Source organism: Triturus cristatus, chromosome 2_1 (genome assembly GCF_964204655.1).
Source record: "Triturus cristatus chromosome 2_1, aTriCri1.1, whole genome shotgun sequence".
Lineage (NCBI taxonomy): Eukaryota > Metazoa > Chordata > Amphibia > Caudata > Salamandridae > Triturus > Triturus cristatus.
In genome coordinates, this window is record NC_140581.1 from 415005404 (window position 1) to 415077492 (window position 72089).

A 72089-nucleotide genomic window follows, 5' to 3' on the forward strand; every position below is an offset into this window, starting at 1 on the left:
ATAGCACTCTACCAAACCCGCTGATTGGGGATGGTTCGCCGCATGGAATTTTTGGACGATACCAAGACCGGCACACACCTTTTTCATAATTTGGCACACAAATTCACTTCCATTGTCACTCCAGACAATGCACGGCAAACCAAACCTAGGGAAGAACTCTTTCAGAAGAACTTTGGCAGTGGACAAAGCAGTGTTGTCTTTCAGGGGGTAGGCCTCTATCCATCTGGAGAAGGCACACACCCCCACCAAAACATATTTGAGATTGTTGCATCGAATCAATTTGCAACACCTTAAAAGGATATGTTGGGGGAGCAAAATGACCTGCTGGAGGTGGGGTTCCCTTTCCTGGATTATGCATCAAGCAAACGATACAATGCTTCACTAAATTATCTGCACATTTTGGAATCCCTTCGTTCAGCCACACTGGAGCCAGAAGCTTACATATTCCTTTCGCACTGATGTGGGCTGGACCATGTGCCATAGCAACTACAGGCAGTACATAGGCATCTGGTAACAGCCAACGCTGATGTTCTGACAATTCTATCCAACATCCCTTCGCGTCTAACATTCCTGTACTCTCTTTCCACTTACTCAACTCTTTCTCTGTAGCCTCTCCTTGAATCGATCTCACACTTTCTATTGTATCCTCACACATTCCTTTTTCCTTGACCCAATTTGCAGGGCTCGCAACATACATGCGACTCATAGCATCTCTGGCTGTTTCTTTCGCTACCTCATCCGCAAAAGCATTCCCACGACCAACATCATCAGTAATCCTCTTATGCGCACTACACTTTATGATTGCTATCTGGGTAGGCAAAGCAAGTGACTCAAGAAGATCAGTTACCAACTGACCATGCAGTATTTTGGTACCGTGGGAGGTAAAGAATCCTCTTTCCTTCCACAAACGTCCAAAGCTATGTGCCACACCAAACGCATACTGGCTGTCGGTATATACATTCACTCTCTTCCCCTTAGATAACACACATGCTCTGGTCAAAGCTATCAGTTCAGCCGCCTGAACTGAATTATGTCTGATGCGTGCTGTCTCCACAATTGTATGCAAGGTGGTAACAGCGTAAGCTGAAGTTGTTTCACCATTAGGGAGTTTAAAACAAGAGCCATACACCCATAGGATCCCATCCGGGTCCATTAGTGGTGTATCTTTCAAATCAATCCTACCTTTTGTCTCCTCCTCAGTACGGAGAAAACAATCATGTTGTTCCTGAATACCTTCCTCTTCTGGAAGAGGTAACAATGCGGCTGGATTTAAAGTGTTACATCGTTTGATGTGCACGTGACTAGCCAAGAGCGTCAGTTCATACCCAGACAAGCGTGCGCTTGTAAGATGCTGCGTTTTTGTCCTATTTAGCAAGGTATCCACTGCATGTGGTACCATGACAATAAGAGCGTTATCAAGCACCACTCCAGCAGATTGGCGAATAGAAATTGCTGCTGCTGCTGTAGCTTTAAGACAACTAGGCAATGCCTTGGCTACTGGATCTAATGTAGCCGAAAAGTAGGCACATGGCCGCTGCTTGTCTCCAAATCGTTGTGTTAAGACTGACAACGCACAACCCTCTCTTTCATGGACATAGAGCGTGAAGGGCTTACTGTAATCCGGAGTACCCAGCACAGGAGCAGAGCACAGAGCAGCACGTAAATCAGAAAAACTCTTCTGACATTCATCAGTCCAAGGAAGGGGTTGGGGTGTGTCTTTCAGAGGGAGTGCCAACAAAGGTTTAGCCAACAAAGAAAAATTTGGAATCCACTGTCTACAATAAGAGTTAATGCCCAGAAAGGCACGCACTTCTCTTTGTGTGGATGGCACAGACATTTGTGCAATTGCTTGAATACGTTCTGGGGTCAGTCGCCTTCCCTCCTTCGACAAGAGATGACCTAGATAGGTAACCTCTTGGTGGGCATATTGAAATTTAGAAGGTGAAACCTTATGGTGAAGGTCAGACAAGTGACGCAGTAGTGCAATAGTCACGTTTTTGCAAATATCCTCTGAATCAGCAGCAATTAATAAATCATCCACATACTGAATAAGGGTAGCACCTGGCGGCAAAGGAAAAGCATCAAGCTGGCATTTCAGAGCTTGGCTATAGATAGAGGGACTTTCACAATAGCCTTGGGGTGCGCGCTTGAACCGGAAACTTCGGCCTCCTAAAGAGAAGCCAAAAATATCCCTACTCTCTTCAGCAATGGGGATGCTGAAGAAAGCATTTTTCAGATCGATAACAGAAAACCAAGCTGCTGAGGCAGGTATCATAGTTAACAGGGCAGTGATATCTGGAACAACAGGAAACTGCGGTACAACAATTTTATTAACCTCCCGGAGATCAATAACAAAGCGATAAACAGGAGGCTGAGAAGGATCAGTGCGTTTAAGAACCGGAAGAACAGGACTATTGCATACATTTCCCCTTGTCTCCTCGACCACACCCTTCTGAACCAAATCATAAATAATAGCAAAAAGTGCTCTTTCACCATCATTGGGAATTTTGTATTGAGGGATGCGTGGCAATTTAGCATTGGGCTTGAGGGTAACAACATAGGGTGGGATCTCAAGACAACCAACATCATTTGGACCCGTAGCCCAAAGTGTTGCAGGGAGAGAGAGCAATTCAGGTGGAAATTGATCTTTAGACAAATACATTGGAGAAGTCAGTTTCTGCCCCAAAACGAGATGTACACCAGAAGGAGAACAATATATCGTTGCATGCAGTCTTTTCAATAAATCCAAACCCAACAGATTTTCGCCGCAACCAGTCGTTAGAAGAAGCAGAGCTTCCAAATCATAAGAACCAATTGAAATAGGCAGAGGACAAGAGACCGGGCTATGAACTGGGGCGCCAGAAAATCCTACGGATACGCTTGTTAAGCCAGACAAAGATGCCCCAGGGAGTTTGGAGCGAATAATAGAACTTCTCATCTCACCAGTATCTAAAAGAAATGGCTCTGAAACACCCATTGTAGTGACATTAACATAAGGCCCATTCTGATCTACTGGAATCGATACAACTCCCTTACTTTGTCTAAGGCTGTCCTAGTTAGCGTGAAGACCGTCATTCTCACCTTCAACATAGTAATCATCATTGTAATACTGTGTAGACTGAGTATTTTGTTGATCAAAGTAGTTCATAGAATGTGGAGGTGGAGGGGAACGCTGTTTCTGGGGCGACATACCTTGACCTCTACCCCTGGGCGCTAACTGGGAACCACCATGACCTCGTGGAGTAGATAGTCCTCCATTACGCTGTAATAAAACCGGGCAGCTATTCTTAAAATGACCTTCCTCCCTACAATAGGCGCATTGGTTGGGACCTAACAACGGCCGCGGAATATTGGGCTCAGGTTTTAGAAACACCCTCTGAAACTGGGAAGGCTGTTGAAACTGGCGCTGAGCAGAGCTAGGAGGATAAGCTTGTTGCAGAAGAACCTTCGTTTTTAATTCTTTAGTCTTTTTCTCTTGCTTGTCTTTTTCCTCTTTGTCCCTGTTTTCGTAATATTGAGCAGTAGCCAATATCTGAGCCGAAGAAGAAATAGCCCATGAACTTTCAGAGTCTTTTAACTTACGTGACAACTTGGGGAGCAAATTGAATACAAATTCATCTACAAATAATCGCTGTCCACCCTCCGTAGTCATATCCTGACCACTGTGATCAATAAACGTCTCCTCAAAACGAGTGAAGAAATCGGAGACACTCTCATCTTTCTTCTGTTTACACGCGGCTAATTTATCCCAATTAACTCGTAAGGCGGGCATCATTGTTTTCATTAAAGTAATAATCCTACCAGGGAGTTCTGTGATCAAAACATCAGGCTTAGCACCACCCACTTGTGCTCTATCCGAGGCAGTTATAGCATCCCATGTACCACCCAATTCTTGAACGTGATCCTCTCTACGAATCCGAGCCCATAACGCTTGTGGGACTACATTTCCCATCAGCATGTCAATATCCGCTAAGTTCATAATACAGGCATCAACAGACAATTCTTTATAGTAACCGGCAGGGTTTTTACGGGGATCCGGTAAAGATTGTTTGAGGGCCAAAACATCAGATCTCTTCCAGGGCACATGTACCCATATACGCTGGAAGTGAGCGGGAATAGCTGGATTATTACCTGCTTGCGCAACCTCTTCCCTCCATATCGGAGGAACCTCTCTCATTGGGTAATGTTTCAATGTCTGCCGAACAGCAGGATCAGAATCAAGAAAAGTTTGTGAATAAAATAACGACCTAAAAGTAACAAGTGTCCTTACAGCGTCCTCAACCTTAGAACCCACAATGAGTCCTTTATCGAAATTAGCCTGAACATCCAACAAACCCTGGGGACGTAAACCCAAATCCATATCCTCCCATTCTTTAGCGAGAGTGTCACACATAACATTAAATACATATCTGTGGGCGCCTCCCACTGATGAAAGGTGGCCATGATATCTTTCACACTATACTGGGGACCCTTCTCGATCCATTTGCGAGCGAGAGAGTCCAATACCACCCGTTCGTCGGAACCTGGAAGTTGACTACGAGACTGTCTTCGAGAAAAAGCCGGAGACATGTTCAGAGTCTCAAAGAAAGGGCACAAGAAACCAGATATTCATTTGCGCACAGTAGGAGAATTAGAGATAAGGACAGGGGACAAGGTATTAGGCGATACAGGAGAGGAACTGGTAGTTATAAGGGGAGCCGAAGGCAAAGAAGATTGAGGTTCAGGAGATGGAGACAAAGGAATCGGTGGCACGAGAGGGGGGGGTGGCAATACTGGAAGAGGCAATTGTGGAAGAACCGGAACAGGTGGGGGGACAACAGGTAGCTGAACAGGTTGTAACAACGGGGGTGCATTAGCACCTTGTACATAGGGTGGAGGCAATCTCAATAGGTGAGACATCAAAGGGTCTTCCTCCAGATCCTTACTTTTATCAGAAGGGGAATTAGGCAACACCGGATAGCATCTATCTATTGCCATACGATGCTGTCTCTCTGAAATTTCCGTTGCATTATCAATCTCATTATCTTTAAACTGCTGGGCAGCCTGTATAATCGTCATATTTTGTGCTTTCTTATCTCGTTTTGCCTGCTTAATTTCTTTCTGTTTGGCTTCCTTACGCCAGAGGCGAAAAGAGTCAAACATTGCCGGCCGGGCTTGTTTTTTTAACAATATCGCTTCCAAATTGTCTAATATGTCAGGCTCAAAACTACCATTTAGTGGCCACTGTAGAACGCCATCGTTCTTCGTGTATCGGATCCATGCCTTATTAAAGGCGATGGGGCCGACACCATGTGTTGAATAAAGCTCATAGGTGGGAGTTCCAACCGGAGGAATCGGACAAGAGTCCTCCAGCCGGAAATCCCTATTACAACCAAAGCAACAGAACTTCCTAAACTTATTCAGACCAGGCATCGTTATTTCACTGGACTGTTTACAAACATCAAGGGGTTAAATAAAATACCATAGCACAAACGTACTCACCCCTCGGCTTCGGCTTTTGCAATAGCCGAATCAAAGACCCAAATCAAAACAAAAATAGTGGGAGCTACCCACCAATACTTAACTAAGTGTCTTCTTACGCCAACAGAGGCCCGTCTAATGTCTCGGGATACCAAACATCATCAAAGGGACCAAAGCAGGGCGGCAGTCAGGGCAGCAGTCATCAGCAGCCGTCAGAAAGGAGAAACCGCGCTGCAAAAGACCTTCGGACCACTTCGACATACAGGGGTCACTTGACGTGGTTCGCGATTCCTCCAGAATTTTCCTGCGGGGCTCCTCACGATCCTCGGGCAAGAACTGCTACCTCTGAAGCTGCCCAACGTGGGCGCCAATTGAAGAACCAAGACCTTAGGGGCCTGGCGGCGCAGGGTACGCCTTAATCTCCTGAGTTCACCTGCTTTGTCGAACAGAGACACGGGACACTCCGTTAGGCGTAGAAGATAGGGTTTATTAGCTGCAGCTAAGTACAGTTGTCCAAGAAGTACACTCGGTATGTTCTTAGGAGACTGCGACTTTACTTCGTGGCGCACAATCTTTTATAACATACATATTCACAAAGAACACTCCCAATGCATACAGGGTCAACCAATGAGAAGAATGTGAAAACAAGATATTAAGTAACTCAAATAAGCCCCTCTCCCAACAGTGTTTGTCACCCTTCCCCACAAGTTAATCAGTGGTAGTGTTTATAAGTCGACTTGCAGGTGGCAGGACACATTTGTATGGCCTAGAGGACAGTTGTGAAATGAGAGAATACGAGTAAAGAATAGCGAAGGCCAGAGGATAAGATAAAGTCAGGAAAGAATGGTGCAAACCAACAGATAGTTGAAACAGGGATCAGTCAGAGCAGACGAGGATTAGTGGAGTCGGCCGGACCCTGACACCAGCTACAAACAGAGGCAGGAGGTTATTTGACAGTTGCAGTAGCATGAGGAAAAACAACTCTTCGTTCACCGTGCCGCCTGAGTGAGGGCAACACAAAATGGCAGAAAGACACAAAATGGTGGCTAAATACGAACGAGATCGGAAACTGAATTACCTCAACGCTAGGGAGGACTCAGTGCATCTCTCAAGCATCTCAACGACCGCATACCAATATGTTTGGAGCTGGGTGCAGGACCAGAGCATGTGTAAAAGACTGGCATCTGCGAGTAGGCATCTAGGGCAGGCGGAGGTGGCAGTATTAAAGTACCAATTTATTTTGTCTGGGGAAAGGTATGCTCTATGTATTATATCAATCTCAATCTCATTATCTTTAAACTGCTGGGCAGCCTGTATAATCGTCATATTTTGTGCTTTCCTATCTCGTTTTGCCTGCTTAATTTCTTTCTGTTTGGCTTCCTTACGCCAGAGGCGAAAAGAGTCAAACATTGCCGGCCGGGCTTGTCTTTTGAACAATATCGCTTCCAAATTGTCTAATATGTCAGGCTCAAAACTACCATTTAGTGGCCACTGTAGAACGCCATCGTTCTTCATGTATCGGATCCATGCCTTATTAAAGGCGATGGGGCCGACACCATGTTTTGAATAAAGCTCATAGGTGGGAGTTCCAACCGGAGGAATCGGACAAGAGTCCTCCAGCCGGGAATCCCTATTACAACCAAAGCAACAGAACTTCCTAAACTTATTCAGACCAGGCATCGTTATTTCACTGGACTGTTTACAAACATCAAGGGGTTAAATCAAATACTATAGCACAAACGTACTCACCCCTCGGCTTCGGCTTTTGCAATAGCCGAATCAAAGACCCAAATCAAAACAAAAATAGTGGGAGCTACCCACCAATACTTAACTAAGTGTCTTCTTACGCCAACAGAGGCCCGTCTAATGTCTCAGGATACCAAACATCATCAAAGGGACCAAAGCAGGGCGGCAGTCAGGGCAGCAGTCATCAGCAGCCGTCAGAAAGGAGAAACCGCGCTGCAAAAGACCTTCGGACCACTTCGACATACAGGGGTCACTTGACGTGGTTCGCGATTCCTCCAGAATTTTCCTGCGGGGCTCCTCACGATCCTCGGGCAAGAACTGCTACCTCTGAAGCCGCCCCACTTTGGGCGCCAATTGAAGAACCAAGACCTTAGGGGCCTTGCGGCGCAGGGTACGCCTTACTCTCCTGAGTTCACCTGCTTTGTCGACCAGAGACACGGGACACTCCGTTAGGCGTAGAAGATAGGGTTTATTAGCTGCAGCTAAGTACAGTTGTCCCAGAAGTACACTCGGTATGTTCTTAGGAGACTGCCACTTTACTTCGTGGTTCGCAATCTTTTATAACATACATATTCACAAAGAACACTCCCAATGCATACAGGGTCAACCAATGAGAAGAATGTGAAAACAAGATATTAAGTAACTCAAATAAGCCCCTTTCCCAACAGTGTTTGTCACCCTTCCCCACAAGTTAATCAGTGGTAGTGTTTATGAAGCCAACTTGCAGGTGGCAGGACACATTTGTATGGCCTAGAGGACAGTTGTGAAATGAGAGAATACGAGTAAAGAACAGTGAAGGCCAGAGGATAAGATAAAGTCAGGAAAGAATGGTGCAAACCAACAGATAGTTGAAACAGGGATCAGTCAGACCAGACGAGGATTAGTGGAGTCGGCCGGACCCTGACACCAGCTATAAACAGAGGCAGGAGGTTATTTGACAGTTGCAGTAGGATGAGGAAAAACGACTCTTCCTTCACCGTGCCGCCTGAGTGAGGGCAACACAAAATGGCAGAAAGACACAAAATGGTGGCTAAATACAAACGAGATCGAAAACTGAATTACCTCAACGCTAGGGAGGACTCCGTGCATCTCTCAAGCATCTCAACGACCGCATACCAATATGTTTGGAGCTGGGTGCAGGACCATAGCATGTGTAAAAGACTGGCATCTGCGAGTAGGCATCTAGGGCAGGCGGAGGTGGCAGTATTAAAGTACCAATTTATTTTGTCTGGGGAAAGGTATGCTCTGTGTATTATATATGTTTGAAACAATTTAAATTTAGAGCTTCGGGGTATGTGAGTGAAGCCTGTCAGGATTCTGTCCCATTCCACATCCGTCCACGGCTCCCCCCTATCTTCTGCCCATCGTACACGGAGCGCCGTTGCTGGTTTCAATGTGTGTATGAGGAGGGCCTCCACTAATCAATGCACTATATTGGAGCCCTCTCCTATGACATGGAGATATTGTAGGAGTAATGTGCGGGTAATTCCTCTGCAATGTTTCCCCATGCAGCCGTAAGAGATCTTACTATTGCATTGTACAGAAGGAATTGCCCAGGAATTGCCCTGCAGGGACACCATTGTCATTTCTTAGAGTTTCGAACGTGAGTAGCGTGCTTTCTGCATGTAAGTCCCCCATCGTTTCCAGTCCCACCTCCCGCCAACATAGTTAGGCCGAATCTGGCACTCTGCCCCAACCTCTGGGTGTCCCCATCAGTGGTAACAATGGAGCATAGGGAGTCGTATCTTGGGTAAGGTACAAACTTCTGCGATAACATCTGTGCGCAAGATCAATGTACATTTGAGGAGGACAGGGGAGTGATGCCACAGGGTGAAACAAATGGCAGACTTGTGGCTGAGACCACTGAGGAAGCGTTGTCGCAGTATCTTCTAAGTTTTTACCACTTAGCCATTTTGTCACCCACTGCAGTTGAGATGCTAGATAATATAACTCCATATGTGGAACTACCAGTCCGCCTCTGGCACAAGAAGTAATCCAAGCCTTAAATACAGATACAAATCAAAACTATTAAGAAACTCTCCAAGACCCGACCGTGAAGACAGTCTACCCCTGACCCCACGGAACTGGAACTCTCAACCGGTTCTGAAAGTTACCATCCGCTTTTGCAAAAGATCACCACCTGGAGGAACCGGAACCGGACGCAGCAGCACATGAAAACCCCTTACAACTACGGCATGAAGAGAGCGAGGAAGTTTGAAACACCTGGGCTAGTCGTAGGCTTAAAGAAAGATCTAAATGTGTAGTATTCAGACGTATTCCTAGTTAAGTTGTTGTTGTTCCTTTGATAAGGGGTTGAGGGGACTACAGACCTCTCAGGCTTAACCTATAACACAGCTGTCACGTTTACAGTTAGGGAAAGTGCATGGGCAGTGGGAGAGAGTGGGGTGGGAGAGAAGGGAGGGGGTGAATATTACTTCCAAGAAACAGGGGAAAGGGCAGCTTAAGATGTATTATAGAGCAGATAGACATCGAGACCACACACACAGAGACAAATCCACACTTCTGACAGCACACAGACAGGAACCATAACAGAACCAGCAGTTGAGGCTCGTAATGAGGAAGGGTACTCCATATTGACATGGAATATCAATGGCCTAGGCCACAAGAGAGGGCTGGTGACTAACTATCTCGAGACTGAAACCAGATAAAGTCCTCCTCCAGGAGAAGCACCTTTGAGGCACCCACTGCGCCTTTCTTGGAAGGAGAACATACACAACACTGGCACATGTAGGATTCTCCACAGGCTCCAGGGGGTGGCGATCCTCATTAAAAAGACACCACCCTTTCATAAACATAGAAAGTGGGAGGATCCAAAGGGCACATTTACCGCAGTACATGGGGTTTGGGGGCGATAAGAACTCTAGTGTCTACACACCCCCAAGAATACAGCAGCAGACCCTGGATAAGGTAACGGAGATCCTTCTGGGCTCTGAATCCTCTACACCTATAGTAGGAGGGGATTTCAATGATGTGGCAGATTTGTGTATGGATCGCACACACAGAAGCATTGAGCAACGAGGAGACACCACCTTGGCCAGTGGGAGAAATAGGGCCGGTGACCACGGTGGAATACTTGGCGAGGGGCTTGTTCGACCACTCCCCTTTATGGCTCAATATAGAAGGGCGCATAACCAATGGAGGCTCAATGTGTGAAACCTCCAAGACACAGAAATCACTCGAGACATTAGGACAAGTTCGGAATTATATTTCTGTGAAAATGAGGACTCGGTGTCCTCCACGGTGGTCCTCTGGGAGGCCTTCAAACTCATATTATGACATAGGGCACAAGACACAATAGCATATAAAAAGAAGAAGGAACAACAGGAGGTCGAAGCCTTGGAAAGTCGACTTCTGGAGTTGGAAAGGATATAGGCCCAGACACAGACCAACTCCTCCTATGTCAGATATCAGTCACACCAAGGAATATCTGACCCTGGCCCGCCGAGAGGTAAAATCACTCCTCCTGGCCACACAACACCACCTCTATGAGACTGGGGGAGGAAGAGAGAGAACCTAGATGGGTGTCCACCATACATATGGGAGGTAATATACTAACAGCAGTACAAGACATGGCACATGCCTTTGCAGGTTTCTACACGGATTTATATAAAGCCAGGACCTTGGCAGAAGGTCCCCAAATTCATAACTACCTCCAATCGGTCGACCTCACCTCCCTGTCCTCAGAAGACCGAGAGGGTCTTGAGACAGAACCTACCCTAGAAGAAGTAGTGACCGTAATAGGTAAACAAAAAAAATCGGAAGACCCCAGGACCAAATGGTATACCGGCTGAATTTTTCAAGGCGAATTCTAGCCTACTAAGCCCATACTTATTGCAAATGTACCTGGAAACACAAACAGAGGGTATACTCCCCCGACTTCCGAATGGCCACAATGGTAGTTATCTATAAAGCCGGGAAACCCACGACAGAGTGTAGCTCCTACCAGCGAATATTACGCCTAAATATAGAAACCAAAATACTTGCCACTATCCCAGCGACGAGACTGCTGCCAGTTATTACCTCTCTCTTTCACGCTGATCAGTCAGGATTCATGCCAGGAAGATCGATGAGATTCAACCTGCGTCGGCTATCGAACTAGTTAGATAGGGGTAAAAATAAGAACAGCCACCCACATATTCATAGCCTTGGATATGGAAAAGGCTTTTGATGCCATAAACTGGCCATTCATGAGACAGACACTAAGGAAGTATGGCTTTGGTCCGGTATTACTGTCTTGGATTGAATTATTTTATACATCGCCGCAGGCGAAGATACAGGTCAATGATGCTATGTCAAAACCGTTCCCTGTGGAACAAGGCACTAGACAGGGGTGCCCCCTATCACCTTTGATATTTGCATTAATACTAGAACCACTAGCATGCCTAGTCAGGGCCCACTCAGACATAAGCGGATTTACTGCAGATACTGATTTAAGCCACGGTGAACGGATCTCACTGTATGCCAATGACATCATCCTATATGTCACCAACCCCACTGTGACACTCCCAATCATACTACACATATTTAAGGATATGGAGAACATGCAGGATACAGAATTAACTGGAATAAATTCAATATTTACTCAATTAGGGGACCTATTGACATGCAAGAATTCCCTTGCCAACTGCAAGTAGAACATGAGGGATTTCAAAACCTAACTGATTTACATGGGGTGGTAGAATGATGGAGACGGCTACCCAGTCTCATTGTTCGACTGAACATGTCCCCCCCAATTTCCTCCTCACTCCCCCTGACCCTACTCTCTCCGGACATGGCCCCAACTCATGGAACATCTCATACTTGTCTAATCTATCAAAAAACGCCAAGAAATGTTTTAAACATAAATTATTGATTTGTCTCCTTGAAACACTATAAGCTGATACTGACCCCAGCCTCTCCTCTCCTATGACAACAAACTTCCTTTTCTACTCCAAACGCCCATCCAAATGGAAAAGCACTTTCCTTCTCCACCCTACAATTACTAACTCAAGTAAAATTCCATATGGACTCAAATTGTCTACAACCCCTTCCCCAGCCTTTCTTGGTGAAATTGACATTTTCATATTCAAAACTGGTAATATCCTCATTCAAGCCTCTGAATACCACCTCAACATCTTTGATAACCATTTCAGTACTTTGTCCTACCAACTCTCCAAACCAGTTCCCAACCATTCTTCAACCCAACTACCCATTTGTCGTCTCCTTCCCCCCCCCCGGTTCCGTCACCCCCTCCCCTACTCATCACACCTACACGCACTGTCATGCCAATTCTTACTCTTTCTAACGACCAATCCACTCCAGCCCCTATTCTCCCTCCTCTCTCTACTTTTAACCTCACTCCTTCTTCCCTGCCCTTCACCTGGGATAGCCTACTGTACCCTCCCCTGCATCAATCTCTCCCTCTCCTAACAGCATTCCTCCCCTTCAACCCGAAGTGGCTTATTCCTACGTCCCTCACTCCCTCTTATCCTGTCGTACCACAGGGCTTAACTCTATGACTGACCTGTCCTTCTCTATGCAGAATTCTTTGTCAAACAGCCGTAACAATGTTAAAACTCCCTATCCCGGCCTCACCCCCCCCTCCGCACAGCAGACCTCCTTCCCCTGTCAACTCGGAACCCACCTTATCCCCCCTCCTTTGCAACTGATTTCCCCCTCAATCTTATAGCTCAGACGCTAACTAACATAGAATGCAACCTCTCAACCATGAGGACTAGACTTACACGACTCAGAGAGGATTACAACGCCCTCAATTCCAAGACCCCCCCAATCACACTGATTCCTTTTGTTCTTGCTTCTTAAACATTCTCCCAACACAACCGATGGAGAACCACACCCCTTCGCAGTCAAACACATAGGCCACGCCGTGCGCTACCTCTCAACCTCTGACCTTATAGACATATGCAACTCCTACCTACCTAAACCTTTGATTACTGATCATCCCCTCCCTTACGCCAACATCCCTGTGATTGTGGGCACTAACAGAACCCTTTCCTCTCCCATCTTCCCCAGGCCCCCAGCTCAACTTACCATCATCCACTCTTGTAAACCTACCAAAACAACCCAAATCCCATTTCCTGCATGCTTGTTAACTGCCTATCAGAAGTCGGACATGCAACGGAAATTTCAAAAACCATCCTCAGCGAGGCTATTGACATCGCCTTCCTTAAGGAAACCTGGCTTAATGACTTACTCATCCCCCCCGGTTACTCCATCATCAGGAAAGACAAACCCAATAGAAAAGGGGGTGGACTAGCTATAATCTATAAAAATAATTTTCAGCTCACCCTTCTAAAGAACAAGGACAACCTAACCTTTGAATACCTTGGTACTGAACTCACTGTGCAGGGCTCTTCCCTGATTCGACTACATAATATTATCACCCTCTGGGAGGACCTCTCCTCTTCGCTGATGAATTATCCAACTTTCTTACACAATCCTCACTTTCTGACTCGAAAAATCTCTTCTTAGGTGATTTTAATATCCACTGGAATAATATGGAGGATCCCACAGCCATCCGCCTCCTCAACCTTCTTGAGATGTACAACCTTAAGCAACTAATTCACATTCCAACCCATTGCAGAAGGGCCACACTCGATGCCATAATTTCCAACATTGACTTGTCTCCCTTTCCAACATCATCCCCATCGACTGGTCTGACCATCACATCATTCTGTTAAGATCTTAACTAGTGCCCTACCCCCCTACAAAAAATATCAAACCCATGAAATAGATCAGAAGCCTTAAACAAATCCCCCCGAAGAATTTGAGTCTAAACTTAAAACTCAACTTCTTCTCACCCTCTGACCCAAAATGCAAATGAGCTCACTAAATATTTCAATAAGACTACTAAGGATGTCCTGGACCAATTAACCCCTTCTTAAACTGAAACAACAAAGAAAAATTCCATCCAAATCCTGGTTCCATCCAGATCTCAACAACGAAAGACGATCACTTAGACTGGCTGAAAGAACATGGAGACAACACCCCTCTCCCTCCCATCTCGCCCTCCTCAGATTTGCGTGATCAACATACAAGAAACACATTTTCAAGGAAAAGGCAACTTTCTTTCAAGGTCAACTTGACCGTGACAAAAATAGGCCCAGAGAACTGTTTACATCTTCTGCCTCCACAGAGCTGACGGCTTCAACAAAGAGATGCAAGGAAATTGCTAACTTCCTCTCAGACAAAATCGCCAAAATAGATCAATCCTTCCATCTAACTCAGTCCCCGCCCAACCCCCAATATGCCGTAGATGTTGCCATAGACTTACCTCCCTTGTCGACTCGGCCCCTACCAGCTAATCCTCCCACTCACCTACCCGTTCCAACTTCTCCTGATGACTTCCTTTTCAACTTAAAGCTGAAACATAATGCCTCCTGACATAATTTCCATCCTATGACTGAGCTCGAAGTCTTTAACATCATTGCTAAACTAAAGCCGAACTCACACACCAAAGACCCTCCCCCTCTAACCTTGTCCAAGATCTAAAACACATCATTGCCGACTCCCTCCAACTCTGACAAATCACTCCCATTCTTAAAAACCACACTGCTGACCCTAACAACCCTAACAATCTCTGCCCTATCTCTAAACTCCCACTTCTTTCTAAAGCCCTTGAAAAATGTGCATTGCTTAAATTGGGACAATCACATAAGCAATTTCTATTTACTTGACTCCTTGCAATACGGTTTCAGAAAAGGCTGCAGCACTGAAACCACCATGCTTAACATAGTGGATGACATCCACTGTTCCCTTGACAATGGTGAGACCTGCCTACTTATACTTCCCGACCTCTCTGCTGCCTTTGATACAGTTAACCATTCTTCCTTACTTAATTCGCTTAAAGCTCACTTTGGCCTTAATGGTATGGTCTTCCAATAGTTCGCCTCTTATCTCCAACACAGAACACAACAAATCAAAATCAATGATTGCCTCTTTAATCCTACACCTGTCTCACTGGGTTTCCCTCAGGGCTCTAGTCTACCCCCTCTCTCTTCAGCATCTTTATGGAACCCCTTACCCTCATTCTCAAGCAAGCTGGTATCATCTATCACCTCTACGCTGATGACACCCAACTTTATTATAAGATTAGATCCAGACCCCATTCTGATGTACTTCATCTAAACAATACCCTGAGTAAGATCCAATCCTGGTTCTACTCCAACCATCTCAAACCGAACCCAAATAAAACTGAAATCATTCTCTTCTCTCCAAAAAGCAACCGGCTCCCCATCCAAGGCTGGATCTCGGACCTTAATGCCCTCAATTGTTCCCTCTCCTTATCCAACTCGGTGAAATCACTTGGTTTCACTATCGACAAAAACCTAACTCTTAATGACCTCATAAAAACTCTGCTAAAGGAGCCCTTTTTACTCTCCGACATCTCAAGAAAATCAAACCCTTCATTCCATCTGACAACTTCAAATGGATTGTCCAATCACTAGTCCTCACAACAATTGATTATGGTAACGCTATCCTTACCGGAACCCCCAAAGTAAACCTAGCCCCCCTTAGATCTGTACTCAACCTAGCTGCCAGGCTCATCACTAACTGCAAATGATTTGACCACATCTCCCCAGCCCTAAAAGCCCTTAATTGGCTACTCGTTGAAGGAAGATGCTCCTACAAGACTGCATGCATTACGCATAAAGCTCTTCACCATCAAACCCAGATGTACCTTACAAACAAACTCAAGAAAGTGGGCTGCTCCCGAACGACGAGAAGCACTAATGCACTCCTCCTCGTCCCCCTGCTGCTTAAAAAGAAAACCACCCAATCTCACTCCTTCGCCGGAAACGCACTGAACATCTGGAATGCTCTCCCTAGAGATCTGCGCTGTAACCCCTCCTACCTCAGCTTTAAAAAAGACCTTAAACAGCACCTTCTCAAAAAATATTGGGGTCCTTAACCTCCCCTCTGACCTTACATTCTGTTTCCCCTGCTTTGATTTTCCTTTACTTACCTCCTGGCTCTCACCTCTCTTCCCCCCACTTCTTTTTACATATCACCCTGTTTACTCTCACCTTACCCCTCTTCTTCTCCTCCCCCGTTTCCTACCCTTACCCTCAGCTCTTCCTATCATTTTTTTCCCCATCGATACTGTCTTCACTGCCCTAATTTGTTCTCACCCGTTTATATTTAACTAATTTGTTCATTACCCGCAAATCCACCCAGAATTTTTTGTCCCCCCCTTTACTTCATTTGTGAGCTGTAGCTGCATTTTTTTTGTTACCGTTGTAAAATTGCTCCTCTTGATTGCCTCTTCTCATGAAAAGTGTTTTTCTTTTACCTCTGTTTTAACTTAATATGTATTATTCTTGCCTGTTTGTGTTTTTTCGATGAACAATTGTTTTTCCTGTACCGTTTCTGATCATGTAAAGCACTTTAATGCCCCCGGGTCTAGCCAGTGCTATATAAAACCTTTCAAATAAATAAAATAAATAAATAAATTCCTCTGACTCTACTAGGTAGAGCAGCCATGTTTAAGATGATCACACTCCCGAAAACACTGTACATTCTCCAAAATACCTATAACAAGATACCCAAAGACGTTTTTAGAACAATAGACGACGAGTTGCGAATGTTATTATGGAATGGGGGCCAGCCGAGGATTGCGCTCCAAGCACTCCAACGCAATCAATTCAATGGTGGGATTGCGCTCCCGGACATACGAATATATTACCGCACAGCGCATTTGATATCCATCAACTAATGGGGACACCTCTATGGGGATCACCCAACATACGCACTTGAGAGGAGCCAATTTGAATCCCGCACTTACCTTCACTACATATATGGGGCAAAGGATTCCGACACAGCTGCCCAAAGATGTCAAATATGCTCTATTGGGTATACCCTGAGACACAGATGTACCCAGACATACCCTAATTTTATGTAACTTAGGACTAGTAGTAGCTAAGAGGGATATAGTGAAATACTGGGGCACCCCATACTTTCCAACTATGGCTGAATGGAGACGGGGATGGACCTCAATATGGGGATGGAAAAGGTGACCTATAAAGCAAGAGGGTGCCCAAAGAAATTCTCCAAGATTTGGGGCCCCTGGCTACGATACTATGGATTGGAAATGTGTGACGAGTCAGGCAACTCCCAACCGTCATTAATAAACTAATTAAGGAAAAAGGGGAGACCCTACCTGCGGGGGGTTGCAATGTTGGTGCATACAATAAAGAATCATTAGAAGCGAATTATGTTAATATTAACTTGTAATTGTACTGTTTATAAATTGTCACTGTGTGCTGGTGAATATACAATGTCTTACAGTTGCTTTGTAAGCTATGCAGTTTAAAAAAAGGGTTAATTAGTATACATTTTTTCAAAGAAGAATATCCACAATCCTCTGAGGAGGTAGAAAGGCTTTGCAAGGTTTGTGTCAATCATAGTCCAATAAAAGTCAGCCTCTCTGTTCAAGGGAGGTGAGGTTTTTGTACCCGAAGGTGTGAAGGAGAGTCATCATCCGCTGAAGGTTTTCCTGGGCCATTCCAGGGAACTCAGCCTTCACCAGTCAGTCATAGAAATACATGGACTTCCAACTTCTGCAGCAAGGCTGCCATGACCTCCATCACCTTTGTAAAGACTCCAAACTAAAGGTGTGGGCATCCATCCACAAGATACATTTGTTTGCTGGGAGAATTTGAATATGCAATTAAACGTCCTGGAGGGACAACAAATTAAAACCAACAGAATCTGGCTCAGGGACACCATCTTGAGCAGGTTTCCAAAGCAGAGATCCACCACACACTGGCCTGAGGTGTGAACCAGTTAAAAATCTCTGAAGGAAGGAGAATGGTCTGGTGGTGAGGATAGCAAATGAAAGACATAGAGCTGGTGGATCAGCTTGCACTTCTAGCCGTACATTGTCATTGCCTCTCACCAGGTAACTTTGTGCGGGTGATAAGTCAGAGAGATTTGGAGGCAGCACAGTGGACAGTGGAACTAGATCTACTGCTGATGATGACACCTCACTGTCTCCATTGCTTCTGCTGTGGCTTTTAAACAGCTGCTGTTGACAGGACTGCAGAGCCCCAGCAAAACTTCCCGTACTGTTGGTGGTATTGCCATGCAAGAGAGGCCAGCCCTAGGGTGCAAACCATAACCCTATTTTTCTTAAAATGTTACAAGGAGGAGTTAGCCTTCTTCCCAAATACCATCAAAGGACATGTCCATCAGTGTGGCCTGGACAGAATGCAAAAATCCAGCGGAACACATGTCAGCGCATGTGACAGATGTACCCATAAACCAAGAATCTGTGTTAGAATAGTCTGAGCCACACTTCAGGATCTGTTCTGATGCATCTAGGCCATCATACAGCACGCCTACATGATATAGTTTGCTCCTGCCATGGGCCTGGACTACAATTCCCTGCTCTTTTTGAGGCTGTGGGAGGTGGATGCTGACTACGTACACAGTGTGGGCGCATTAAAGTCAGAGGAGATTCCCATAGCGTGGGACACCTACCTGATACCTATTTCCCCTGCCGGGGGCCCATTCTACAATTCCCTGCTCTTTTTGCAGCTGGGGGAGGCAGCTCCTCACTATACGTGCCATGTTGGTGCATTAAAAAGAGAGAAGGTTCCCTTAGCGTGGGACGCGCCCAGGTGCATGCCCGGTCCAAGACCAGGCCACGAGCGGGCCTGTCTGTGCCTGTCAGAGGCTGAAGAACCTGGGCTGTGACATTCCCCTTTCATCTGGTCCTAAAGAAAGTAAGTTTGTACCGACACAGATCATCATTATTTGACTCACAAAATGGGTAAAAGGAAAACAATGAAATCTGGCAATGATACTACCTTGAACTCTATTACAAATTTTCTCTCAGGAGCAATGACCATGATAAATAAAGAAATTGTTACTGTTAAAGAAATATTAGAGGTAACTCAGTGAGCGGTCTCTGAGGCATTATTGATAGTGGAAGCTTCTGGAGGAAACACAGCAGACCCCCTGCTGGCAATACCTCAGACGCTTCCCAAATGTAATCCCTGTGTCTCAAATGCCCCACCTTTTCCCAACAATAAATCTTTCCACATTAATAGTGTGCCCGCCACTTTCCAAAAAGAAAAGGGACCCGACCAAAGCATCCAGGCCAATGGAACATAATAAAACGGGAAGACATCTAGCTTCCTAAGTATAGTCTATGAGTGACTAAATTAAAAATATGGAGAACATGATCAAATTGGCCTTGGAAGGGGTTACACACAAATTAACATAGCTTTAAATAGGCCCAATAGGGGTTTTGAACTAATTAGAAAAGCAGAATGGTACCCCGAGTCTGCAAGGGCCTAGACATGGGAATGAAGTTGCAATTGGAAGCATGAATATGGTAAAGAGTGACCACAAAGGGGATAACAGCTCAAGTGTCCAACAAGAGATAAAGCCTGTATACTCTATAAGTCACCCTATTATAGACATCACAAACCGGCCTGAACCCATACTAGAAGATGGGGAAGGCTTTCTCATGAGGAGCTTGTCCTGTTAGAACAAAGCCAGCAATCTCTTAAGGATGCGTTACAGCTTGCACCAGAGGTTACACCCTACGTTCTGAACTTAATCAGGGTTCCTGGACTGAGGCCTACAAGGAGGGAGTCCTGGGGAGAACTTAAAATTAAAGTTATACATTGGTGGCACAAAGGATACCCAATGTGAACCTGATATTTTAAGACATTTTGATGGTAAGAAGAGTCAACTGGATAGGAAATTCTAAGATAACATCAGAAGGCGATTGTATAATCTTGAACTTTAGAGACCCTTATTTGGTTGATTTTATTTTATGGTTTAAATCTTTTATTAGTTTTAAAGAAACAACAAAGCGACCCCCAGCTCCCTGTAAACAGTACAATAAGGACATCAAGTGTCGAAAGTAAGGACATTACAAAAGTAAGATGCTAGAGTGGGTCAACAAAAGAAATTAAGGGTGGGGATAAAGGACATAAACCAATCCCAAAACCCCCACCCTACCACCCCCCCACCCCGTCCACAAACAAGTAGAAAGAAAAGAGAAGAAGGAAAAGAAGGCGGGGGAAGAAGAAGAATGCCCCCGGGGTCAGCGCTCCTGCCTAAGGGTGCGGGAGGGTCTTGCTTGCGGGACTTGTGTGTCAACAAGACGGAGAAGTCTGAGATAACGAGGGCATGTCAATTCCCTGAATTCAGCCGTGAGTAGTGTCAAGAAAGGGTGCCACAGCTCAGGAAACTCAGACCCTCTGCCCGCAAGAGTGAGGGAGAGCTTTTCCATGCCCAGTACCCGCCAAAGCCTCTGTAGCCATCCGGAATGTGTTGGTGGAGGAGGGTAACGCCAGTGCACGAGAACATTCTGCGTTGCTGCCCCCAGTGTGATCGCTATCAACCGGCCCCGTCTAGATTTTAGAGGATATGTGATAGGGTTGGGTAAGCCCAAGAGGACAAACGCAGGGAATCGTGGGATTTGTGTTTCAAAGTGGTTGTCCACCTCATCTAGAATGTGAGACCAGTAAGGCTGGATGCGGTTGCAGCTCCATAGTAGGTGTGTGAGTGTGCCCACCTCCCCGCAACCCCTCCAACACAGGGCACTTTGTCGTGCGTCAAAATGGTGTAAGCGTTCTGGCGTGTAATACCAGTAGGTGGCTACTTTAGTCAGTGTCTCTGTGAGGCCTACGTGGTATGCCGAGTGCCGTGCTCTGTGGTAGATACTTTCCCATTCTTTGTGGTTGAGGGACCGTCCCAGTTCCCGGTCCCAGCGTAGTCGACCTGCGCTGTAAGTATGAGTGGTGCTCAGTAGCAGCTGCCTATATAGGTCAGAAATAAGCTTTTTGTCGGAGGTGCGGGTAATAAGCCATTTTTCATAGGGGGTCAGTAAGCGATGGGCACCGGGTTTAATTAGCGGATGAAGTGCCCAGTGCCTAAGTTGTAGATACCGCAGACGTTCCGATTCAGGGATGCCATAGTGTGTCTTAAGTAGCGGGAATGAGAGAATTCCATCGAGATCAAAGAGGTGACCAAGAGAGCGATAATCAGAAGAGCGCCATGCAGCGAATGCCTTGGGATCAGTGCCAGGGTGGAATTCCGGATTATTAAAAAGGGGCGTCAGCGGGGAGGGGAAGGAAGTCAGTTCATTAGCGATGCTAGTGCAGTCCCAGGCCTCCATGATCGTCCCCGTGATATATGAAGCATATAAAATGGGCGGTCTATCTTTCTTTCGAAGAAATGGGATACCCTGTAGGGGCATAGCTGCCACCGGTTGATCCTGAAACAGCCAGTGTTTCTCTGACTCGAGACGGTACCATTCCACCAGGTAGCGGAGCTGTGTAGCGTTAAAATAAAGCTGTAAGTCCGGAATCCCAACACCCCCCCCGATCCGGCGGGAGAACCGCGATCGCATGCTTGAACCGAGGCTTCCGGGCCTGCCAGATGAAATTCGCAAGTTCAGCCTGTGTCTGTTGAATCCAACCCAAGGGGGGCCGAAGGGGAAGGGTCTGGAAGAGGTACAGAATTTGGGGGAGAATGGTCATTTTAATGGCCGCTATTCTGCCTAACCACGATAAAGTGTGATGCTTCCATCTTCCCAATTCCGAACTGAATAGTTAACAGCTACGGTGGCCGGGATAGTGGACACCAGCTGAATTCCCAGGTACGGGTACGGGATCGTGGAGTTTGATGACTGGAGAGTATGTTCCTCCTGTAAATGGGCCAAGGTGCCGGCAGAAAGGGAAATATCCAGTGCGAGTGATTTATCAATGTTTACCTTAAAGCCGGACGCCTCCGCGAAGCTGTACAGTTCTATGAAAAGAGCGTGCATTGCCGGAATCGGGTTAGAAAGGGAGAGCAAAACATCATCAGCGTAGAGGTTGATGGTATGAGTGTTGCCTCCAAAACGTATGCCTGTAATAAGGGGGTTACTGAGAATCCGCAATGCCAGGGGTTCCATGTAGATTGCAAATAGAAGGGGTGAAAGGGGGCATCCCTGCCTAGTGCCTCTGCCTATGGGGAAACGCAAGGAGGTCTGACCGTTTACCCGAACAGTTGCCTGGGGCAGATGATAACAGTTCAGGATCCGAGTGCGCGGTTTATCCCCAAAGCCAAAGCGAATCAAGACCTGTTCTAGGTAGGGCCAATGGCCCCTGTCGAAGGCCTTTTCGGCATCAATAGCTAAAAGCATGTACTCCCCCGCAGTGCGGGACGCCTTCTCCATCAGATGGAGAATCCTTTTAGTGTTATCGCTCATTTGCCGTTGCGGGATAAAACCAGCCTGATCTGGGTCTACCAGTTGGGACATATATGGCGCCAACCGAGTGGCAAGGATAATGGTGTACAACTTGATGTCGACATTTAGGGTCCGATTCCGATGGCCGGTCGGATAGCTGTCCATAGCCTTACCCTGCGACCGACACATACCCGGAGACGGTCCGTCCTGTATAGGAAGTACGATGCGCATAACTGCCAAAAACACGACCGACAGGTAGGCTGTGAATCAAGACCCATTCTCCGTCCGAGCCGTAACTCCCAAAGAGGAACCGTGTCGCCCGGAAGCAGTATCCATAGCAGTTTCCGGCATGACAAGTACGATGCGTACTTCCTACGCGCCGGACAGGTCGTCACGAACGGGACGTCACAGCATCCGGAAAACAAGCATATCAGCTACGATTCGCGCCACAACTCAATACACGGCTACGAGACGGAACAGCTTGCAGTGGGTACTAGACGGAGCAACAAGCAGCGTGTACGACACAAACACATCATGAATCCCATCGCGCAGGTCATACCAGTACTCTACATCTATGACCGGATCAGGGACCGACGCAGACGGCGCAGATGGTAAGTCAGACACCTACCACATAAACAAATGACACGTACCCGCATAATGGCACACACACACAGGGGATACATATCCTGGCCACTAACAACAGCCCACCATAGGGGTTGCATGGCCAGCACCACTAACACCCCCACCCATAGGGGGCCTGTTGCCCACCACCCCTGCCACCCCCACTCACAGGGGACCTGTTGTCCATCACCCCTGCCACCCCCACTCACAGGGCTTATGTTGCCCATCACCCCTGACACCCACACCCATAGGGGGCCTGTTGCCCATCACCCCTGCCACCCCCACTCACAGGGGACCTGTTGCCCTTCACCCCTGCCACCCCCACTCATAGGGGACCTGTTGCCCATCACCCCTGCCACCCCCACTCGCAGGGCTTATGTTGCCCATCACCCTGCCACCCCCACTCACAGGGTTTATGTTGCCCATCACCCCTGCCACCCACACCCATAGGGGGCCTGTGGCCCATCACCCCTGCCACCCCCACTCACAGGGGACCTGTTGCCCATCACCCCTGCCACCCCACTCACAGGAGACCTGTTGCCCATCACCCCTGCCACCCCCACTCACAGGGCTTATGTTTTCCATCACCCCTGCCACCCCACTCACAGAGCTTATGTTTCCCATCACCCCTACCACCCCCACTCATAGGGGACCTGTTGCCCATCACCCCTCCCACCCCCAGCCATAGGGGACCTATTGCCCATCACCTCTACCACCCCCACTCATAGGGCTTATGTTACCCATCACCCCTGCCACCCCCACTCATAGGGGACCTGTTGCCCATCACCCCTGCCACCCCCAATCACAGGGGACCTGTTGCCCATCACTCCTGCCACCCCCACTCACAGGGCTTATGTTGCCTATCACCCCTGCCACCCACACCCATAGGGGGCCTGTTGCCCATCACCCCTGCCACCCTCACTCACAGGGGACCTGTTGCACATCACCCCTGCCACCCCACTCACAGGGGACCTGTTGCCCATCACCCCTGCCACCCCCACTCACAGGGGACCTGTTGCCCATCACCCCTACCACTCCCACTCACAGGGGACCTGTTGCCCATCACCCCTGCCACCCCACTCACAGGGAACCTGTTGCCCATCACCCCTGCCACCCCCACTCACAGGGCTTATGTTTCCCATCACCCCTGCCACCCCTACTCACAGGGCTTATGTTTCCCATCACCCCTGCCACCCCCACTCATAGGGGACCTGTTGCCCATCACCCCTGCCACCCCCAGCCATAGGGGACCTGTTGCCCATCACCCTTGCCACCCCCAGCCATAGGATGGGTGATGCGCAACACATCCAGCTTACGCAAACATCTGGTTTGTCCGCAAAATACATCCCCCACGACATCATGACAACAGTGTGTAGTCTGTGACAAATGCCCACAACAGTGAATATGGCTACGAGCATACAATGTAAGTAACAGCACATCTGTGACCAACACATGAGTGTGACATACACAAGGCAAGCATCACCATAGCACTGTGGCAATGTAAAAAGAACACCCCCTCACTGTGTAGAACAGAAGTCAAGTGGGGGCTCACAAAATGCAGCATATGTGGAGCATTGTGGTGATGGGGACCAAACCTCCCTCAACACAGTGACCAAAAGGTAAGTGTCATCATGATCAAAGTTGTAAATAACTAACAGCATGTATGATCCCTGCTCCCAACACATCAAACACTTCTGGGGGAAAATAGTGGTTCGGTCCCATACACACAGAGATGTGGTGAGGCAAACAGTGCTGTGAAAACATGACACTCTCGGCCATGTGCAGACAAGCACCACACTTGTGGGCTGACAATGCACACAGCGTACAATGACACAACAGCAGAAGTGACCATCACCAAGCATGAACACATCTCGAAAATAGACACACCAACAAAAACAACATGTGTAGACTGTAGGTGTCAGCTCACTAACTCACATTCCATGCCAGCAATGGCACCCAACAACCAGGATGAATGTGCACAATGATGTGAAATGACTCACAGGGACAGCATGCAAAATCAGAGAAACAGCATCCAGACAAAGGCCCACAACAGCAATACCAATGCACTGGTGCAGATGCACAAACACAAACAGGCAAACTCACACTGCACATCGGACACAACATGTGTGTGTGTGTGTCACAGTATCCACAGGCAACTACACAACACATGAGTGGGGCTGAACCACAGTGACACAGATGTGGACACAGTGCCATACAAAAGTAAACCATCATTGGGACACCCTCAGTGGGCAATCAGTCAAGCATCAACAACACGAACATATCAAGGAAACGCTGTCTGTGTATGAACAGGGATGTGGACACACACATGCACACACAATACACACCATGGGCCCAGGCCATGTCACTGGACAACACACTAACTTGAGGGGACACAACTCCTGTGGGAACCCAGCTGTGCCAAACATATTCACCGCAAGTCCCACTCATGTCTGCAGAACACTTGGTCAGTCAGCCATCAGTTACCGCACAATGAATGCTCTGGTCACAACAGCCTGGATACGTGAGTCTCCCTTAAGTCATCTGCACATACTCAATACATATGTACAGGAAGTTGCACAGAGGACCCAGTTGCTCCTATACCAATGATGCCCACACCTGTAGGGCCAGTAGTGATGAACACGAAGTATGTGGAAGTGACAATTTGGACAATGGGAAGCACATCATATGTGCCGGGGTGCAAGCCACAGATGTGACCATGGCAGTTAAATGCTCACAGAGAGATGTACACAAATGGTTGATCTAGACACACCCAGGTAGCTGCGAAGGATGACATGGAAACCCACCAGAATAGGAAACATATCTCATGGACCACAGGGAGTACCTCACATCAACACATCAGTATGCAACATTGTAAACCAAGCATTACAGGTGCAAGGCATCTAAAACAACCTCAACATGATGTACAGCTAAATCAAGTTCACAGGGACAATGTAGAAAGCTTTAGTCAGCATATGAAAAGTGAAACGTCTGTTCTAACAAAAGGCCAATGGCCAGTCCATGTCCAAAGGGCAAGGAGTGAACTAGAGTGACAACTGTCACACCTTGCTTGCCTGCACTGCTACGGACCGGGGTCATCCCCTCGGAGGGGCATACATGGGGGCAGGCCAGGCACCGCAGGGACAGTATCAGGGCGCAGCAGAAGGAGGCAGTGAAGAGGTGGGGGATGCAGGCGAGACACTTGCAACTGCAGAGGAGAAGACTGAAGTGGTGGGTACTGTCACAACTGTGGGGCACAAGTCAGATGGGGTGGGTGCCGGCACAACTCCAGTGGGCAGGTCAGATGGAGTGGATTGGCTCACCACTGCAGTGTCCAAGTCAGACGGGGTGGGCGTGGACTCCAAAGCAGTGCCTACATCCATGGGAGCGCAATGGGGGACAGGTGAGGTCTGCATGGCAGGGGATGGTGACACGGTCCCTACATCAGTGGCAGCAACTGTCTGACCAGGTGTGGAGGAGCAAGTGCTAGGGGGGATGGCCTTAGCATTTTGGGGATGGTGTATCTGTGTGTGGGGGAACCCGGGGCAGGGAGTGGCGGGGGAACCTCTGGAGTGGTAGCCTGGGGGATGGAGGACGGAGACTTTGCCTTGGAGCTGTGTGCTGGCGGGGGGGGGGGGTCTTACTCTTCTTGCGCCAGGGGGCTTGCGGGTGGGCGTCTCGGTCTGAGTGCGCCTGGGGGAGGGTGTCCGGCTGTGAGGGGCACTCCCTTCTGTGTGTGTGGACTTCCTCTTCCCCTTGTAATCAGCATCTGCTGGGTCGGTGGGGAAGAGGCCAAGGTCACAGAGGAAGAGCTTCTGGGGGGATGGGGTTGCAGGTGAGGCAAGGGAAGGGGTCTGGGAGGGAGAGGTCTCGGAGGACTGTGGAGTGGTTGTGGATGACTGTGTGTGTGTCAGCAAACCAGCCCCTGTGAGTGTGGAATCAGTCCCCTGCGCTTGCTTGTGTGCACGTCTAGACCTTGGTTTGGGGTTTCGGGGCTTTGGACAGGTAGTGTGCTAGGAATTGTGGGTGCTGCAGGGGTAGGAGGAGTGTGGGACTGTTGGAGGAGGGACACTGCTGCCATCAGGGAGGAGGCCACGGACTGGTTGGTCCTCTGTAGGGCAGACATGACAGAGGAAATGCCCTCCATGAATGACACCAGTTGTGTCAACAGACCTGTGTGTGCATGGAGGACCTTCAGCATCGACGTCTGCCCTACATGGATCTGTCTAAGTAAGTCCACAGACTCCTCACTCAGGGCAGCAGGGGACACAGGGGCAGGGGGTGCGGTGCCTGGCACAAAGGAGACATGCTCACGAACACGGGAGCCCACAGGGACCTCTGGGATGGGAGCCGACGGGAGGGGGGTGGTGGTGGTGGTGGTGGTGGTGGTGGCGGTGGCGGAGACTGCCTCACTAGCTGGGGTTTGGTGGCTGCTGACACCTGCCTCCACAGGGGAGTCATCCTCAGAGCTGCTGTGGCCTTCAGCTGGGGGGATGGTGCTGACGACTCCTCTGTGTGGCTGAAATCGCCCTCCGTGCCACTGGGTCCACCTGACTCCTCTCCTTCTGTCCCTGTAAGGCTCTGTGGCTCCTCCTGTTCCATGGAGCTGTCCCCTCTTGTGGCCGTGGATGTATCTGGCTAGGAATAGGAAGTAACAGAACAACATCAGTCACCTGCACCGACTGCACACACCACAGTGAGTACATCACATCACAGGGCAAGCCCTGGCATCATCAGCTGAACACAGCTCAAAGTGCCAACACTGTTTAGAATAAGACAATTGTCATTTCCAACATCAACCATGGCACACATATCCCTCCTTGATTTGCACACATATGTCTGTTGCATGTTGGATGCTAATACCCCAATGTGCCAACATGCACCACCCACACATTAGTTGTACATGCAAGTGAACATGTAGGAGTATGTCACTGGACCCACAGCACATCTCTTGCGACTGACTCAGCACAGGCGTCCGGATGAAGGGATGGGCAGAGACTCATTTCACATGCTTGGAATGCATGCCAGCAACACACACTATGATGTACTCATGTCCTGATGGGCAAGGCCACAATGGGGTGCATGGTGCACACTTGAACACAACGCAGGCTCACTCATAGCAAGTTCAATGCCATGGCACTGGGATGGCCTGTAAGTCAGTCAACACTGTCTCCTGTCACAGGGGCAGGGCATCCATACAACAACAATATGCACTGACTCACAAGCCTAGCTCAGGGGCAAATCTGACTCTGCAGATGACCGGCGCACTTGCCCATCCCATGCAAACAACATATCCAGGACCCAGAAGACCCCACATCATGAAAATCAGACATATGAGTCTCAGCAAACACGACTCCATGTACATTAACACATCACAGTCTGCCATGCATATAACCCAGCTGCATGAGGGACAGAGTTGCATACACCATTGTGCGCTGTCAGATGCTCTGTTGGAAAGGCGTTCGCCGGAGGGGGGTTCGATACACGTCTTGCCCACCCCTTTGACCCACCTCTCCCAAGTAAGCCGAACCAGGCGCGCACACCCTGAGATGCACTACGAACAGAGTGACACCACACGTATTCTTTGTAGGACGATAGGTTCTTTTATCGATGATTTCAAGGGATCTTTATGATCCAAAAGGCAAGTAGTACAGCAGTGGCACGACATACCACCAATCAGTCGTGGGGAATGGGGGTAGCGGGACAGTCTTTCAAGATAGTGTCTCTGCGAAATACCCTGCGGAAGCTCACAATCCTCGAGCTGGAGGGTGTCGTATCTCTGGGCGATCTCTTACCGAGTCGTCCTCAAGGGGAGCGCCGCGAGTCTCTCAGCAGGCACAGGTGGTCGGAGTTCGGGAGCCGCGATTCCGTCAGCAGGGCTCAGATGGTTCAATAGCTGGGGGCCGCGAGTCGCTCAGCAGGCCTAGGTGGTTCAATGTTCGGGAGCCGCGACCTCGTCCGCAGGGCTCAGATGGTTCAATAGCAAGAGGCCGCGAGTCACTCAGCAGGCCCAGGTGACTTCAGCGTTCAGGAGCCGCGACAGCGTCAGCAGGCTCATATGGTTCCAGGTCTTCTCTGTCCTTGTTCCTCCGGCACCCCTTGTTATACTCCGCTGGTTCTTTGAAGTCCGGAGTGCTCGCAGAGGGGGGACTGGGGTGACGGAGGGGGTTCGGCGGGATTTCCTGCCGCTCACTTCTTTGGTCTTTTCAGGTGGGTCTGGGAGGGACCCCAGACGCTCGGTAGGGGAGGCGCCTGCTCCCCAGGGGCCTGGTGGCCGATTGAGTCCTCCCGGGGAAGGCGACCCGAGGTGTGACTGGGCTGGCGCCTCTGGGTCTGGCTCGAGGGTTCCCGCTCCCTCGGTTGGGCATGCGTGGTAGGGTGTTGAGTCTGTCAGGCCTCTGGCCGGCCCGTGGATCGGGGGTGGCTGGGGTGGCCGGAGTCGGGGATGTCGTGTCTTGAGGGTGGTTGCAGGTTGGCTGGATGATGGAGAGGGCAACGCCGTGAGGCCGGTCTCACATGCTCACACACCTATATGTCACACAGGTCTTGTCTCCCACAGTCACATTGCAGATGTCATGCTGACCCTCGGAATCATGGACACCCCAGTTGTACGTAGCAACAAGCCACACCGTAATGACACAGAGGCACACACCTGAGGGCACATGTCACGAAGCACAACCTGCAATTTCACACACAGGAGTGGGATTGCAGAGTGTTTCTGAATGCCCTTGAGGGGGCAGGACTGGGCAGGACTAAGTGAAACAGTGTTTTGCCCCGGACAGTAGTCAGGTGGCTAAGCAATTGTGGCATACTTGCCATACCTACTCCTGATGCCCAAAAATTGGAGTACCCTGCTGCACGGTTTTGTATTGAATACCCTAGAAACATGTTGCGAGTCAGACCAGCAATTGGTACACATCTCATGGGCACACACAGTTCACATGTCAGATCTCAGGCATTGTGGAAACAATTGATCCACCCATGACACACACAACAGAGTCACGGGAACTGATGCTGACTGGTACCTGATACATAGCTGACTGCAGGGACACAGTGCCCTAGTGACACAATCCAAAGACTGTAGGGGCCACATCTGTGGAACAGATGAGGAGGGTGCATCACACAGATGAGGGACCTGATTTGGGGACTATAAGACCTACGTAATGTGGAAGTGTGACCCGGACAAAAGACTGCTATGTGCATGTCAGACATAGTACACAGATCAGGCATGGACTTACCCCCTTCCTGCTGCTGTCTGGCCTTCAGCTGCCTATCCAGGTCCGGGAAGACCCCCGCCAGTATCCGGAGCATGTGGGGAGTCAGGGTCCGGTGTCCAACCCTCCTGCGTGGAGGTGACAGCTTCAGCTGGACTCTAGCTATCCTCCGGGTCCAGCCACGAAGGTCCTGCCACCTCTTCTGGCAGTTGCGGATGCGGCGCTTGTAGACCCCCACAGAACGAACAGCCCAGGCGATGGTCAGACATATCTCCTGCTTCTGGTGGGCATCAACCTGTGAGGAGGACAAAGTGAAAAGTACATTAACACACATGCCCCAGATTTGTGCAGCACACAATTAGATATACATGTCATCATCACAAAGGTAAAATAATTACACAGATAGTGCAACCATGTGGAATGAAAACTCACATGCATGTCTGACATGTTAACAATGCATGGATAGTCTAAGCTGGCAGAAATGCACTTTAGCAGCAGGAAAAATATTCCGTACATGTCCCTACACACTTTGGGGGATGAAAGTAGTCAGTGATAATGCTTGCCACTGCTGTACACACTGCTAGTACTGCTAGTCAGACAACATGCTTAATTAGGAAGGCAGTGGACAGCACACTCACCTGTTCCCCGGTTGTCCCATAGAGCTTTCTGTACTCTGGAAGGTGCCCGTCCAGCAGGGCCTGGTTCTCCTCCTCAGTGAAGGCTGGGGCCCTCTCCAGTGTACGTGCCATAGCAGGAGCCAGAGGATGCAGAGACAGCAGTAGTTGTAGCAGGGATGTGGTCCAGTAGCATGTTGTGCAGGCAGGTGAGCTCCCTGGGGTCCAGCCAGCCTTATATCTGTGCTGCAGAGGCAGACTCTGTGCCATGTGTCCAAAGTGATAGGTCCAACACGTTGCATTCTATGAATCTGGCCAATCCATTTAAAAGTACGGCTCGTACACGCCTTCCGCATCGTTCAAATCTTCACCTTCATGGAACACTTGAAATTTCAACATTGTTGTAGGCATCCAACTGAATTTCCAGTGCACAACTCGTACAAGTTTTGAATCCGCATCCGTCTCCATGACAGTCCTGAGCCAATGGGTGCACCCGGCTCGTTCAACTGATTGTACAACGCGTATTTTGAATGTACACATGCACCCGTCTCCATACGATTCAATGGCCAAGGCGTACGCACGGCTCGGACATGACCCGTGCAATGCGTACGCATTGTCACCCGCGTCGGACCTCATTGCATTCAATGACAAGGCCTACGCACGGCTCGGACATGACCCGTGCAATGCGTACGCATTGCCACACGTGTCGGACATCATTGCATTCAATGACAATGCGTACGCACGGCTCGAACATGACCCGTGCAATGCATACGCATTGTCACCCGCGTCAGACCTCATTGCATTCAATGACAAGGCCTACGCACGGCTTGGACATGACCCGTGCAATGCGTACGCATTGTCACCCGCGTCGGACCGCATTGCATTCAATGACAAGGCCTACGCATGGCTCGGACATGACCCGTGCAATGCGTACGCATTGTCATCCGCGTCAGACCACATTGCATTCAATGACAAGGCCTACGCACGGCTCGAACATGACCCGTGCATTAGTGTGACTATTAGACGGATGCAACACACATATACTGGCCCTGGACACCTGCACACACCTGCCACACTATAGCATTGGCCACACAGTGTCCCATGGCATGTGAGGATGCATTCCCTGGGTGTTTGAGGGGGCCACAGCAGTTTTTTTGTCTGGCACTTTGTGCAGCCACTCCCAGGCTGTTATCTTGTACATGGGGGGAGAGTCCTTCGTGTGTTGTGCACATTTGCACTGTGATGTGCAATTGGACAGTAATTGGCATGAGTGAAGGCCACAGTGTCAGGTTGGATATGTTTGGGGCATGTCACATACACCCTGAGTCCTGGGGGTGATGGCATGTACGTCACAGTGAGACCTGTAGCCCCAATACTGATGTGCACCCACAGTCTGTGTGCATGTTGTGTCTCAGATGTGACTGATCACATGTTACCAATGGGTGACAGTCTCCACATCCATGTGGTATATGCATCAACCTTGATGGGGTGTGTGTCTAAGAGACGTACATGTAGGGCCGGCATGGACAACAGTGGCCACTACCTGTGGGACTTACGCTTGCCTTGTGGTGTGTACGTGCTACGTCATGTCCATTGCTGTGTTGATGTGGCAATACAGGGAGCCTGGGTTTCTGCATGGCAAAGATCTGTGATGCCTGGGAGACATGAGTCTTCATTAGTCACTGGGGTGGGTTTTTTGAGCGTTGCAGCAGCACATAGGTTGGGTGACACAGCCATATGATTAGCCCATTGCACTACATGGGACTCATGTGGACATGTGGAATTGAGATGTGAGGTGGTGGTCTTGTAGGTGACATATGTGTCCATGACCAACATCACACACCTCAGTACATTGTGTAATGTCATGAACTAGCATGTGAGAGTGATCGTGGTCATGGCCACATGTGGGGATGTACTGACAATCTTCCTTTGTGTATCTCTGTACTGCAGGGCACCAGCTGTGCATCGTCCGTTCCCAGACCTTGCAACCATGCAGGAACGCAACAACATCAGACGGTACCACTTCACCAGGCCACTGATTGAGGAGTTGGCGGAGCAGTTGGCACCACATCTGCTACCTGGCCGGACATACCCTACAGCACTGACCCCAGAGGTGAAGGTGATGGCAGCCCTGCACTTCTTTGCTACTGGTACCTTCCAGTACACTGTGGCTACTGCTGGTGGTATGTCGCAAACAATGTTTAGTCGGGTGCTATGCGATGTCTTGGAGGGGATGTTGCAATTTCTCGACCTGTATATCAAGTTCCCGAGCCAAGATGAACTCCCTGAAATTAAGGATGCCTTTTATACACTGGGGAGGATGCCAAACGTCATTGGATCCATTGACGGGACACATGTTGCCCTGATACCACCACAGGCACATGAGCAGGCATACCGTAACATGGAGCACTACCATTCGATCAATGCTCTGGTGGTCTGTCTTGCTGACATGTTGATCACACATGTGTGTGCACGGTTCCCTGGTTCGGCGCACAATGCCTACATAATGAGGAGTAGTCACATTGCAACGCTGATGTCAGAGATGCCAGCTCAGCGTGCCTAGCTTGTCGGTGTGTACTGACTGTTTCTCATTGTGTGTGTTTGTCATTGTTGTATTCCACACTCCTACCAAACTCATCTACTTGTTAATTTTTGTGTGTGTAGGTGACTCTGGATACCCCAACATGCCGTGGTTGCTGACACCCCTCAGGAACCCTGTGACACCAGCCGAGCTGCGCTACAATGAGGCACATGGTCGGAGCAGGAGGGTGATTGAGCGGACATTTGGCCTCATGAAAAGCCGCTTTCGCTGCCTGGACAAGACCGGAGGGGCCCTCCCATATGAGCCTGCAAAGGTGTGCAAAATAATACTGGTCTGCTGCATGCTACACAACATGACGGTGCGGAAGGAGGTGCCTCTCATGCTGGATGAGGATGACGATGACCAACGTCTGGCACCTGTGGAGGATCCCGGCCTGGGCCAGGATGCCAGTGATGAAGAAGATGATGGTGACGTCCGCTCCCAGCTCATCAACAACTTCTTCACCTGAAAGTGAGTTTCCAGGAATGTGTTGAGCCAGCACTGTTGCTGTCTGAGTGTGTCTGTGTGCCACTTGACTGGATGCGTGCTGTGATGTGTCCATTCAGGTGGTGTGTACTCCACAATAGGTTAGTACTGCTAACTAGTGTTTGTGTAGGTGTTTTGCAACATGTTTTGTGCATGTGTATTGCATTTCTCTCCTGTTCGTCTGTGCTTTTGACTGTATCTTGTCTGTCCTTCCAAGGGTCCTTTGCCTGTTGTGTGGTCAACACTGACCCCCAACACCCAGAAGCCAACACCAGTGTGAAAGTTTAGAATTCCTATCAACTGATGTAGCACACATTCCTGGACTTCCATTCTCCAAAACATTGTGAGCGTGTGTCCACTGTTACGTAGAATTACCGTGCAACTATTGTGGAATAAACGTGTTGCTGGTGTGTAATGAACCTGTGCTACGCTTTGTTATGTGCGTTGTCTGTCTTCCCACATCTGAGTGACATCTGCTTACCTCACCTGTGGACTTGTTACCACTGACTGTGCTTGGTGTTGTGTCTGTGCATGCCAATGTGTTTCAGGTCAACATCATTGTGTGTGATGAGTCACATGGCCATGGTGAGTTTTGTGTTGCCATAGTGGTGTGTCTCCCTCACATGTGTCACATCCCCATGACTGACCTTACGTTGGTCACATTGTTACAGTATTGGGCGTGCACTGTGTTGTGTAGCAGATCGACTTCGCCCTGAACATGACAAGTTTGAATCACAACAGAGGCAAGTATGGTGTACTGGTGAGTTTATTTACAACAGGGTTTATGGAATCTTGAGAGTGCCAAAAAATATTTAGTTTATAAGAAGCAAATGTATGAACATGGGGAAACGGTTGGTAGATGCTTGGCTTTACGGCTACGTATGAAAGAATCTTCTCACTCTATTGCTGCCTTGAAGGATAAGAACGGTCAACTTTATCAGGATCCGCAGCAGATACTCTCTATTTTTCATCAGTTTTATACTGAATTGTATATTCAAAAGGACGGAGGGGGAGTGGACGATAATGTTAATGTTTTTTTTCTTGACGCGGAACAATTGGAGAGCCCTATCACATTGGCAGAATTAGAAATTGCTGTCAATAGTTTATCTTTAGGGAAAGCGGCCGGTCCTGACAAAATGCCGGCTGAGATTTACAAATTATTTTTCATTACTTGAAGGACGAAATGCTGAAAACTTTTCAGGTTGCTCAGAAGGGTTATGCTCCCAATTCATGGGCTGAAGCCACTATTGTGGTTTTTTGTAAAAAGGGCAAAGACCCGGAGTTAGTAGGATCTTACCGTCCGATCTCGTTGTTAAACTGCGACAGTAAAATATACTCTAAGATATTGGCAATGCGTTTATCTAAGGTTGTAAATTCTTTAGTTTCTTTAAATCAACATGGCTTCATACCAGCTCGTGGGACTGTCACTCATGTAAATAAAGTCATCCCACTGTTTGATGTCGCCCACATCGAAAAACGAGATTTAGGGCTAATCCTACTGGATGCGGAGAAAGCATTAGATCATGTGGAGCGTGGCAATTGATGCAACGGATTGGTTTTGGGCCGGGATTTATGAAAGCTTTACAGGTACTATACACTTCGCCGATCGATAGAATTACCGCTATGGGGTTATCAACTGATTCTGTTAGAATCACCAGAGGCACCAGGCAAGGCTGCCGCTGCTCGCCACTTTTGTTTGCATTATATATAAACCCTTTTGTTGAGCAGTTGGGCAACAACCCTCGTATCAAGCCCTTTTATGTATATGATACTCCATTTTCTGTTATTGCGTATGCGGACGATATCGCAGTGATGTCGGCTGATCTAGCAATATTGTTTGGCCAGATATCTGGTTATAAACTTAATGTAAACAAAACACAAATCCTTTGTTCAGACAGTATTGACTTGCAGGATACTAGAATTGTTAGGAAGAGTTATTTTAGAAAGATTGTCCATAATAAATAATAATATTTTAAAAAGTGCCCAATATGACGTTAGGGAAGAACTGGGGATGGATGAGCAGTGTATCAATATTAATATTTTGGTAGAGAAATGCACAAAGGCAAAATAAGACAGCCTATACATGTGTTTCATGGACCTAAGTTGTGCATTTGATCTGGTTGACCATAATAAACTGTGCAAGTACATGGATTTACTTGGGACCTGAAGGATCAAATTTGGTTGCTAGCATATATGTATAGCAATCTAACGTGAAAAGTACATTATTGGCCATTAGGGGAATTAGCACAATCATTTGAGATAGGGAGAGGGGTCCGCCAAGGATACGTATTTGCTTCCTTTTCTTTCTTTATAGGTAAATGGTGTTGATGAAAAACTACAATCGGTTCATGTCGACACTCCTAGATATGGCAAGGTGCCTATACCAATTATTTTGAACATTGATGATGCGGTTCTATTAGCCTTGACCCCAAAAAAGTTTACAGAATTTTATTAATATTTTTACAAATTATATGGAAAAGATAAACCTAAGAATTAACCAAGGGAAAACATTCACCATGTGTTCTGGTAACAGTAAGTGGACGACTTGTCCCTTCCATATTAAGGGGAATGACATTTTAAATACAAAAACATTTCAGTTGCTTAGGCCTACAATTTTCTTTGAATGAGAGGTTGAACCATCATAGAGCAATTAGTTCCACCATCATGACAAGAAATACTGTAGGACTCTTTAGATTTGCGTCAAAGCTAAGTACTAAGCCGATTAAGGAAATGATGATTCTTTATAATGCAAAAACAATTGCAGCAGCTACATGTAGCGCACAAATTTGGGGAGTATTATACAATGCAGGACTGCGAAAGCAAGATAATATGTTTTTGAAAAGACTTCTGGCAGGACCACAATCAATCCCAGAAACCATCATACATAGAGAACTGGGACTTCACTTTTTATGAGAAATATTAGAGTCCAAACCATTTCTTTTATGGCCTTCAGTCTGGTCCAAAACTGAGACACAATTTACTAAAACAATCCTTACAGATCATATGGCGCTGGACGAGGCTTATAAAGTTCTCTGGATGACACATATAAAAAATGTCTTAAGGGGTTTTGGCAAAGAAGATAAGAATCTCTGGAAATATCCTGAAAATATAGTAGGGTACTCCAAAAAGGACCTGAAAGATTATGTTTTTGGATTATGTATACAGAAAAGGAATCTGGTTGATCAAACTAAACCTACTGTAATGAGTTATTTGTCACTATATAAATACCCTGGGTTTCAATCTTATATTAGTTTGCTCTCTAAATTGTATTTCTCCGATTCCGCTTTTTTATAATTCATCATCTTGCATGGAGGTTAGGGCCCCACGACCTGCATACATCCTTGTGAAAAAAGATCTGTGCAGTCAAGTATGCACTCAGTACTTTTTTGTAGATTTTACTTGTACATAGGAAACAATATTTAAAACTATTATTTTTAAAAGAAAATGTGTATGACTACCGTTAGTTGCTGCTGTATGCCATAATGTAACAAAGGTTTACTAATATTTACGTACAAGGTGGGGCGTATCTTGACGCCCACGGAAGATGTCAGACATCCCGTGGGCTCCGGCAGACCGGCACAGAAAATGCCTGAGCTATGCGAGCCCCGTGAACTGTCAGCTGAATAAACTACAGCTACTGTCTTTGGAACCTCCCAACATCACCTTGGATTTGTGGGACGCTTGCCAGCAACATTTGTAAAAGGTATTTTTGCAGCCCTGCTGTCACCTCAGACGCGGCTGCCATTTTATGGTTGCGCGCTGAAGATTCCTGTAGCCTTTAGCTGCCTATAGCGGTACACGCATTTCGCCTATCACCGCATTAATTCCTTCAGACTCACCAACTCTTTACAACAGAGGCTGCTTGCACCCGGTTTCCTGATAATACTCGTGATAAATTAGTGAGGATAACAAAGCTGACCTTCCTACACGGTTATTTATGGAAATTGTTGCCAAGCACGTAGCCTCTCTTCTTTCTAAGGGGATCGCTGTTATATCAGTTCAGTCTATTATGTCCTCACATATATTGGCACATAATCTACAGCAGCACAGGATATCTATGAAGGGGAGCTTTTATTGAATATCACAGAATGTTTACCTTATGACTGAACGTTGCTGTTCTGGCTAACCTGTGGTTAAGAAGATATAATTTGTCTATATTGACAGTCTCTCTCTCCTCAAGAGGTGGTCACTTATGAGGTACAGGTTGTTCAATTCGTCATTTTTCTCCTCTCGCAGCATTATTGTGTTGTTTCTCTTGAACCACTGTTTGGCTGCGACTATGCATGCTTTTTGCAAATTCTTATTTTGAGTCACATCTAACATGCCATCACCCATCCTTTGAACTCCTCATGGCTGGACTCTAAGCTCACTGAACATATTATTGCTGCTGGTGCGCCGCTATGCTATTTTTTTTAAGCGATCATAGTTCTCTTCTTACGAAGATGGTCGCAACGCTGCCACATTTTGTGTTGCTGTGACCACACACGTGATCTATCTTGAAATTCTACATTGCTCGATATCGCTATGTATGCTGGAGAATGTTATCTTCAAAAACAGATATCTTTTTTGCTCTCAACTATAATTGACCCTCATCTCATACCAATTGCCCTCACTAATACTTGTTTTTTGCGCCATCATCAGACATTTTTATTGGAATATCCTTGCTCATTTTATAGGGAGATTGAGGAGACTCTCTTCTTCTATTTCATCTCCATCTAATAAACTCATCAAGAATTCTACAATTTAAAAAAAAATTCCCATGATTGAGTCTGCTTCTGCTTCTTCACAAAAGCCTGGTGCAACCTCACAGACACAGTCGATGGCGCCTACACTAGCAAATTCAGTCAAAGGTAACTCTAAAAGGCTCAAGAAAGACCCTCCATCTCCTGCTTCTTTGGATTTACTCTTGGAAGAAATACGGGCCTTCAACTTTTAACAGACAGATGGTCCCAACTTGATGAGAGACTTATTGCAATGAAGCAGAGTGGTTTTTATCGTATAATGTGACTGAATCTAAAGTGCATGCTCTTTAATCGCAAGTATCTCTTCTTCAGAAGCAAGTTGAAGATTTAGAAAATAGAAATCGAAGAAACAACCTTCACATTTATGGCTTGCCAGAGAACATGGAAGGTGCAGACCCTATCTCCTTCTTTAAATCTTTTCTACCTAAAGTGTTAGGTCTGCCTGAAGACACAGTTCTAAACATACAACGTGCACACAGGTTGGGTCGTCAACATGCTGACACTTCTGCTTCTAGTCGTCCAAGGGGAGTCATCTTGTACTTTTTGGAATATTTCCTATAAGCTTCTAAAAAATCACCACATATCTCATGGATGGGTCACACATTGTTCTTCTCACAAGACTATGCTAAGAGTACTGCAGACCGACGTAGAGACTTTCTAAAGATGAGACCAGATCTTCGTGACCTTGGTGCTAGACATGGCCTCTTTCACCCTTATCTTTTCAAGGTCACTTATAAGAACAAAACAACTACATATGAAGATCCTTTCAAGCTGAATGTTTTTCTCAATTTCTGTAAAGCTGATATTATGGATACATCTGGTGCTTCCACCTCTCATTTTGGCTAATTATAATAATCTGTTTAATGTTGTGGTTCACTCTTTCTCTTAGACTGTTAAATAATGTATTTATTTTCTTCTCCAGAATGTTCTAGGTACTTTTTGTTCTACTTGTTCTGTTTTTAATTATGTTCATTTGGTTGTTAATCTTTACAATGTAATTGTATTTTCTCCTTATAGGTATTCCTGTTGTGTGTTCATCCTGTTGTCTCGCACCCTGTATCATCCAGTTATACTTGTGCCTCCCTCCGTGAGATCCGGCTATGCCGCCCTTCCATGTGGTTTCACCCTGCCCCTCTCCCATTTTTGTACATTTTTAGGTATGTGTTTTCCCTTTTTGTTTTTCTAATTTTTCTTTTTCAGGATACTTCTCTTCTTCTTCTATTTCCCTTCTTTCTTTATTTGATATCTCTCTTCTCTATCATTCTCCTTTCCCACTTTCTCTATTATGTTACAGATTACAGATATTCTCTCTTCCGCATCATCTTCTTTTACCATTCCCTCTACTATTCCTCAAACTAAAGAGATCTATTTTTCAATTTTTATCCTCCCATTTTTCTTAATTGCTGTTACCTCACATTTACGGATACCCTCTCTCCTTTATCTTTCGCCCTCTGCTTTTGATCTTTTCCCTTCTTCTTTTTTGTTTCCTTATTCTTTCTCTAGTTTCCCATTTCTGATGCTTCTCTTCATCTTTTCAGTTTATATTGTTTCTGACTTAATTCTAATTGGTTCCTCTAAAGTTAATTCCTTATGTACTTACATGATTCTTTCTTCACATATTACTATATTTTTCTTCATTTATATGCTTTTATGGTCATTTTTTATCAAGGTTTCCGTTTTATCTGGTCTTATTTTGCTTGCTCTTTTAATGGTTTTTAGATGACATTAAATGTTGTTATTTGGAATGTCCGAGGTTTACACTCACCAATTAAAAGGCAATGTGTATCATCACATTTATCTAAATTGAATGCCGATACAGCCATGCTTCAAGAAACACACCTCACTAAATCCAAATCCTTGAAATTAAAGAAAGACTGGGTTGGAGATGTTTTATTTTCTCCAGGGGAAGGCAAGCATAATGGTGTTATCACACTGTGTCCCAAATCTCTCCACGCTGAACTTATTTCTCAAGACACTGATTATATAGGTTGCTGGTTACTTATAGATTTATTGATTGGGAAGACTCCTCTCACTTCATTTAATATATATGCTCGGACTACAGGTGAATGCCTTTTTTGGTCTCATCTCACAAAAAAGCTAGTGCAACTCCCTCATGATAACCTGATTTTAGCCGGGGATTGTAACCAAGTCATCGATCCCTTCATAGATCGTAACTCCTCGATCTCTTTCATACCGACCAAAACTCACAAATCATTTTTACATTCTTTTCAGCAAAGACATTTAGTTGACGCTTGGAGATTGTGCAATCCTACCTTGAGGGCGTACACTTTCTTTTCTCCAGTACACCATACACAATCACCTATTGATCAAATTTTTATCTCTCATGACCTATCTCAATCCTTAAGTTCTTCAGATATTGGCTGTATCCTGATCTCTGATCATGCCCCTGTTTCGGTTTCCCTAGACATTATACATAAATCGTCTGCCCCTAGACTATGACGTTTTACTCCACTATTACTCGATCCTCTCTTTACTTCCTCCTTAACTCCTTTTTTATTGAATATTTCTCTTTTAATGATTTGGATACCCTTCATTTTTCTACCGTATAGGACACTTTTAAGGCGGCTGCACAAGACTTTATCATTAATTACGTCTCCAAGAAGCATCGTATCACCCAAAAATCCGCCACTGATCTCTTTGCTAAGATTAAAGCTCTGGAGCACACCTATCACACCTCTAAGTCAAAGGAGTGTTTAAATGATCTAATAGCTGCCAAACTTCAATTTAACAAAGATTCTACTAATAACGCTTCTCTGTATTTACTTAAGTCCAGTGCAAAGTTCTATGGCGGTAACAATAAATCAAGCAAATTATTAACCAATTATCTCAAAGTTTATAAAAATCTTATTTAATATTAATTTAATCCTTGATGATCAACAGATGCCCAAATTTAAAGACTCAGACATCTTACAAGAATTTCATACATTTTATAATTCTTTATATACACAAGAAACTAATCCTACTGATGATTTCGTTATAAATTATCTTTCTTCCATTACCAAACTCCCTGATATTGATTTAGACTTTGAATCACCAGAGCTAGATGTTTAAATTAACAGAATTAAACAATGCTTTGCGCTGCCTCAAGAAGGATAAAGCCCCCGGTCCTGACGGCCTCACTGTGGAATTATTTTCGCACTTTTCCCAACTTCTTCTCCCTAAGTTACATAAACTTTTGGCCTCTTTCTTACAAGCTGGTACTGCTTCAGGTTCCTTTTTAGATGCCCTAATTTGTCTCATCCCCAAGGATAATAAGGATCCCTGCTTTTGTAAAAACTGTAGACCGATTTCATTGGTAAACATTGATTATAACATTTTCTCAACATCCTTGGCCTTACGAATAGAATACTTCCTTCCGAACCTTCTAGGGAAAGAGCAATCAGGCTTAATGAAGGACTGTTTTCTTACTGACTATACGTGCCTGTTCTTCGATATTCTCTCGAAATCCTCGCATTCTTCTGAGTCTTTAGCTGCTATAGCTTTGGATGCGGAAAAAGCCTTTGACAGAGTTTACTACTCATTTATTTTTTCAACGCTCAAATGGTTTGGCTTTGGTCCTAAAATAAATAGTTTAATTTCTCTCTTATACTCTAATCCTAAAGCAGCCATATTTGTGAATGGCCTTACTTCTTCATATTTTGGTTTGGGCACAGGGGTTCGACAGGGTGGTCCGTTATCTCCTTTTCTATTTAATTTGGCTTTAGAATGTTTTCTGTGTAAGCTTCGTCAAAATTCGGATTTTGTAGGGTTTCAATGATGGTAGCACGCATGTTAAATTGGCAGCATATACGGACGACATACTATTGTTCCAATCTAATCCCAGCTCTTCCCTGCCTGCCTTTTTATCTGAAACTGAATCTTATTCTTTCGTATCTGGCTATAAATTAAACAATGATAAATGTGAAATGCTACCTTTAACTAAATTTACTTTTAAGGAGGATTTTAAAACTACCAACTTCAATTGGAATACTAACCATATAAAGTACTTAGGAATACATTTCTCTTCTTCTATTAAATCATCAATCTCCATTAACTTGGATAGACGCTGTTCAAAGATTTCTTCCCTTTTTGACAGATGGCATCCCTTGTACCTGTCGTGGTGGGGGAGGTAGGATACAATAAAGATGATGTTATCCCCGATTGTCCAGTTACAGTACCCCAAAAATATTTTTAAAAGATTAACTCTCTGTTGTCATCCTTTCTCTGGAGTAAGAGGAAAGCATGTATGTCATTAGCAAAGCTTACTCGTCTTAAAACAAAAGTGGGGGTTAACTTTCCCGATTTTCCTACTTATCATGAAGCTTTTAACTTACCTCAGTCTTCCCATTGGCTTACTACTCCATTGTCAGATTCCCCCTTTGGGTGACGCTTGAGCAGTCATATCGCACCATTTTCCTTTTTAGAATACCTCTCTTTCACCCGGAAACCTCAGAAGCTATCTACCCCCATTGTTAAACACACTCAGAGACTATTAGATTCACTTTTATTGGATAGCTCCTCAAGTATGAATTCACTTCTTCAATCCCCCGTTTGGCATAATCGTCGCATAACAATTAAAGACAAACCCATCTATTGGAAGTCATGGAGACAAAGGGGCCTCATTTGGGTTCATCAGCTATTTCAGAATGATAAAATTATACCCTTTTCTCAAGCTAAAATTGAATGTAAATTTCCAACCTCATTTTTTAATAAGCATCTTCTACTACAGCAAGCTTTGACTTTAGCTATTCAGAATTCCGATCCATCCTTAAGTCAATTGAACACTACTATTGCTTCTCAAACATTTTTGAGTTCAGGGCCCAAAGCTTCAGCAATCTATACCTATCTACTTAAATTGACCCCCTTTAGAGACAAAACCAAAGTGGAATTAGACTGGTAATGTGATCTTGAGGTTGACTGGTCTGTTCAAGTATGGAACAACATTTGGCTTAAAATTAGGAAAACATCCAGAGGAGCTAACACCACGCAGACACTTTTTTTCATATACAATAGGTTACTTCTTTTCCCTTCATTTCTACACAAGATTAATACTGAACTTCCTGATACTTTTTGGTCATGCTCATCTACGAACGCTGATTTAAAACATTTACTTTTTTCCTGTCCATTTGTCCAGACCTTTTGGTAGAGTGTTTGGAAACAAATTACCCACATTTTTCATCATACAGTCCCCTTTTTGTTTGTCAATATTTTTTTGGCCTCTCTTTCTGAAGATTGGTCGAATTGTTCTTTACACTTGCAGGTGTTAGATTTACTTCTGGGAGTGGCATTTCAGCAGATTACCACACACTGGAAAAATTCGTATTATCTGTCCTTCCAGGCCTGGTGGTATGCCGTATGCTATAATCACAGACTGGATACAGTTCACGTATTCCCTATCTCCTTAGCTCTCAAACACTCGCTTATATGGTCCCCAGTTACGAATTTTATTGATTATCATGCTAAACTTTCCTCTGTACGCAAACTCTCGGAACAAGAGGTGTGGAAGCCTCCTTGACATTCTGATCTGTTTTCATATTTAAAATTGTTTGTACAGATATATTTGCATTTTGTGCATGCATTTTAGGTAATTGACCAGATTTGTATTGTATTATATTTTTACATATGTTCTATGTATTGGTAAAAAGACCTCTTATTTGTGTATTTTTATACTCTTCAGAAATATAACTTGTATGTATTTTTATTGTACTTCCCCTCCTTTTACCCCTTCCCTCTTTCTTCAATAAACTTTATGCTTTTCAAAACTTAAAAAAAAACATTTATGTAAAAGGAAAACTTTAATTTATTTTAAAAATGAGGATGTTCAGCTGCCGTAACCTTTTATCTCAGATTTTATAGAATAGAGGCTTTATGAATTTTGCTATGAGAAGTAGATTATCGGGATTCTATCATAGTATTCCATACAAATACCTTTTAAGCTATGTATTTATGCACTCTGCTTATTTACCAAGATGCAGATATTCTGATATAGTTATTACTATTAAATTATATAAATCTTCTCTTCGTGATGCAGTATAATTTAATCATATTTAATAATGTTTTATTATTTGATGCTTTTATGGTTTATTATGCTGTAAACCGAACAAAGTTTGATTCGATTTGGTCTTCTTCATATGGTGTGGATGTCTGACTACCGTAAGTTTGAGCAGCCCCATAACACATGGACATATTGGCCAAAAATGCAAGTGGCATTTGCCATGAGGAGAGCCAAACTGCTGGAGGCAAAAACATTGCGATCCAAGGTGTGTTGTGTCTTGGATTCCCTGGCCGATCTGTACTGAAGGCGTTCAATGATAAATGTGAGAACAAAAAGTGTGCATCAGCTGAAGCAGGGCTATAGTGTCTAACAATCTGCCTTTGTAGGACTCTTCTATCAGAAATTGTTTCCGCACCCCTGATGATGATGAACCAAGAGCGATTTTGAAACTTACTCTGTTTTGCACATAAGAGTGATTTTGCTACTAAATATTATAATAATACAGTGCTGCTTGCCTCCCGTGATTTTTCACTCAAAAGTGGTTTTGCACCTAAATGTTATTTTTTACTGTTAGGGGGGAGAGACCCTGGCCCCCAGTCACCTGAAATATCCTACTAAAGCTGGCTCCAGCTTTTCCACCCACTGCAGCTGTTCAGCCAGGACCATCGCCTTTAGCCATCTCATGGGTCTGGCTGAAAACCAACTCCCGCCTCAGGACTGAAAAGGAATCAATCTCAAAGAAGGGGGAGGGAATCTAAAGGCCTCAACCAGTGATCAGAGAAGGAGGGTTATACTAAGGGAGCATCAGCCTCACCAGGGTTCTTGATTTCTCTCTGCACAGTTATATAGGAAGAGCAGAACACTGTGTGCAGTGGCATCACCGATGTCAAATCCTCTGTTGCGAACCCCGATACCTGCCTGGGACATCGTCCTGCCCAAATACTTTGGTGAAGTGAAATAACTGGAGAACTTACGTAGTGTCGTAATCTCGTTTGAATAAATTCCTGTTCGCTAGAGAACTGAGTGTGTCCCTCTGCACCACAACCTTAAATGTACATACACATTATTGATTTTTTTTTCTCCTAAAAAATGTCCACATTCATGCTGATGTTATATCTGGGTGATTTTGCACTTCAAAGTATTGTAATTCGCACGATGCAAAATTAATGGACACCTTTTACATCTAATGTGATATCTCACTACTGACTTTTCTCAACTTGCTGAGGTTCTGCACCACAATTTCACCCCGCATCCCTGCTGGCTTTACACCAAGGGTGATTATGCATCTATCTTTCTTAGCACATTCAAATGTGAGTTTTGCTCATATAAGTGTCTTCACATTTCTGTTGATGTTGCACAACGGGGTTTAGCACTTACACATTTCTTCATACTTTAATTATTGCTGCATTAGGTTCATATTGCAATTAATTGTGATTTTGCACTTTAAGGTGTTTTTTCCCTCGAATTGTTAGTTGCTGCATTCATTGTGATATTTACTTCTCCTGTTAATTTTGCACAAGGGCTGTTTTGCACCTAAATGTGTTTTCATCTCAAATTGATTTCTTCGCCTAAAACTTTTTTCACGCTCCTGTTGATGTCGCACCACAGGCGTTTATGTAGCTACATTGATTTGCCGCTAATAGTGATTTTACTCTTACATGTGGTACCACAATTTCTTTACTTTGCATTACTGACTATTATTCACCTAAAAGTGATATTGCATCTAAAGGTGATCTTGCACTTAAATATGATTTTACACGTAAGTGTTATTTGAGGTCCTAAATGTTATTCATACTCATTCTAATACTGCACCAAGGAGGGATTACAGGTGTTCACCTTTAACACGTAATCTGACATATATTGACCAAAGGTTCTGTGTGTACTGAGTGATTCCTAGCAGCCGCATACTGCAGCTGTCCCACATTGAATCTGATTTTCAAGCTCAATAGCTGATACGTTTTCACATGATCTTTTTATTTCAATCAAACCTACAAAAAGAGAGTTCTTATCAGATTCCAGCATGCATATAAAGACACCTCACAAATCCTAGTCCCACCTGGGCCTAAACTCCTCTCAAATACTGCAAACACAAGGAGACTTGATGGAGTATTCGGAAACCTCAATTAGTGTCAAATACCATAGTCTCAGATTGGGCTCTATTGAAGCAGACATTCTCTTTTTTCTTTTTCTTAAAACTAAGATGATACCTTCCAGGACTGATGCACTATGCTTTTTCGTAGTCTCAAAGAACACATAAATCCCATAGAAACAAGCATTTGAAATGCAACCTGTCTCGCCTTTGGGACCTTATAAATTTTTGCTATGCACTATATTATCGTGTGTGCTAGAACATTTACTGGTGAGTATCAAAGATGATGTATTAAACATGCAGGGCATGAAAAAACAGGACTGCCTGGAAGTCACTCTGGGATTATGGGACAAATTGACCGCTAGGTAAATAAAAAACTGGTATTGTGCACAATAAAAATCTTAGCAACTATCTAGCAAGAAAGCTAGGATGCCTTCTCCCTCTACATTCTAAAAACTCTAGCCAGAAGTTAACAAGCACAGTTCCTTCCAAACGCACCCGGTAGCATGCTGCATTGGTTTTATTTTGCAAGCTCATGATATGTTCTGCCACGTATCTCCCATGGTATGTTGCTGCCCCCGCTGCATTACATTCTCCAAAGATTATTTAATTCAAAACAAAAGTAAACAGTTCCGACCTGTTACGGCCATCCGCTCCGACAACACTTAAACACGGATGGTACTAACTCAAGCCCTCCTGCATCCGACTTCAACCACTGGGTGTTACATTAACAGTATTGTTGACAGCATCCCAGTTCATAAATTGAAAGTGCAGCAGCTGTACCGCATCATAGAGCTGAAAGGTAAAGCCACCTCCCTCCTGGTAGCATGGGCTCCTGTCATGCGCCTTGAAAATGCTCCATGGTGGTGGCCTCCTACTGCATTGACAGTCTGACGATCTGCAGAAACTGCATAGGTACACTCAGAATGCAGTGCAGCCAATGCTCCTTTGAGGCACTTCTGGGATTTTTGGGGGTTTTAGGGCCTGAAAGTAGGGATAGTAATAATGAACTTATTTTATGACTACCAATGCTACTTAGCCCCATTGGCTAGGCTGATGACACATGTGGCAATACACTGTTTGAATAACTTGGCGTTGAAGCGCTTTTTTGGTGAGTAACACTCCACTCAGGAACCCATAAAGAGTTAGTGGTGAATTAGTATAGTTAAATATGACATTAATTTGAGCCGTGGTTACGTTGGTCTGGTATTTGGATAGATAAGGATAGTGGAGGGATGGAAGATGATCACAAGCTCAAGAATTGAAGGTGTATTGGTGAGCTAGGATTTCAGATGGTGACTTGCAGCCTACATGAATATCTCTCGAGTAGGGACTAAACATCTGAGTAATAATGCTGTAGCTGGTAGGCAGTTTTTATGGCTGTGAATTCATAACAATCATGACATCAACACACTTGTGTATAATAAAGATTTGTGCTTGTAATTGCCAATAAAATATTGATTAAGGTATGTTTAAGCAGACTTGAGACGGGACATAGAACTGGCCCTTTCCTCTGGAAGAGAGGCCCATCTGGGATTTTTAATAGGGGAACCAAGACCTCTGTCCTTGCCCTTTCCATCACAGGCCCCACCATACACCAATTACAAATTACACCAATTAACCCACTACAGAAACAGGCATAAACACACCTCACACCTGTTCACCTATAGGAGGTGCAGATCCATTTTATTAACACCTACAGTTTGTTACTTTGTCCTTGCAACTACAATCTCCTGGCCAACAGGTTTTAATAGGCAGTTGAGAACAGTCAATCCATGCCGCTGTCCCAGCATTCTAATGTTGGACTATGTCTATAGGAACTAGCTGTGGTGTCAGTAATGTGACCGGGTGTTTGTATAATCTTTAGAAAAGAAAACTAGCCTACTCAAGGGTTTGTCTTAAGAAAAGGTTAGATTACAAAAGATAACACCAGTTGGGATGCTGTATTTAGGCCACAACTCAGTTTCCTAACCCTCCCTCCAAATAACACCATCACTTGCAACTCAGAAGTTTGAAGGGTAACTTAGGACCCATGAATAATAACAAAAAATACTTAGTGCTCCCCATAGATACATTCCAGCACACTTCAACACACTTCTAGCACATTTCTACACTGTGCTGCCAAAAACGAATCTCCTCCAGTCCAAGAGATCAGAAAATCATGCTGGCTGGTTAATATTTAGAATGAGGCGGCACAAGAATATTGCAACAGCTTTGAAATACATGTAAAGGCTCCTGGACAGAGAGAGTGCAGTACATGACCATGTGTCTAGCATACAAGATACTGTATGCCTACACTCTTGCAAATCTCTCCTGGGTTCACGGCTATGCCAGCCACCTAGGATATGAGGTTGGTCACATTTAAATCTGCGTGCCCAGCAAGAGTCAGAAAATTTAGAGACAGATCCATACAGCATTGATAATCCACAATCTTGAAGACTCTCCATCACCTCATACTCGAAAGTGATCTAGAAAAGTGCCAGAGACAACTGAAAACACTTCTGCCATGCTTGATTTTGCGGATAAGCACCGGTTCATTTTGTGATTTTTTTCCTCCGATTTACCTTGTAAATGCAGCATGGATGGTTCTCATTCTATATTCTTTCCAAGCCTTCCCTCTTACCCAGCTGGGGTAATATGTGAAGGACCAGTCTTGAGTCTCCCTTTCCAACAAGTCCCAGGCACTGATGCATACCATGGCCTCAGTGTACTAATGTAGTAGTTTTGAAAAAGCAATACTGGCCCATGCAAATATATGTAAGGTTGAAAATTATGTGATACATCATATCTTCTTGCATCTAAGTAACCTAACTGCATCCCCTCTACTCAAAGGGACAAGATGTGTTACAGTAGCGCGCACCCCTTTACAAAACAAAATATTAAACAAGGATTGGCATAGCCAATAGGTCTCAATTTTGGGACCTTCTAAGTATTTAGTTATGCAGCACAATATCCTTGGTGCAACCACATCAACTGTTGCGTGGCTAAACACTAATAAGGTCCCAAAGGCGAGACCTATTGGCTATGCCAATGCTTGGTGTGGTTGTGTGTGTGGTTGTGTGTGGTTGTGTGTGTATGGTTGTGTGTGTGTGTGTGTGTGTGTGTGTGTGTGTGGTTGTGTGGTTGTGTGTGTGTGGTTGTGTGTGTGGTTGTGTGTGTGGTTGTGTGTGGGTGTGGTTGAGTGTGTGGGTGCGGTTGTGGGTGCGGGTGTGTGTGTGGATGTGTGGTTGTGTGTGTGTGGTTGTGTGTGTGGTTGTGTGTGTGTATGTGTGTGTGTGGTTGTGTGTGTGGTTGTGTGTGTGTGGTTGTGTGTGTGGTTGTGTCTGTGGTTGTGTGTGGTTGTGTGGTTGTGTGTGTGGTTGTGTGGGTGGTTGTGTGTGTGGTTGTGTGGTTGTATGTGAGGTTGTGTGGGTAGTTCTGTGTGTGGTTGTGTGTGTGTGTGTGTGTGGCTGTGTGTTTGTGTGGTTGTGTGTGTGTGGTTGTCTGTGTGGTTGTGTGTGTGGTTGTGTGTGTGGTTGTGTGTGTGGTTGTATGTGTGGCTGTATGTGTGGTTGTGTGCGTGTGGTTGTGTGTGTGGTTGTGTGTGTGGTTGTATGTGTGGTTGTGTGTGTGGTTGTGGTTGTGTGTGTGGATGTGTGTGGTTGTGTGTGTGGTTGTGGTTGTGTGTGGGTGTGTGTGTGTGGTTGTGTGTGTGGTTGTGGTTGTGTGTGGTTGTGTGTGTGTGGTTGTGTGTGTGTGTGGTTGTGTGTGTGGTTGTGGTTGTGTGTGTGGTTGTGTGCGTGGTTGTGTGTGTGGTTGTGTGTATGGTTGTGGTTGTGTATGGGTGCAGTAGTGGGTGCAGGTGTGGTTGTGGGTGTGTGGGTGGATGTGTGGTTAGGTGTGGTTAGGTGTGGTTGTGTGTGTGGTTGTGGTTGTGTGTGTGTGTGGTTGTGTATGTGTGGTTGTGTGTTTGTGTGTGTTTGTGTGTGTGGTTGTGTGTGTGTAGTTGTGTGTGTGTGGTTGTGTGTATGGTTGTATGTGGTTGTGTGTGTGGTTGTGTGTGGTTGTGTGTGCGGTTGTGGTTGTGTGTGGTTGTGGGTGGTTGTGTGTGTGGTTGTGTGTGTGGTTGTGTTTCTGGTTATGTGTGGTTGTGTGTGTGGTTGTGTGTGGTTGTGTGTGTGGTTGTGTGTGTGGTTATGTGTGTGTGTGGTTGTGTGTGTGGTTGTGGTTTTGTGTGTGGTTGTGTGTGGTTTTGTGTGTGGTTGTGGTTGTGTGTGTGGTTGTGTGTGTGGTTGTATGTTTATGTGTGGTTGTGGTTGTGTGTGTGTGGTTGTAGTTGTGTGTGTGGTTGTGGTTGTGTGTGTGTGGTTGTGGTTGTGTGTGTGGTTGTGCTTGTGTGTGTGTGGTTGTGTGTGTGGTTGTGCTTATGTGTATGGTTGTGTGTGGTTGTGTGTGTGTGTGATTGTGTGTGTGTGTGGTTGTGTGTGGTTGCGTGTGTGGTTGTGTGTGTGTGGTTGTGTGGTTGTGTGTGTGGCTGTATGTGTGGTTGTGTGTGTGGTTTTGTGTGTGGGTGTGGTTGTGTGTGTAGTTGTGGTTGTATGTGTGTGTGTGGTTGTGGTTGTGTGGTTGTGGTTGTGGTTGTGTGTGTGGTTGTGGTTGTGTGTGTGGTTGTGGTTGTGTGTGTGTGGTTGTGTGTGTGTGTGTGTGGTTGTGTGTGTGGTTGTGTGTGTGTGTGTGTTTGTGTGTGTGTTTGTGTGTGTGGTTGTGTATATGTGTGGTTAAGTGTGTGTGGTTGTGTGTATGGTTGTGTGTGGTTGTGTGTGTGGTTGTGTGTGTGGTTGTGTGTGGTTGTGTGTGTGGTTGTGGGTGGTTATGTGTATGGTTGTGTATGGTTGTGTGTGGTTGTGTTTGTGGTTATGTGTGGTTGTGTGTGGTTGTGTGTGGTTGTGTGTATGGTTGTATGTGGTTGTGTGTGTGTGGTTGTGTGTGTGTGGTTGTGTGTGTGGTTGTGGTTGTGTATGTGTGGTTGTATGTGTGGTTGTGTGTGTGGTTGTGTGTGTGGTTGTGGTTGTGTGTGTGGTTGTATGTGTGGTTGTAGTTGTACGTGTGTGTGTGGTTGTGGTTGTGTGTATGGTTGTGATTGTGTGTGGTTGTGTGTGTGTGTGGTTGTGTGTGTGGTTGTGGTTGTGTGTGTGGTTGTGTGTGGGTGCAGTTGTGGGTACGGTGTGGTTGTGGGTATGTGTGTGGATGTGTGGTTGGGTGTGGTTGTGTGTGGTTGTGTGTGTGTGGTTGTGTGTGTGTGTGGTTGTGTGTATGTGTGGTTGTGTGTGGTTGTGTGTGTGGTTGTGTGTGTGTGTTGTGTGTGTGGTTGTGGTTGTGTGTGTGGTTGTGTGCGTGGTTGTGTGTGTGGTTGTGTGTATGGTTGTGGTTGTGTATGGGTGCAGTTGTGGGTGCAGGTGGGGTTGTGGGTGTGTGGGTGGATGTGTGGTTAGGTGTGGTTAGGTGTGGTTGTGTGTGGTTGTGTGTGTGTGTGGTTGTGTATGTGTGGTTGTGTGTTTGTGTGTGTGGTTGTGTGTGTGGTTGTGTGTATGTAGTTGTGTGTGTGTGGTTGTGTGTATGGTTGTGTGTGGTTGTGTGTGTGGTTGTGTGTGGTTGTGTGTGCGGTTGTGGTTGTGTGTTGTTGTGGGTGGTTGTGTGTGTGGTTGTGTGTGTGGTTGTGTTTCTGGTTATGTGTGGTTGTGTGTGGGGTTGTGTGTATGGTTGTGTGTGGTTGTGTGTGTGTGGTTATGTGTGTGTGTGTGGTTGTGTGTGTGGTTGTGGTTTTGTGTGTGGTTGTGTGTGTGGTTTTGTGTGTGGTTGTGGGTGTGTGTGTGGTTGTGTGTGTGGTTGTATGTTTATGTGTGGTTGTGGTTGTGTGTGTGTGGTTGTGGTTGTGTGTGTGGTTGTGGTTGTGTGTGTGTGGTTGTGGTTGTGTGTGTGGTTGTGCTTGTGTGTGTGTGGTTGTGTGTGTGGTTGTGCTTATGTGTATGGTTGTGTGTGGTTGTGTGTGTGTGTGATTGTGTGTGTGTGTGGTTGTGTGTGGTTGCGTGTGTGGTTGTGTGTGTGTGGTTGTGTGATTGTGTGTGTGGCTGTATGTGTGGTTGTGTGTGTGGTTTTGTGTGTGGGTGTGGTTGTGTGTGTGGTTGTGGTTGTATGTGTGTGTGTGGTTGTGGTTGTGGTTGTATGTGTGTGTGTGGTTGTGGTTGTGTGGTTGTGGTTGTGTGTGTGGTTGTGGTTGTGTGTGTGGTTGTGGTTGTGTGTGTGGTTGTGGTTGTGTGTGTATGGTTGTGTGTGTGTGTGTGTGTGTGGTTGTGTGTGTGGTTGTGTGTGGTTGTGTGTGTGGTTGTGTGTGGTTGTGTGTGTGGTTGTGGGTGGGTATGTGTATGGTTGTGTATGGTTGTGTGTGGTTGTGTTTGTGGTTATGTGTGGTTGTGTGTGGTTGTCTGTGGTTGTGTGTATGGTTGTATGTGGTTGTGGGTGTGTGGTTGTGTGTGTGTGGTTGTGTGTGGTTGTGGTTGTGTATGGGTGGTTGTGTGTGTGGTTGTGTGTGTGGTTGTGTGTGTGGTTGTGGTTGTGTGTGTGGTTGTGTGTGTGGTTGTAGTTGTATGTGTGTGTGTGGTTGTGGTTGTGTGTATGGTTGTGATTGTGTGTGGTTGTGTGTGTGTGTGGTTGTGTGTGTGGTTGTGGTTGTGTGTGTGGTTGTGTGTGGGTGCAGTTGTGGGTACGGTGTGGTTGTGGGTATGTGTGTGGATGTGTGGTTGGGTGTGGTTGGGTGTGGTTGTGTGTGTGTGGTTGTGTGTGTGTGTGGTTGCATGTGTGGTTGTGTGTGTGGTTGTGTGGTTGTGGGTGTGGCTGTGTGTGTGGCTGTGTGTGGTTGTGTGTGTGGTTGTATGTGTGGTTGTGTGTGTGGTTGTGGTTGTGTGTGTGGTTGTGTGTGTGGTTGTGGTTTTGTGTGTGGTTATGTGTGTGGTTGTGTGTGTGTGTGGTTGTGTGTGTGGTTGTGGTTGTGTGTGTGGTTGTGTGTGTGGTTGTGGTTGTGTGTGTGTGGTTGTGGTTGTGTGTGTGTGTGGTTGTGGTTGTGTGTGTGTGGTTGGGGGTGTGGTTGTGTGGTTGTGTGTGGTTGTGGTTGTGTGTGTGTGGTTGTGGGTGTGGCTGTGTAGGTGTGGTTGTGTGTTTGGTTGTGTGTGTGGTTGTGTGTGGTTGGGTGTGGTTGTTTGTGTGTGGTTGTGTGTGGTTGTGGTTGTGTTTGTGGTTTTGTGGTTGTGTGTGGTTGTGTAGTTGTGTGTGGTTGTGTATGTGTGTGTGGTTGTGTGTGTGGTTGTGTGTGTGTGGTTGTGTGTGTGGTTGTGGTTGTGTGTGTGGTTGTGTGTGGTTGTGTGTGTGTGTGGCTGTGTGTGTGTGGTTGTGTGTGTATGTGGTTGTGTGTGGTTGTGTGTGTTGTGTGTGTGGTTGTGTGTGTGGTTGTATGTGTGTTTGTGGTTGTGTGTGTGGTTGTGTGTGTATGGTTGTGTGTGTGTGGTTGTGGGTGTGGTTGTGTGTGGTTGTGTGTGTGTGGTTTTGGGTGTGGTTGTGGGTGTGGTTGTGTGTGTGTGGTTGTGTGGTTGTGTGTGTGTGGTTGTGGTTGTATGTGTGGTTGTGTGTGTGGTTGTGTGTGGTTGTGTGTGTGTGGTTGTATGTGTTTGTGTGTGGTTGTGTGTGGTTGTGTGTGTGGTTGTGTGTGTGTGTGGTTGTGTGTGTGGTTGTGGTTGTGTGTGTGGTTGTGTGCGTGGTTGTGTGTGTGGTTGTGTGTATGGTTGTGGTTGTGTATGGGTGCAGTTGTGGGTGCAGGTGTGGTTGTGGGTGTGTGGGTGGATGTGTGGTTAGGTGTGGTTAGGTGTGGTTGTGTGTGTGGTTGTGGTTGTGTGTGTGGTTGTGTATGTGTGGTTGTGTGTTTGTATGTGTGGTTGTGTGTGTGGTTGTGTGTGTGTAGTTGTGTGTGTGTGGTTGTGTGTATGGTTGTGTGTGGTTGTGTGTGTGGTTGTGTGTGGTTGTGTGTGCGGTTGTGGTTGTGTGTGGTTGTGGGTGGTTGTGTGTGTGGTTGTGTGTGTGGTTGTGTTTCTGGTTATGTGTGGTTGTGTGTGGTTGTGTGTATGGTTGTGTGTGGTTGTGTGTGTGTGGTTATGTGTGTGTGTGTGTGGTTGTGTGTGTGGTTGTGGTTTTGTGTGTGGTTGTGTGTGTGGTTTTGTGTGTGGTTGTGGTTGTGTGTGTGGTTGTATGTTTATGTGTGGTTGTGGTTGTGTGTGTGTGGTTGTGGTTGTGTGTGTGGTTGTGGTTGTGTGTGTGTGGTTGTGGTTGTGTGTGTGGTTGTGCTTGTGTGTGTGTGTGGTTGTGTGTGTGGTTGTGCTTATGTGTATGGTTGTGTGTGGTTGTGTGTGTGTGTGATTGTGTGTGTGTGTGGTTGTGTGTGGTTGCATGTGTGGTTGTGTGTGTGTGGTTGTGTGGTTGTGTGTGTGGCTGTATATGTGGTTGTGTGTGTGGTTTTGTGTGTGGGTGTGGTTGTGTGTGCGGTTGTGGTTGTATGTGTGTGTGTGGTTGTGGTTGTGTGGTTGTGGTTGTGGTTGTGTGTGTGGTTGTGGTTGTGTGTGTGGTTGTGGTTGTGTGTGTGGTTGTGGTTGTGTGTGTGTGGTTGTGTGTGTGTGTGTGTGGTTGTGTGTGTGGTTGTGTGTGTGTGTTTGTGTGTGTGTGTGTGTGTGTGGTTGTGTATATGTGTGGTTGTGTGTGTGTGGTTGTGTGTATGGTTGTGTGTGGTTGTGTGTGTGGTTGTGTGTGTGGTTGTGTGTGGTTGTGTGTGTGGTTGTGGGTGGTTATGTGTATGGTTGTGTGTGGTTGTGTTTGTGGTTATGTGTGGTTGTGTGTGGTTGTGTGTGGTTGTGTGTATGGTTGTATGTGGTTGTGTGTGTGGTTGTTGTTGTGTATGTGTGGTTGTGTGTGTGGTTGTGTGTGTGGTTGTGTGTGTGGTTGTGGTTGTGTGTGTGGTTGTGTGTGTGGTTGTAGTTGTATGTGTGTGTGTGGTTGTGGTTGTGTGTATGGTTGTGATTGTGTGTGGTTGTGTGTGTGTGTGGTTGTGTGTGTGGTTGTGGTTGTGTGTGTGGTTGTGGTTGTGTGTGTGGTTGTGTGTGGGTGCAGTTGTGGGTACAGTGTGGTTGTGGGTGTGTGTGTGGATGTGTGGTTGTGTGTGGTTGTGTGTGGTTGTGTGTGTGTGGTTGTGTGTGTGTGTGGTTGTGTGTATGTGTGGTTGTGTGTGGTTGTGTGTGGTTGTGTGTGTGTGTGGTTGCATGTGTGGTTGTGTGTGTGGTTGTGTGGTTGTGTGTGTGGCTGTGTGTGTGGCTGTGTGTGGTTGTGTGTGTGGTTGTATGTGTGGTTGTGTGTGTGGTTGTGGTTGTGTATGTGGTTGTGTGTGTGGTTGTGGTTTTGTGTGTGGTTATGTGTGTGGTTGTGTGTGTGTGGTTGTGTGTGTGGTTGTAGTTGTGTGTGTGGTTGTGTGTGTGGTTGTGGTTGTGTGTGTGTGGTTGTGGTTGTGTGTGTGGTTGTGTGTGTGTGTGGTTGGGGGTGTGGTTGTGTGGTTGTGTGTGGTTGTGGTTGTGTGTGTGTGTGGTTGTGGGTATGGTTGTGTAGGTGTGGTTGTGTGTTTGGTTGTGTGTGTGGTTGTGTGTGGTTGGGTGTGGTTGTTTGTGTGTGGTTGTGTGTGGTTGTGGTTTTGTTTGTGGTTGTGTGGTTGTGTGTGGTTGTGTAGTTGTGTGTGGTTGTGTATGTGTGTGTGGTTGTGTGTGTGGTTGTGTGTGTGTGGTTGTGTGTGTGGTTGTGGTTGTGTGTGTGTGGTTGTGTGTGGTTGTGTGTGTGTGTGGCTGTGTGTGTGTGGTTGTGTGCGTGTGTGGTTGTGTGTGGTTGTGTGTGTTGTGTGTGTGGTTGTGTGTGTGGTTGTATGTGTGTTTGTGGTTGTGTGTGTGGTTGTGTGTGTGTGGTTGTGTGTGTGTGGTTGTGGGTGTGGTTGTGTGTGGTTGTGGTTGTGTGTGTGTGGTTTTGGGTGTGGTTGTGGGTGTGGTTGTGTGTGTGTGGTTGTGTGGTTGTGTGTGTGTGGTTGTGGTTGTATATGTGGTTGTGTGTGTTGTGTGTGTGGCTGTGTGTGTGGTTGTATGTGTGTTTGTGGTTGTGTGTGTGGTTGTGTGTGAGTGGTTGTGTGTGTGTGGTTGTGGGTGTGGTTGTGTGTGGTTGTGGTTGTGTGTGTGTGGTTTTGGGTTTGGTTGTGGGTGTGGTTGTGTGTGTGTGGTTGTGTGGTTGTGTGTGTGTGGTTGTGGTTATATGTGTGGTTGTGTGTGTGGTTGTGTGTGGTTGTGTGTGTGTGGTTGTATGCGTTTGTGTGTGGTTGTGTGTGGTTGTGTGTGTGGTTGTGTGTGTGTGGTTGTGTGTGTGGTTGCATGTGTGGTTGTGTGGTTGTGTGTGGTTGTGTGTGTATGGTTGTGTGTGTGGTTGTGGGTGTGGTTGTGTGGTTGTGCGTGTGGTTTTGTGTGTGGTTGTGGTTGTGTGTGTGGTTTTGCTTGTGTGTGTGGTTGTGTTTGGGTGTGTGTGGGGTTGTGTGTGGTTGTGTTTGGGTGTGGCTGTGGGTGTGGTTGTTGTGTGTGTGGCTGTGGGTGTGGTGTGTGTCGTTGTATGTGTGGTTGTGTGTATGTGTGTGGTTGTGTGTGTGGTTGTGTGTGTGTGTGGTTGTATGTGTGGTTGTGGTTGTGTGTGTGGTTGTGGTTGTGTGTGTGGTTGTGGTTGTGTGTGTGGTTGTGGTTGTGTGTGTGCGGTTGTGTGTGTGTGTGTGTGGTTGTGTGTGTGGTTGTGTGTGTGTTTGTGTGTGTGTTTGTGTGTGTGGTTGTGTATATGTGTGGTTGTGTGTGTGTGGTTGTGTGTATGGTTGTGTGTGGTTGTGTGTGTGGTTGTGTGTGGTTGTGTGTGGTTGTGGGTGGTTATGTGTATGGTTGTTTATGGTTGTGTGTGGTTGTGTTTGTGGTTATGTGTGGTTGTGTGTGGTTGTGTGTGGTTGTGTGTATGGTTGTATGTGGTTGTGTGTGTGTGGTTGTGTGTGTGTGGTTGTGTGTGGTTGTGTGTGTGGTTGTGGTTGTGTATGTGTGGTTGTGTGTGTGGTTGTGTGTGTGGTTGTGTGTGTGGTTGTGGTTGTGTGTGTGGTTGTGTGTGGGTGCAGTTGTGAGTGCGGTGTGGTTGTGGGTATGTGTGTGGATGTGTGGTTGGGTGTGGTTGTGTGTGGTTGTGTGTGTGTGGTTGTGTGTGTGTGTGTGGTTGTGTGTATGTGTGGTTGTGTGTGGTTGTGTGTGGTTGTGTGTGTGTGTGGTTGCATGTGTGGTTGTGTGTGTGGTTGCGTGGTTGTGTGTGTGGCTGTGTGTGTGGCTGTGTGTGGTTGTGTGTGTGGTTGTATTTGTGGTTGTGTGTGTGGTTGTGGTTGTGTGTGTGGTTGTGTGTTTGGTTGTGGTTTTGTGTATGGTTATGTGTGTGGTTGTGTGTGTGTGGTTGTGTGTGTGGTTGTGGTTGTCTGTGTGGTTGTGTGTGTGGTTGTGGTTGTGTGTGTGTGGTTGTGGTTGTGTGTGTGTGTGGTTGTGGTTGTGTGTGTGTGTGGTTGGGGGTGTGGTTGTGTGGTTGTGTGTGGTTGTGGTTGTGTGTGTGTGGTTGTGGGTATGGTTGTGTAGGTGTGGTTGTGTGTTTGGTTATGTGTGTGGTTGTGTGTGGTTGGGTGTGGTTGTTTGTGTGTGGTTGTGGTTGTGTTTGTGGTTGTGTGGTTGTGTGTGGTTGTGTAGTTGTGTGTGGTTGTGTATGTGTGTGTGGTTGTGTGTGTGGTTGTGTGTGTGTGGTTGTGTGTGTGGGTGTGGTTGTGTGTGTGTGGTTGTGTGTGGTTGTGTGTGTGTGTGGCTGTGTGTGTGTGGTTGTGTGCGTGTGTGGTTGTGTGTGGTTGTGTGTGTTGTGTGTGTGGTTGTGTGTGTGGTTGTATGTGTGTTTGTGGTTGTGTGTGTGGTTGTGTGTGTGTGGTTGTGTGTGTGTGGTTGTGGGTGTGGTTGTGTGTGGTTGTGGTTGTGTGTGTGTGGTTTTGGGTGTGGTTGTGGGTGTGGTTGTGTGTGTGTGGTTGTGTGGTTGTGTGTGTGTGGTTGTATGTGTGGTTGTATGTGTGGTTGTGTGTGTGGTTGTGTGTGGTTGTGTGTGTGGTTATATGTGTTTGTGTGTGGTTGTGTGTGGTTGTGTGTGTGGTTGTGTGTGTGTGTGGTTGTGTGTGTGGTTGCATGTGTGGTTGTGTGGTTGTGTGTGGTTGTGTGTGTGTGGTTGTGTGTGTGGTTGTGGATGTGGTTGTGTGGTTGTGCGTGTGGTTTTGTGTGTGGTTGTGGTTGTGTGTGTGGTTTTGCTTGTGTGTGTGGTTATGTGGGTGGTTGTGTGTGGGGTTGAGTGTGTGGTTGTGTTTGGGTGTGTGTGTGGTTGTGTGTGGTTGTTGTGTGTGTGGCTGTGGGTGTGGTTGTGTGTGTGGTTGTATGTGTGGTTGTGTGTATGTGTGTGGTTGTGTGTGTGGTTGTGTGTGTGTGTGGTTGTATGTGTGGTTGTGTGTGTGGTTGTGGTTGTGTGTGTGGTTGTGTGTGTGTGTGTGTGTGGTTGTGTGTGTGGTTGTGCATGTGGTTGTGGTTGTGTGTGGTTGTGGATGTGTGTGTGGTTGTGTGTGTGGTTGTGGTTGTGTGTGTGACTAATAATAAAAGCATATCAAAATAAACATAGAGTTTGTGATAAGAGAAAGCACATTGTAAGTCAAACGGGCGTCGCAAAGCATGAACACAACAACATGTCCTTTGATGTTTGATGTTCTTTGAACAAAAACATCAAAGGGGCACCGCGAAAGTGATCGCGGGCAAAAGTGAAAGTGATCACGGGCACTTAATCAGCATGATGAGGTTTGCCATATGGTGCCTCTGCTCCTAAGCTCGCTCCCGCGCACATGCACTGTAGCTCTAGGCTGGCCATGGTAGCATTTTTTGAGCCCTCACTAAAAGTCTCGCCAGTCCAGCGCATGCGCTGGGTCAGGCGAGACCTAACAAAGGAAGATGTTGAGGGCACTTACATAGACAAGAATGGGCAAAGTTCAACAAATTCGGAAAAACTTAAAATGAAAAACCCTCCCCTCACACATATCCGTCTTATGCGTGTCCTGCACAGCACATTACAGCCTGTAGAAATATGCAAGCATCAATCAATGATCCTTATTGACAGACCTCCTACTCATTCTCTAGAGAGAGTTTATGTGCTTTGCTAAATATGAACGCCGTCACCTGTGACATAGTGACTGGGCTGCTGCTTTCTTCAGGACGTTAATAGATTTATACAATGTAGTAGTCAGCAGGCCAGACTGATATGAAAGTGTTTTTGCTTTTAAATCAAGTGTGGCACGCAAGCCTTGTGCCACTTATAACAGACTATTATTTTCAGTTACTACTTCTAATTTCTTTTTGGTTGAAAGGCGTCTGCATTAAATGGACAGCAGAAGGGAATAAATCTCCGTCCAAATCAGAAAGTAAGTCCTGCTGGTAGAGATGAGAATCCAAGCTGATCTTCTCTTATCTCTGTGTGATGGTCATATAAATTCTTTTAGCAAACATGCACCCAGGCTCTGTCTTGTCTGCTCACAAAAAAACAGAAAAGCACGAGAAAAGCCATCGCCACATTCTCAAGGCCCACAACAGTTATCCACCATCTCACTCTTACACCTAATCCAAACAATAACTGTTCCAAGATGTGTAGGCTAATCTTGGAGCGGTAAATAAAGAAATTATAATTTAAACATGAAAATGCTTTTTTGAAAGACGAGTAGCCTGGTGTAAAGTCCACAGCTGCCAACGTTCAAGATTGCTTAGAGGGGCAGTTTAGGGGAAAAGGGACAATTCCTCTCCCTCCTAATTACTGCTCTTGCAATCGATGATGAATCAGTGAGCTGTCAGACAGGCAGTCGAGTCGCAGCAGTAACGCTCTTAGTGGCAGGGTTACCCTTTAGTTTAATGACTTGGAAATGCATCTTGCTGGCTGCAGACTAGTGCGCAGCCTCCTTAGAGCCTGCATGTACCCCGGAGGGACCGTAGCATGCCTGCTGATGTGAGAGTACTCTACTTGGTCCACCATGCAGGTGCCCCAGGGGCACTGTGAAGTGCATGCTCCATCGGAACAAAAGAATGCTCAAGAACAGCAAAATCACCCGGTCTCTACAGCGCTCAGCCCCTTATTTATTTGTTTAATTATTTTATGCGTTTTTATATAGCGCGGACTTTACCCGAAGGTGTCAGAGGCTTCACAGCAGCTGTGGGGCACCATGCTGATCAAATTAAAGGTACACAATGGTAAACATGAGGAGGGCGGTGCGAAAAAATATACAGGCCTGTTTTCACTCGCACTTGTAACGGAAAGGCAGGCTAAGCAGCTGTGCCTAAGGAGAGCCAGCCTTCCTATGAAACTGAGTGGGAGTAGAAGATAAACAAGCATTGGCATTGCAATAGGGAAGAAAGTAGTCTGTGCTGTGAAGGGGCCAGTAGCCGTGGAAGGACACAAATGACTGACAAGACTGTCATGGGGCGGGACAAACAAGCTGAAAACCAATCAGAAGGCAGCATTTATAACCTAAGCCAATGAAGAAGATGGGCCGGACAGTGGGCGGAGCTTCCACAAAGCTTCCACACTATAGTGTATATTGCATGCCTCGCAAAGCGATGGCAGCGCATTCGCGCTGCACGCTAAGCGAGACCTAAAAAGCATCTGACTCAGGCTACCATAACCTGAAATGCGAACTATACAACACCATGTATGACAATGGGAAGGTCATGATTCAATATCACCTTCCATATATACATCACATTGTTTGATACCCTGAAGGCCATAAGGGCTTCTATCCTGGCTAGAGATGTTAACACTGACATCATGCTTACAAACTTTACTGACTACCACAGCATTTGTTCAGCTTCCTGCAGTACCCCATATCACCATTATCGCCCACACATCCCTGACAAATGAAACCAGATACCATAATGCCAACATCAATAAAAGTAGTCTGGACCATAACTAGAAACAAAGGTACTCCTTACACCCAGTCCCTGGTGGGCTCACAGGAGATGATGGGCAGCATTAATCTGTGATGCACATGCTTTGAGATTGTAAACGAAAGAGCAGGTGTGCTTCATGTTATGTTGCGTTTTATGGCTTCGGAGATAGTATTTCTTATTTTTGTTTCCCTCTTCTTTCCTCCCTACTTTCTATTGCAATTTCTTTTACCTATCTTCCCTCCTCTTACACCACTTCTTCTTTCTTTTATCTTTTTTCTTCTTCCTCATTTTCCTTTTTACAATAAATGAAAAATATAAGTTGTTAATTCATTATCTTTTGATATTAGATTGCAGTTTAATAATTTTTATTTTTATGCTATAGCTTGACTAACATTTATGCTGCTCTGTAATACATACTGTTGTCTTATCCTTTTCTATTATATATACTGTTACTGCTTTCTCAATCTTATTAAAAAATATTTAACAAAACAAGAGATAGGATTTATTGATAGTGAACGCCCGAAGATTAACTTGTTAGAAGCATACTGACAGCCTTTTTCCTTGTTTTCTCACTCATGGGGAAGTCAGTGGTATTGCATTGAACACTGTTTGCGCTGAATATCGTTGTGTCGGAAACAAAAGGACCTGCGCCATCTTGTCCCCCAAACGGACACCCCAACCCAGTGATGAGTCCTCTGTGACCACGGTATCCTGAGCAGTCAAGGTTTGCTCTTGGACGTGGTAGTAGATTTACAACGGAGAATTATTATGACAGATTATTTAACATACTAGGGACCGATTCACAAGGAGCCTCCGCATGAGTGACATTGGGCCCATCCACCCCGTCCCCCCAGTCCCTGGTTGTTACTCACCGTGTTGCTGATCCATGTTGGGTGATCCTCATGGACATATCATGCAGTATATCACATTATTAGTATTGCAATTTGTGAACTCAGCTTGTTTGAGGTTTATCCCCCGATATTCAAATTTCTCTCCTTCGATGGTGCTCGAGCATGAAGTGCAATTTCCACATCGATGGTGGCCTTGAATTGGGGGTAGTGCTAGCATAGTCTGTAGGGATACCTTAGGTCTCCTTGCCTGTGTATTGGCACGCACGTAGTTTGTCTTTGATATTTTTATTCCTTTTTAGTGTGACTATGGGTATTTCTTTTAGTTCTTCCAGACCTTTCACAATATTCCAATTTCTCCTGATGATCTTTTTGACATCGTTGGTGATACCTGAAAACGAGGTAACACAGACCAAAGGTGTTTCTCTTTTGTGTTCTTTAGGTACAAGTAGCGTCTCGCTAGGAGTATACCAAACCCTCTTCAGTGATCTTTTGAGGAGTATCCGTTGGTAGGAAGGAGAGAAATATGAATATCGGGTTATAAGCATCAAACATGCCGAGTTCACGAATTGTAGTACTAATAGTGTAATATACTGCGTGATATGTCCATGCAAGCTGGCATATGTAGGGAAAACAACCCAAGCACTAAAGAAGAGGATCACCCAACATAGATCAAGGATCAAATGTAAAGTCCAGAACGCCCCCATGGTACAGCACTGCAAAGAAAAAGAATGGACAGTCCTGAAACATATAAAAGGAAAGTGCACAGACTCGATGCTATTGCGTTTTGAAGCTAAAATAAACTTACGACTGGGCACCACCAACAATGGTCTGAATGAAATGAGTGAAATAATGCACTGTATATGAAGAGTTAACATCACCAGATACAGTACATTATGCAGTAACACACAAATAGAACTCTATTGCTAAAAATCACCACCTCTCAGTTATATTTGCGACTTTGATACATGGCCACATCGATTTCCCACAAGTTTATGCCTACAAATCCGTCAGCGACAACCCTCCGGCCACAAATTAAACAGGAATCACAACAGCAACTAAATGAATGAAATACATAATTACCAGGTTGTGTATTTACAACAATCAGCTATACTCCAGGTAATTGCCAACAAAGTAAACACAAGTACACCCAGACAAAAGCAATATCGGTCTTCGCAGGACCACATTTAAAGAAACAACTCCGTAACTATTATCTTGCTGCACTAAAGGCAGTCCAAGCCCAAATAAGAGGAGCAAAACCAGAACAAACAAGGAAGTCAGGCAAATGAGAACAGCAGGAAGTCAGGTGCAGGCTAGCCGGAGCACGGTGACGCCCACTGGCGTCTTACTTCCGGTTCGTCCACATGCAAGAAGAAATACCGCATACATAGAAGCAGTAGGGTGTTCCAGCGGAACGTCAGGAGCACAGCTACACGAAAAGGAGGAGAATGAAGGAAATGCGACCACCAGAAAAACGAGGAAACCAAGTAAGGAGATATGTAATACGTCACAGAAATACGTCACAGAAATAAGGTCTCTGGAACAATAGGGCACGCAGAAATACCGTCGGAAAAGGCATGATCAGAACAAGTGTGTTGCTCTGATATTCCTCGAAAGCAAAAAAAACAGTATATCGAAGCATTTATCTTTGCTACAGGAGCATGACCCCGTAACCACTCTGTATATAATGTCACAAGAAAGCACCACCATTCACACAAAACACTGCGTAACTCAGAAAGTAAGCACTGGCCATTAGGGTTAGAATGTATGACAAAGAAGATAGCAAAACCAAAGGGGATGATGGACGGAGTGTTGAACATTGAAAGCACTCAGCCCCAGTCAACTGATCTGAGTTTAATCCATCATCATTCTTTAGCTCACTCCGCCACCCCAGTTCGGACATGGCCATATGCAAATCAGTCTGACCCTGTGCCTCATGGTAACAGTCCAGCCCAAACTGCCAGATCTGTGCCTGGGGGTGAGTGTCTGAATCGTTTCAGCGCTCCGTCCATCATCTCCTTGTGTTTTCTTTGACAAAGAAGATAACCACCGGGCACACCAAACTATCAGTAGCACGAATCAGTTAACCCATTATGAGAGATCACCACAAGATAGCAATGCTCATCCTCTCTTTGTTCTCAAATATTGGTTACAGAAGCTGCTTGAAAAGGCGCACAGCCAACAGAACCTACCATGATAGTCAGCTTTTCATGTAAAGAACAGGCCACACCTTAAGGAGCCAAACCATTTACCAACCAGGAATACGATGTGTCCCAATAATAAATTGTTGATATAGGCATCAGAGTACACCATGCTCTTGTCTAGACAAGTAACTGACACATCCTTTAATGCACCCACAGTGTCGCACAAGAACATTTGCCCTGAGGAAGACCTGCCACATAACAACAGCCCAGTTCCACCCCAGAAGGTCAAAACGCGTCTGCGTAACCCACATTGAGGCCAAGAGCTAATATCCACTGCTACTGTCAGTGCACAAGTGGCACTGCACATAAATTGCAATTTGGCTTTACATCAAATGTTCTGACCTCCCTAGGGCCACAGAATAGTATTGGCATGTAAACAAGAGAAAGGACCAAAGGGAGTTAGGTCCCTACGATAACCATCATAAGGACACTAGTTATACATTTGGATGCTTGGTCACACTCAGGATTCATCCTCAAAAGATTTGAGGTGTGAGGAGTTTGTAAATATGTGTTGTATGTATGTATTGTAGAGCTGTACCTTCAGTAAGTTTCAAGTCTTTGTTAAGGTAACATTTGTGCAAGTTAAAGTGTTGCACGTTGTCTAAATAATGTCACATACCAAATGTCTTGTATTGTCATGGTGTAGTATGTAAATAACCCATGTATATATGAAAATGTGTATTTATGTTCCTTTTTGGACTTGAATAGGAAGATTCATGTAGATTCTTATTCACAAATGAATGTGAATGGGAGGCACATTGCTGAGACAGTTTACTTTGATTCCAGCCTCCACAGCCCTTAACTGAATCACTCCCCAATAGGAGATCCTTTCTCATGTGTGGGCACTTTACCAGCAGTGTCAGTTGCAAATCCTCTAGATCATATAATAAATTGGATGCTTTAGTGCAACTTACATCATCTAAATGCATGTTCAAGTCACCCAGAAGAGTACAATTGGCTCTTTTAAGAGCTTGAATTGCAATAATCTCCGGTAAAAGTTCTCAAAATTGTGCAGTGAGTTCTGCGGGGCAATAAATCAAGGCACTGGATAGTGTGAAAGAGACAGAATAATACACTCTCTCAATCAGGCACTTCCCATGGTGATATGAGACATTGTAAGTTTGACTTAAAAACAATGGCAATCCCACCGGCTATTTTTCCCTCTTGGTTCCTTATCATAATATTATACCCTAGAGTAACTGCCTGGACCCCATCTGACTTTGAACCTTCATGCAGCCAGGTTTCTGTCAAGAACACCACGTCAGGTTGCTATTCCTCCATAAGTGTAAAGAAGTGTAGTTTGTGCCATGCTAAAGAAGGACAGTTTATCAAAAAAGACAGGACCTTTCAATAGTACTGATTTTAGTAACAACCTTAGAACCCGTTAAGAACATGGGTGCATAAAAAAAGATTTACATATAGGCGGTAATGCTGCCAGATCTAACAGATGTGACAACACAGGAACCCAGGATCAAGCCCTCCAATGACTGTGCTCCATTCTGACAGGAATAATACAATGGATCCAGATGGCCCCCTTCACCTCTGACCCTAAAGATGTCGTCTGTGGAGTCCCTTAGGGGTCATCAGTCAGCCCCACCCTCTTCAATGTCTACAGGGCACCACTAGCAGAGATCACTTGATCCCATGGGCTCAGCATCATCTCGTACGCCAATGAACTGAAACTCATCCTCTCCCTCTCAGAAGTCCCCGCCAACACCAAAACCAACTTCAAACATTGCTTGGCGGAAGTGGCCAAATGGATGTGAACCAACTGCATGAAACTCAATGCAGAGATAACAAAAATCCTGATCTTCGGACCACCAACTCAGCCTATGATGCCACCTGCTGGCCCGTAGATCTGGGACCCATGCCCACCTCCACTGATCGAGCCAGAAACCTGGGCATAATCATGACACCAACCTCTCCATGAGACTATAAGTCAACTCTGTCTCCTCCGTATGCTCTGAAAGATCTTCAAATGCCTACCGCTGGACATCCGGAAGACTGTTACGCAGGCCCTCAGTGTGAGCAGACTAGATTACGGCAACACACTCTATTTTGGCATTTCCACCCCCTCAACCACAGGCTTGAAACCATCCAAAATGCTGCAGCCGCACTGATCCTGGACCTTCCTAGTCTAACCCACATGACACCACACCTTCGAAAGCTCCACTGGCTCATCATCCAGAAATGCTGCCAGTTCAAGATTTTCATCCAAAGTACTGCACCAGATGGGCCTCACCTACCTCAACCATGGTTTGAACTTCCACCAATGAATCCAAAACCTCAGCTCTTTCTCCCTCCTTCCCGCCTGGACCCTGAGGATCTGCAGGAGTAGGTCTGGAGAACGCTTCTACCCCTACCTGGCAACAAAGACCTGGAACACCATCCCACTGGACATCAGAACAGCCACATCACTCACAATCTCTCGGAAGAAACTGACTATTCCAGTGATTCCCAGGATTGCCATTCCTACTCAGCACCTGGATATCCTCACAGATTATAGGTTTGCTTTCTATAAATCTGCCTACATTACATTACACTACTCATGGTGAGTTCTTTCAGACACGTTGGAGAGTAACTCAGACTTCCTTGTGGAACCAGGGCCATTGGTTTTCTCCCTGAGGTCCTGGGAGCTTTAGAAGTGACCCAGAGGAGCTGCTCAAAAAACCCTGAAATTCGAGATTTAGAAATTGTTTACACTTCCAAGAACGATCAGCTGGACTTTGTTGCAAAGATATCCCACTTCAATGCAACTTCATCGGATACAGCATCTGGTGTGTACCGCTGGAGGATTTTGAGCTCCGTAAAACTGGCTTAGTTAGAAGTTAAAATATTTGACCGGTATCAACCCTCTTGGTGTATCTGACCCACACTCCATTGTGATCAGCCAAAAATCACAACTAGGTCCTCGGCTAACTTTCCATACAGCATCAAACACAAAAAAAGATAAAAAGAAACATTTGAGATGAACCATGTAGGAGCCTGGACCCAGCACAGAGGCCAACAACAAGCCAGAGACCCAGGGGAAGGTCAAGGAGAAGAGGGAGACGTGGTTCAGTCAGCATTAAAACCAGGTCCTGATTGCGGCGGTGACAGAACACCAACAACAACTTTTTGTCAGCTCCACGGTGACTTTGGCAACCAAAAACGCGATATGGCAGTCCCTCGTGACCAAGGTGAAAGCGTTGGAGAGGTGAAAAGGACAGTGGACGACTGCAAGAAGAGCTTGCATAATGCCAAGCGCAAGACCAAGGAGAAACTTGCAGCCAACCTGAAAGCAGCAATGCAGACAGGAGGTGGGAGTCCCGCGCCACAGGAGGAGCTGGATCCATTGGAGGAACAGGTGTCCCAAGTCATCAGTGAGGAGATGGCAGTTGGAGTTCGGGACAGGATACTGCTCAACACGACCAGACACAACAGCAACAGGGTGAGTACCAACCAGGGACTGGGGGATGGAGGGAGATGGGCCTAATGGCACTCATGCACAATTAAATATATTGCAGTGCACACCCATAATGACTGCGGATCATGTCCCGGATCCCCTTGGCCCTGGTGGCATAGACACATCTCACCCTACTCAACCAATACATTGCAAGGCACATATTGGTGGGCACACAGACATGGAAATGTGCACAGAAAAGTCAAACAAATATAGTCCAAGTAACATATCAGACCACAAGATAAGTGCTGTGTGAAAGAGCAAAGGCCCACATTGATTGCAGATATGGCAGGCAGTCAAAAAGGCCCCCTTGCCTCAACACCACGCAGATGCATGTGCCTGAATGTCGGAGTTGTGCGGAAGAATGTTCATGTGCATCAAGCGTGACACAACTGCACATACACAATCTTGCACACAATGCTGAAACACGGGCACAGTGCCGCATGTCTGCTGACATTGGTGGTGGCATGCCCACTCATGAACATGATCAGTCACATGAGAAGTATCAGAGAGATGGGGCCCTGCACAGACGATTTGTAAATGTGTGATGTTGAGTCAAGGGGGCCATGTCGACATCCTGCCACATCTCCAGTAAATGTGTCCGCCTGCATGTCCATGAGATGCAGTCCTGTGTCCAGAGTGACGGCTTGCAGCGTGAGTCCTGTAGGGCGATGGTGTGTGCCGGTTGTGAGGGGTGGGGGAGGGGCAGGATGGGGGTAGTAGAGTTGGACACACAACATGCTGGAGTTAGGTAAGTAAATAAATACATCCAAATAATTACCTTGCGCTTAATGCATTGCTAACTCAGTGGTGCAGCAAGTGCAAGGTAAATAGTAGGATTCATTAATTACTTACCTAAATCAAGCACGTTATGTGTCCAACTCCACTACCCCCATCCTGCCCCTCACCTGCCCTGCACCAGCCCCCCGCACCACCACCATGCAGAACTCCCACTGCAAGCCATCACTGTGTGTACACCACGTGAGAAACCATCTAGTGAGTCTGCATATCAGAAACACATTCAGGGGTATATTCACAAGGAAGTGGCAGAGAGAGGCGTGAGCCTTCTTGGCTTAACACCTCTCTCCACCACTTTTGTGTGCTGCTTCATGCAGCATACATGTAAGTTACAAAAATGCATTTTAAAAAAAAGTTTGTTTAAGTACAGGAAGCTGTCCCTTCCTGTACATAAACAAACCATGGAATTTTATTTTTTCCATGTGTGCTGCACAAGGCAGCACACATGGAAAATGCAAAAACGAGGAGAAATGAAGCAGATCTCCTCGTATCGACAATTTAAGACCAGGGCTTTCCTGGGCTTAAGTTTGGTGTTTACACTTCCCTTGTGAATAAGAGGCAGCGTAAATATCAATGGGTGTTGCGCCCACCACAACACCCACTGCACCCCCCTTTCACGCTAAACACAGCGTAAAAGTGGGCTTATTCACAAGGCTTAACGCTGCCTTGTGAATAAGGCGAGGACCCTATCGCCACCGCAACGTCACTGAAAGTGACATTGCGGTGGCGATAGGGGCTTGTGAATATGCCCCGCAATGTCACAACAAACTGATCATGCAGCCAAATGGCTCAAACATACATAACCAACAATGCACACAAAGGAGCAGACTTCACTAAAAAGGTGATGTAATACAATGAGCAGGGGGGCTATGCCTACAATACCACAGGGCGGGGACAATGCATATCCGGAATGTGTCAACTGTTGCAGGGATTCTGCTCATACACAGAACTATGCGCAGGAAACAAGGACCTCGGTGTGTAGTGGTGTACCAAAAAACCCACCACGGTGCCCAGAACCCCAATCTGACAAGCCATAGTGTCTCATTCGTTCTCCGTACTACAGCGAAGCTACCAATGATTAGACATCCTAGAACATGTCACTTTGACCCTCTCAGGAATCGCGGGAACAAGAACACTCTTTCGTTCAAACACTCGTACTAGTCCACAACCTGAGTAAACAGAGACACTGTATAGTTTAAAATATTTATTTTAACTAACGTGCTCTATAATGCAGTACACGAGCCAATACTAGCAGCAAAATGCATAAGAGCAATATAATCAGCATTGTTACAATTCCATAAAGCACGAATGGGGAAACCATATTATAATGACAGTGGAAACAGGACTACAGTGCCTTACCACCATCCCCGTGCTAAGAGCTAGTTTATTATACTTATAGAAGACCTCTGGGCTTTGTCAGGGGGACTCCATACCTCCAGGTTTAGACGCAAGGATTTACATCTCCGGATAAGAACAGCTCTTCTATTCTGGAAAGCTTTTCTCCAAGTGCCTCCACATGCATGCAATGCCATATTAAAAGCACTTGATTTTCAGTAGTGCAGCTGTGTTCTATGTTGTGTCTATGGGCGTGGGACTGACCAAAGTGAATCAACAGCATACACTGTTTTTCGACCTTGAACACACTATGCAGACGAAGATCACAGTGTACAGCTAGATGTATGAAAGGCAGACAGTTCTCCTGTGAAAATTTACGAGAACAGGTCCATGTAGTAACATGTGCAAAAGCGGCAAAAATGGCGGGCAAGTATATACTAACTTATGCTAACTTAGCAATGTCCGCAGTTAATCCCATGTCCTCACTACACGCTCCCTTGGTCAGTCCATCGGACAGTGGTCTATGGAGAACACAGAGTTCAAGACATCTGAGCAAGAATCAAGAGCATCTATATTTATGTGACCTCAGATTTGGCGAAGAGAGGTCATTTGAAATTTCGCATCAGTGCCTCAAAAAAATTTTTTAAAAAATTAACACACACACAAAAAACAATGAGGCAAAGATGAGCGTAAGCCGAGTCAATCCATAAGAGTGTATGAGCAATAAGTTGCAACAGCTTCCAAGAGGAAGTCATTGTTATCGTCAGCAAAAAGAGACGCCATCCAATTAAGTAAACAGAATGAACATACGTGTTTCTTGTCAATGGGTGCTTCCAGCTCCATCGTAGGACAACTTGCGTGATACTCGATGTAACTACGTTGTAGGAAATCCTGTGCCGCTGCACTGATATCCCATTGTGGCAAAACTCCAAGCGCAGCCGCGCAGGCCATAATACCAACACCGGAACATTCTTGCTCATGGGACACTAAGGGACTCATTAGCAGGTCGAAATCCAGTGCAGGAGATACGTATTGGAGAGGCAAAGATCCAATGTCCATTGAAAAGAACATTCCAAGCAGTTGAAGACTAGTTGCATGCAAGTATGATATGTAAAACGAAAAGACAATCCATAAGCCACGCTGAGTGTGGCCAGAGGCAGTGTCCCATAGCAGTCAAGCATACGGTTACGAAACATCTGCAGCCGGTCTGGGCTGTGTAGGGCCACAGGAGGAGCAGCCATTTCGTAGCAGGCATATTAACAGCAGTACTCCAGCAACTAAGGCAAGTAATAGTGGCAACCCACCGAAGAGGCTGGAAAAATAGAATGAATAAATGACGGTATCACACAAAATATAGTTTGGAAAGAGGTCACAAGGCCAGAGCCTACAACTTTTAAAAAATGGGCCAAGCCCGCAGTATGTGAGGCATTGAAAATGGTATGTATTAAGGCCCCGAAATGTAGTGGGAGGTCAGTATTAAGAAGGGCTTGTACTTCTGTCTGGGTGTTAGCCACATGAAGGACAAATGTCTCGCGTGCAGATGTGAGCGAAACTTCTTTTTTGCATAATAGAGCTCTTATTCTGCTCAACTTA